The sequence below is a fragment of the Ammospiza nelsoni genome, chromosome 3, assembly GCF_027579445.1.
Source record: "Ammospiza nelsoni isolate bAmmNel1 chromosome 3, bAmmNel1.pri, whole genome shotgun sequence".
In the NCBI taxonomy this organism is placed as follows: Eukaryota; Metazoa; Chordata; class Aves; order Passeriformes; family Passerellidae; genus Ammospiza; species Ammospiza nelsoni.
In genome coordinates this window covers 92,532,827-92,604,915 of record NC_080635.1, presented here as the reverse complement: position 1 = coordinate 92,604,915, position 72,089 = coordinate 92,532,827, and the positions used below count along the sequence as shown (strand labels likewise).

At 38.7% G+C, this 72,089-nt stretch overlaps 1 protein-coding gene across 2 annotated transcripts; it reads right to left on the bottom strand.

The window, feature by feature from the left end:
- Positions 1 to 16,344: 16,344 nt before the first annotated feature.
- Positions 16,345 to 69,774, bottom strand: IBTK (inhibitor of Bruton tyrosine kinase). Of its 2 annotated transcripts, XM_059468100.1 has the most exons (29): positions 69,580 to 69,774; positions 61,169 to 61,836; positions 57,794 to 57,890; positions 57,337 to 57,461; positions 56,388 to 56,498; positions 55,031 to 55,201; positions 53,823 to 53,940; positions 51,922 to 52,102; positions 50,449 to 50,572; positions 47,527 to 47,704; positions 46,649 to 46,823; positions 45,230 to 45,823; positions 43,660 to 43,746; positions 42,660 to 42,742; positions 42,522 to 42,559; positions 40,655 to 40,748; positions 40,166 to 40,267; positions 39,297 to 39,414; positions 37,593 to 37,653; positions 36,775 to 36,902; positions 35,337 to 35,449; positions 34,598 to 34,746; positions 34,245 to 34,408; positions 32,985 to 33,077; positions 31,715 to 31,870; positions 26,711 to 26,863; positions 20,249 to 20,317; positions 20,016 to 20,148; positions 16,345 to 17,717 (listed from the first exon to the last, which is right to left on the bottom strand). In XM_059468100.1, the coding sequence occupies exons 2-29, from the start codon at positions 61,490 to 61,492 to the stop codon at positions 17,592 to 17,594; spliced, it is 4,065 nt and encodes a 1,354-aa protein (XP_059324083.1). In that variant the 5' UTR covers positions 61,493 to 61,836; positions 69,580 to 69,774; the 3' UTR covers positions 16,345 to 17,591. The 2 variants fall into 2 exon arrangements, with proteins under 2 accessions (XP_059324083.1, XP_059324084.1); XM_059468101.1 differs by lacking the exon at positions 69,580 to 69,774 and having other exon boundaries at positions 31,715 to 31,867; positions 61,169 to 61,893.
- Between the last annotated feature and the right edge of the window lie 2,315 nt (positions 69,775 to 72,089).

The following is a 72,089-nucleotide window of genomic DNA, read 5'->3' as shown; positions in this document are numbered from 1 at the left end:
ACTGTGAGGCCAAGAAGCAAGTGTGATCCACTGCTGGTTTGGAAAAGTCCAAGAGAAAGTGAAATTAAAAGAAAATTCTGATTTCTCAACTCTACTGGAATGTGTCAGTGGTGCTGGCACAGAGAGATTCAAACCCTTCAGAGACCCCTGCTCTGGCCCCAGCCTCATAATCTTCTTCACCTCCAAATTCACAACTGAGCCTCACTGGTATAGGCTCCTGATTCAGAGGTCCACTAAATCTCTCAGGAGCAGGAGGCAAAAAGATATGACTGGACACCAGGGAAAACCACACCTACACCATTCTTCACAAATATCTTCATCACTTAGAATCTAAATAAACCTTTCCAGAGCTGTTGGTGGGTCCAACTCTCGCAATAAGGGGAAAACAATAGATCTGCAAAGTGCAGATTTTCTTAGAGGGACGTTGCAAGTTCAGCTGTAGTGGAGGTAAGTGGGGTGACAGGATAAGAGGTCTAAAGGCAGAAAGGAAGTTTCCTCAAGGCAAAGAGGATGTTTTTACTGTAGATTTTGCTTTTTATTCAAAACTGATTTGTTTTGTGCATGCCTTATCCATAGAGCAATGCAACATTCCACTGCCCTGTCAGACTTCTCAACATCCTCCTTCATTGCAGTGTCCCCTCACCCACCATGAGATCAAGCACAGGTGGATTGCATTACTCTGGGCTGATACTGATGGTACATGTGGTAAAATCTGAGCCTGTGCACTAAATTCATGTGCTACACTCTCTCTCTCTGTCTCACAATGGGGTCCAGCCCAAGCAGTGTCAAGCTGAGACATTGCATTTCTCTGGTGCCCTGCTCAACATTGCTCTTGCTTTTCTCAAGAGATGCCAGTTTCTTTCTTTCACTTAAGCTTCATTTTTTAACCTTCTTAGTGACACTCAAAAGCGGGGGTTGGGGGGATAAAATAAAATCTGCCACAGTTACTTTGACTGAGTTAACTATAACTACTAGTGAGTAGAAAAAAACTTGGGAAACCATCACCAAACGAAATGCACTTAAACTAAAAATATTACAGTACAGTTTCATTGGGTCTTGATCTGGGTTTCACAAAAATTTCTCTTTTATTGATTTTTTTTTTTTTTCAATAAAAGGCCACTAGAAAGTCAGCTATTATGTATAAACTCTAAGTGATTTTGTGATTTCTTACCAAAACAGTCTCATGCCCTCTGTTTTATTCAGGTGAAAAGAATTTAAACTGGAACCCACAGCTACCACACCTAATTATGAGGTCCAGCACTGCAGAGCACTTCCTATAGAATGGCTTCATTTCTGCTTCTGTAGATGACTTGACACAAAAGAAAGCACTAAGAAGCTGTCCAAAAATTAATTCTGAGCAACTAAGGGGTGTGGGGACACTTTATGAAGAGGATCAGGGCTAAAGAGACTATGTAGTTACTACAAATTGTGGAAATGGAGCAGATTAAATCAGGCACTTGTGCCAACCTGATTTACTTGTTCATGCACACTTGCACGTCCATACTGCTCTTGTAGTAGTAGTTTTCTCCACTGAAAACCAGGCATTATGTCCTATACTTCTCCTTCTGATTGACAAGAAAAAAGCACCTGGTTCCTGCCTCAGTTACTGAACTGAAATCACAGTTATCCTTTTTTAAGAACATCATGGGGTTTTTAAAAAGGATGTTTTTTGCAAATTCACACAGGCATAGTAGAGTTAATACATAATTTTCATCGAGACAACGCCAAGCTCTAACTACTTTAAATGGCCCTTTAAATAAATAGATGAAAATTAAAAGCCACTTCCAGAAATAAACTGAAATAATTAAAGTAATTTCTGACCATGCTTAAGGAAAAATAATTTCCAAGCAGTAAAAATTGATAGTCAAATCTTGCTATCCAGCCATGGCACGTGAGATTTATGTTTTGATATCTATTAGTTCTATAATTGTTTTCCCTCCAAGCATTCATTTCTGGAGATTTGGTAGCTCTCTGGAGTTGTTATTAATTACTCTAAAATAATTTGTCCTGAAAAAATTGCTAGTGTTCTTAATAAGTGGCAGGTCTGAATGCTTACCTGCATGATTCATGAACATCAAACTAATCACAGCTCGTCACTAAAAATACTAAAAGTTCATTGCAGTAATTACAGCCTTTAATGCAGAACATTTCATATAACTCTCTTTATATAAAGGTCTCAGTTTCATACAGATGTCAGCAGTGGCAGAAAGTGCTCCCTTTTTAGGAGAGTATGATCATGATTTCAGGTGAGCTACTCTGCAAGAGGCTGTCTGCACAAGAAGTGGAAGAAATGGCTTGGATGGGAACCCAGATCACCTTATCCTGAGTGGGGATTAGTTACACCTGCCTTCATACAGCCTATTCTTAAAGACATCAGTGATTAAGACTGCCTAGGGAAGTCATGGCAAGGCTTCATCATACTTATTATCACAAGGATTTTTCAAGTGTTTAAGCTGAGTCCTCAATGGTCCAGCTGCATGGTGCATTTCTATTTCTTTGTAAGATCCACTACTATTATTTTCTTGAGGCTAAAAAACCCCTTTTTTTTTTTTCCCAGACCTCCTTCAGTGGTGGTATTTTCCACATGTGAAATAAGTTTTCAGGGGAAATGTGTCCACCTCATCCAGAAACCTGCACAGGAAAGCAAATCCAGCCCACTTTTACAGGCAGAGACAGAGCAGGAGGTGCTCCAAAAGCCCCCTGTGACCTCTGGCTGCAACAGGCAGCCTCTGTGTGTGCAGCTAGTGCATACCTCTGCACATTGATGTAAAATCAGACATAAAGGGGCAAAAATAAAAGCCACAGTGGGAATGACAGATTAACCAAGGAAACAGTGATGATGAGAAAGTTGGGATGATGACGGGATTTTTGTACATGGGATTTTTGTACATGTCAACAAATCAGATGAGAAAAGCAGGGAAACTATCTACCTCAGCATTTGGTTATACTGCAATGTCTGTGGAGTGCTGCAGCAAATCACAGCACACAAATATTCACATTTCAAAGAAGACTTCAAGAAGAAAAGAATAAAAAAATCCAGACATGTTTAATAAAGAGCTCTTAAATAACTAAAAAGATGAAAATCATCATAGGAATCCAGCACATTTAGTTCACAAAGTTACTCAGTTACATCCTCTGAGATTATAAATACGTTGAGGCCCTGCATACAAAGCAAATGATTGGAAGCTGAAGCTAAAATTCAGAGATAACCAAGATTCCAACTCAACTCACAAGTGTAAAACTGTTCAGAGTGTTTTACTGGACTTATGGATCTGTCAGTTGCCTTTTTAATAGTAGACTCTGTGCATTAAATGTCAAGGACTTGTACTTAGATCAGGATTTGATTAAGTTAATGTTGCAATCTCAAAACTTGTTGAGTTTCAAAATTCTTAATTCACAGGGTTATTTTCAATCTTCAATTTTAATATAAAGCAGTTTCCTTTGTTCAGAACAGAAAAGGAATGTAAGAATATGAAGTGAAATTACTTTATGTAGTAAAGCCCACAAGGAGAGACAGCTCAGCAGAGACTTCCCCTTGCACTGTCTGTCCCTGCCCATGGCACGGCCAGACAGAAATGTTCCTGAGACAGAAATGCACTGCTGAGCTTCCCACAGCAAGCTCTACACATGCTCCTCACAAAAATTCGGCTCCTCTGAAATGATGTGTCAGCTTACACAGGACAGGATAAAGGGGACGTGCTTGGTACTGGAGGCTTTCTGCTGGAAGTAGCTGAAACACTTTTATTTTCCTGGTCTGGCAGAGCCCCTCTATTGATTTACCTTATCCTTCTCAAGTCTTGTTGATTTCTCTGAATCTGATTTCACAGATATTTAATTAAGCTTCTTTAAAACACTAGCACTAACTGTTGAAAACTCACATATGAGATAGTACATTAAAAGGTATCAGATAAGGGGAAATCCCAGGTGTGTATGAAATGGCTTTTAGTGTCCAAATGTGCTGGCTAACAATTATCAACACACTGTGGGAACAGAAAACTGTAACCAGAGATGTTTCTGACCACAGTTTTACAGGCCCCTGTAGAAGCACTGAAAAGATTGTAAACTTCAATCCCATTTCTAAATTGTATTGAAAAAAACCTTAATCTGGGCTAAAAAAGAAAATTGTTTGCATCTGGAAATAATAAGAAGGCTAGAAAAAAAAGGAGTGTGATAGTGGCTCCCTGGTGAAGCAAAGTTGCATAAAGATTTAGACTGCAGAAACAGACATAAAACCAGGTGCTACAAATATTGCAAAGAAATGCATAAATGAAATATAACCAGTGACAACCTGTTAGTAGATCAGATTCTTGTTTACAAATAGGTGAACTTTAAAGGGAAGATGTATAACAAGTAGTGTTCCCCTAGATAAAGAGAGGTACCATGCAATTGCAGTAAAAAGAGAGAAAGAGATTGGGAGAGGGAAGCAAAGTGCAGTGGAGCAAGGAGCAGCAATTAAAAATTGGTACAAGACAATGCCAGGGCATTTAAATGAAACAGAATATTGTGGGGAGTGAGGGAGAGGAATCCTGGAAACTTTCCAAAAGTATTTAAAGCTGCAGAAAAATGGCATGTGTGAATGACATTTTGAACAGGGTTATCAAGACGTTGAAGGAAGCCCACAATAATATTTTGTCAAGCTAAAAAAAAGTTACAGGCTTGTGTAACTACCCAGTTTCCAGAGATGAACAGATGGCACTAGTAACAGAAAAGGAAAAGGCAACAGCTGAAATGAAAGCACAGAAAGATGCAAACTCTAGCAAACAGTAGAGACTTGCACAGACCTGAGAAACAAGCTTGTACACAAACAAGAACACTAAAGAGAAGGGGGCATGCAAGTGATACAGAAAGTAAACCAGCACACAGTCAATAGCAAATGCAAAAGATACAGAAAAAATAAAATTAGAAAAGCAGTGATGTCGTGTAGAAAACTCAGTGGAAAAACCTTATGCACAGAATCATCATGTCAGGGGTTTCAGGAACAAATTCAACTGCTGATAACTTTGAGATTTCTCACAGATGACATTATTGAAACACAGTAAGTAAAAAGTAAATGTTAGTCATACCCCTCAAAAAAAAACCCCAACAAACAAAAAAAGACAGCAGTGAATGAGCAAGAAAACAGAAACCAGAGAGAAAATCAACACTTTTTTTCCCCATGCTAAAGTGTGCACTAAAATAATGCAAATTAAACCTATAATAAGATAAGTCTGGGAACTTTACTATAAACAGCACTTAGACCGATGAAAAGGGGAAAAGATTGAAATTTCACATAGGGAGGAAAAGCCACAGCTTCTGAATTAAAAAAATGTATATGATAACTAAACCTGAGACATACACTAAAACTAAGACATAGTTAAAAAAATAAAATTGTATAAAACCAGCTTATTTACAAGTCAGATACAGTATATAAGTGACACATTGTCTATCACTGACTCCAAAGAGGTAGAAATGCTACTACATTATCAGAGCAATAATCTAGGGTACAAAACCTCCTAATATTTTCTCAAAAACCTCCAAGTACATCTGCCACCTGAGACAACAAATGGAGTAAGCTTCTACAGGATACTGTCTGAGCACACTGCAGCTTGAGTGTTGATGGGAGCTGGAAGCCAGCTACCACATCCTGAAAAATAAAGCATGAATGAAGAGGCAATCAGCATACAGCATGAGATCAGCCAGGCAGAGCAGAAATACCACTCCAGGAAAAGGCAGTGAGCTGCTGGATTGCACATCAGCTTCATTATCAAGAGATGGTCAAGAAATACTTGGAAAGAACATCTTGAAATAAATGCCCTCTTGACAAGAGCCAGCCAGAACTTTAAAGAGTAGGTAAAAACTAGTAGCAGAGGATATTAGAGAATAATAGCCAATGAGTAGAGGGGGGTTTATGGGTTTGCTTTTTTTTCCCCTTTTCTCACTTAGCTGGTTAGGGGGTTGTGGGAGTTTTGGGGTGTATTTTTTCATTCTGTTTCGTTTTTAAATTAAAAATATCACAGTCCAAACAGGTACTTCACTACAGTGACTGAGAGGTGGATAGCTAATTGCTGAGACAATGGCCTTGCTATGTGAAAACACATCCACTGAACAAGAACTTTGACCTCACAATCAAACAGAAAACTCCTGTTTTTTCTCCATCTCAACTAATGGAGAATTTTAAGGCAGGCACTAGAAAGACACAGGGGAAAAAAGCAGAGGTTTCAAAGTGGGCATATTTATTATTCTGCCAGACTGACCCTGCCAGAGAGGAATTCCTCTCTGTGCCCATCAAGACAAGAAACACAGAGAAAAGCTGAGCCAGGTTGAAAGCATCACTTAAAAGATGACTGGATCATCAAAAACAAAAGGATTGTCGAAAGTCTGAGCCACTGTCAGCGGGAAAGCTATTTCTGAAAAGTCAGAATTGCCAAATTCAGCCCATGGCACTGGGTTAAGTGGTCATGGTACTTGCAGAAGTCAAGTTAAGAGCCAAAGAGATAATGACAGCTCATAGCACTAGCAGCAGGGTTTAGATTTTAGAGTTACTAGTTCCAGAGAATTTTTTACAGGTTAAAAAAAAGAAAAAAAATATTGAAAACAAAGGCAAAAATAAAAAAGGAAAAAAAAAATTAAAAGGAAAAAAGAAAGCAGAGAAAAGAAAACAAAAAGAAAAAAGAAAAACAGAAGTATTTTATGAGCAAGAAGCTGTGTGGGGTTGAGCTGGTGACCAGGATTAAACCATGACACAAACGTATCAACAAGTCAGCTAATCTACTCTAACAGATGTCCTGATTTTTAAATTTGCATCTCAAACAAATATGACAGAGGGAAAAGTGATGCAGTCTCCCTGAACAGGCACTAGGATCTTACATAAAGAAACTGAAAACAACTTTCAGGACTTTTTACTTGGTCAGAACAACAAGTGTGAAAGAAGAAGCAGGACCAGGACGCTGCACTCTTGTGTCTCACTCCTGTCTCACACAAAATAGGAGGAAGCCAAAAGACTCTCTGTGACAATCTATCGGTTTGAAATGCTTTTATCCACAGGGAATGGAGGTAATTTTGCCCGAAATTTCCTCAGCTCATTAGGAAGCATTTCCTACCATAGAAGTGAATATGTGAAGGTGCATGAGAAGGAGCTTGGTTCCTGATTTCAGTCAGCTCTCCATCCCCCCCTTCACTGCTTACATTCCTGTACCTCCACAGCACTGTCTAGAAGTTACTGTAAACTCCATGGCATGCATAAAGAGCATAAGATGGTTTAATGAGAAAATAATCCTTGCTTTTTTTTTTTTCTCTTTTCTTTTAAAGCAAGCTTTCTGGTGCTATATAGTTAGTATTTGCCATGAAATACCATCATAAAACCTTAAAACAGCCCTTGGTAATGTTACTACTGCGAGACCATGTTTCAGTTAGTTTAACACATAACACATTAAAATAAACACAACCTGGTTTGGGGTTTTTTCCTCCCTTTCAGCGTGACCCAAAATATGCTAACCTGATAGAAGGAGGCCAGGAGTGTTGCAAAGGCTCAGGCTCAATACATTGCCTCTACAGCCACAGCTGCACCACCACAGGAGAGCACATGAAGAAGCAGCCGTACTTTCTGGAGATATTCAAGGCACAGATACTTTTGGGAAAACAGGGCTGGCAAACTGATAAAGTCTGATAAAGTCTGGGAAGCCACAAGGGAAATACTCTATGTGTACAGCTCAACAGGACATAGGATTCTATAACATTTTCCAGTTCTTCCTCACAGTTGAACTTCACAAAACCCAAGACTTACTTTCTCTCCCCGTTAACTGCTCAGCAAGGTTAAAAGGGATTCAACATCCAGTAAGTGAAATAATTCATCATTATGCTGTCAGCATTATGCTGTCAGTAGAATCCAAAAGAGATGTTATTAAAAAAGAGAGCAAGAGTAAAAAAGCCAGTTCTTGAGTCTGTTGGAAATCAGCATACTACTTCAGAGTCCAAGGCAGCATTACAAGCATCCAACTCTGAACACTTCTAATAAGTTAATTAAAGAAATATTACATTCCTATTCATAAAATCTTCCTTCTTCCAGAACGGACATTGATTGATGTCCTTAATAAATAAAAGATCATCAACTTTTATTCTATCATAAATCTTTCAAATTGCCATGCGTTTGCACTTTTCTGCTCTACCCACTGCAACTCCCCCAGCTGCTATGAGCTATTAGCAATATTTCAAGAATGAAAACATGGAACTGTTCTTGTTCCTTCCCAAATGCCAGAACTGACAAAAATTAAACAGAAAGTGACATTTTCAACAGTTTTTACCTCATCCCATCATCCTTGCTGAAAATATGTGTCCAAATAATAATGCACAGCACTCTACTCCTACTTGAGTTAACCTAATTCCTTCTTTGACTGAAGTAGAAAGGGACCTTTCATATGCCAGTCCACAGTCCCTAACCATATTAAATGTCTCTACTTCTCATTTCTCATCTGTAACTTCACTTGGGGTAGGGGCTGGTGGTGGATGGAGCAATGGGTATGACAAAAAACCCCAAAACCAGCTCCAACAAACAGGCCATGAAAAACCCAATCACATAACCCAAAGAAATCCTGAACCATATGTCATAGTTGTTAATATCTGGCCATGATAAGCAATCCACAATTGTTTACAGGACCAAATTAAAGAGCAGAATATGCAAGTTTGTTGTTTCCACATAGCCACATGCCTACAGTTGGGGCAGGTCACGATTCTTGCATGCAAAAACTTTGTGAAGCAATAGTCTAAATCAGAGAGATTTGCATAGAATTATTTTGCAAAAACATTTCGTTTTTGAAAATATTCTTCAGCTTTGTACCCTGAGATACAAAGCTAAAGCAAACAGATTTACAGTCCTTCAGGAGGACCCAGCTAGACTAAGACAAAAATAAAAAAGCAGCAATGAGTTTAAATGTGATAAGGCAAAGCATTGATTTTCAGTCCACTACATTGCTCCTTTCAAAGGCATCCACAACAATCCTTGCATTGGCTACACAGGGAGATAAGGCTCCTGTGCTTTCCTTGCCTGAAAATAGTTGATGCAAAAATTGTCCTTTCAGAGTTCTTTATCTCCAGTCTAAACATCTTACCATAGTACCAGTAAGAAGTCCTATCCAAAGTAGATTGCCTGCAACAGTTCATAGATTCATTTTCTTTCCTATTTAAAAAATAAGCTTTAAAAGCTTGCTTGATTTTCATATTTCTGTCCCTGCAGTAAAGCTTCTGAGAATCTGGTCAAGACCTTGCTGCAACAACAGAATCACAGCAATAGCAATGAATATATTAGAGTTAGACAATTAATGAGTAATCTGCTTCAAACTATTGTTTAAGAATAATTCTGACCATGCTGACACTCCCTATCAACAATGCCTTTAAGTAAAGCTGAGAAAGACACAAATGCGGATGTGGTGAACAGAGAAATCTCCTTTCCCACTAATGAAACAACTGAAACAAGTAAACAAAGGCACTACCAGTAAGTGAACTCTGACAGCTTTTGTCACCTAACATCTCAGTAACACAGAAACGTGGAGGCAGGTAGATGGTGAGGCCTGAGATGGATACAGCCAGAAAAGATCTCTTTCACCCATCAGTGATGTCTCATCCAAACCAAAGGGAAGGAAAAGGCAAGAGGGTTCACACCCTAAATGGAGAGAAATGGAAACACTCCTGAGCAATTGAAAAGGAGACAGTGGTACTTAGACTAATGGTATTGGTTATATTCTACTTAACCTGTTCTCCTGGGTCACACAATATCCTGAGTTGGAAGTGACCCGCAAGGACCCTCAAATCCAACTCTTCAATGGTTGATACAAACCCACAACCTTGGTGTCAATAGCACTAATCTCAGCAATCAAATGGTGCTTGTCCCCAAATTTAGGGCCCTTCCACTTCAAAGATCCCACTGTTTGATGTTTGAACAGGGCCCTTGGACAGTCAAAAGGGAAAGCCTGTCCCCTAAATATTCCTACACAGTACAAAGGCATGGACATTCAGTTTTCTCTTGGTGAGATAATTAGTTTGCCAAAAGGGAACCCCAGGCTACAGATGTGACTCCTCTGATTTCCAGCTCTGATTTCCAGTGTGACAGAAGGGTAGTAGGAGAAGTCTGCCTTATGCTGACCTTTCCAAAACAGGACAAGAGAAAGAGGCTGGAGGCCTCAATTCTTCTTTTGATACAAACAAAAGCATTTTTTATTATCCAGCCTACAATAAAAATGAAATTTAAAAAATCAAATAATAATTCCCACAAAGGTCACAGCAGCATCCAACACACTTGGAAACAGAAGCCAAATGAGAGGTTCACCTGGAGGTTCCTGGGTGGTGGGGCAGAGTGCACTGTCAGCTTGCACGACACCAAACTGGGGAGAGTGACTGATACACCAGAGGCTGTGCTGCCCTCCAGAGGGACCTCCACAGGCTGAAGAAATGGGCTGACAGGCACCTCATGAACAACACAGTACTACACAAACAGCTACAGAAAAAAATTCATTATCAAGATTATGCTGTGGAGGAGAAAATAGTTTGTTGTCATATGATCAAAAACAAGGAAACAATAAAAGTCTTGGTAACTTGCACTTCTAACTCCTTTTTGTACTTAGCCCAAGTTGCTGAAGATACTGAAATCTGCAGAGGCCTGCTGCACAGGCACAGAAACACCCAAGCGTTCTGCAAGGTGTTATAGTGCTAGTAAAGATTTTCTGTGGAATCTTGCAACATCTTGCAAAAAGACATTTTGTGCTCTAACAAAAGTTTGCACCAGGTCAGCAGTTAGGTTTATTTTTCAATGGGCTTAAAATCTGTTGCCATGTGCAACAGTAGCACATAAATCTTTCCATCTCCTTGTCCACCAAAGATTTATCAATACTAGACCTTCAGTTATTACTGCTCATTCTGAAGCTGCTAAGGAGCAGGGAGAAAAAAACTAAGTAAATCCTGGGTTTATTCTTTTTAGGAAAGAAGATGTCAAAAACTAAAAGATGAGAATGAATAAAAGGTAGCTCAAAAAATTGCAGCTTGCAACTTACAATGGGTGTTCAGCAAAATTTCAGCCAAAACCTCATTTTTGATGCCATCAATGAGAAAAGAGTGTCCTGGGAGTGGAATTTCCACCTCTGCTTGTGGTGCAAGCCTGTTCTTGCAGCAGCTGCACTTGTTTCATAGAGAGGGTCAGAGAAAGAGAGGAACAAATCTTGGCTGAAAGGCATTCAGCCTTTCAGCATTTAGCCTACATAGCTGATTCCAGAAGAGCTACAGGCTCCACATGGGACAAGAAAAGGAGAAACTTCCAGATTCTCCTTCAGGACATGACCATAATGTACTGCTGAGCCTTAGACTAACCAGCTTCCTACTTGCCTGTTGACAGCCACCACCTGGAAGCTGGATAAGAGTGCACAGTCGGTGTGCCTCACAAATACAGTGAGACGTAATCGTTAACATTTGCAAAGCACATAGATAAAGTTCAGATGAAAAGGTTCACTACCACTGAGTACACAGAGATGGAGGGAAGAGATAACATATTACCTGTATTTGATGAATGGTGCAATATAATTCAATTCTACAACCATGAGCAAATACAGCTATGCACACGTGCATGCACACACATTCTCCTTCAGCCCACATGCTAGCAACTGTTTGTGTAACACAAAGATGTGATCCTGGAAACCCTGCTGCACTCACAGCCCAATTCCATCTTTGCAGTATGCATGAACATGGGCAAGGTGTCTTGTCAACATCTTAAAATACACATAGTGGGAAAAGGACTTAGATTTTGCACATTTTTCCCTCCTACTGCAATAGAGGCAGTATAGAGAAGGTCAGGTGAACAAAAATATCTGTATATGTGTATACAGAAAAGAGAAAAATAACTTTAATACATACTTTATGCCTTTTTCTTTTTTGCTAATGTATCAGTTGTTCCCAGAGTTGTGTCACCAAATGGCATAAGCACAGCTCTCATCACAAGTGCTGTGTTGTCATCTATGACCTCTGCAGAAATGGTGGGGTCCCCTTCAGTACAAACTTACAACAGTAGATAAAAAATTGGCCTCGAAGCCCAGTGACACTGAAGGCAGTCACAGCTGGTGAATCATGAAGACTGCAGAGAGATGAGCAGGAGGCAGGAGCAAGCAGCTCGTAGTCCCTGCACAGCTCTCACGACCTCATGGCCCGCAGTACAGGGGCTGCAGCCGTGCTCACGCAGCAGGTTCAGCGGCTGTGCTTAAAGCAAAGGGCACCTGGCACCCTCCCAGCCACCCCACCTACAGCGCAGGCAGCTATTTCCTTCTAGTCAGGGTCCACTGCCTGGCATATTCCTACAGAATTACAGGGTGGCAAAATGACTGTGTGAAGAAGAAAGACCCCTCTTCTACTTTAATGGCATGCAGTCTGAGGAGACAAATCTGAAAACAGCTTACTCCTGTGAGAAATTAGTTGAGAATCCAGGCTTGGGTGTTGCGCTCTCCCTATCTTCCTGAAACAAACTTTAAAATAATATAGACGGGGGAAAAGAAGAGGAAAAAAAAAGAAATCTTACAGTAATGAGAATGATATAAAAACATCTGTATCCATTTTTCCCTGCTCATGTTCTTATTTGAGAATTATTAATGAAAATTTATGAGAATTATTAATGAAAAATTATGACTATTAAGGAGAGAACTGGCTCTATTTTCCCTCAGCTGTACATTTTTGCTTGAGAGCAAATGCAGGGGATCTATTTAAGTCTGCTGTAAGGTCAACTTGCCTTTGTTTGTTTGCTTGCTTATCTGTTTTTCATACATCCTTTATGCAAATGAAACAGGAAAAAATCCCCCAAGCATATCCCTGCTTTTAACAATTATATTTCCGTCATTATCGGAAAACTTCATGCATGATTTGGAAGAATTGACCCCAAACATTAGAAATATGTGTTTTAAAACAACTCTGTAGATCTACAAAGAATTCATTTAAATCAAGATCAAGGAGCGTGATGATCTTTCCTAAACCACCACTTGACTCAAACTTTTCTATCTCCCTGGATCAGTTTCCTCCAAGAAAACTGCAGTTGAACGAGCACATTGTTCTCCCACTCCATGAGATTATGAATCCTCTTCAGTGGCCTAATTTTGACTGGGTATTTCCTTCTCCAAGACGAGCCACACAAAGAAAATGCACTCAGCACAAAGCTAATGCTTTTGACAGACTCATGGTGTTTCCTGAAAACATGAACCAAGGAATTTTCCTCCCTCTTTGCAAAGGTTGAGACATGCCAATTCAGGCACCTTCACGTGCTCTGAATGGAGGTGCAGAAGACCCAGCCCAGGCAGACACCAGGAGCTGGAGAGAACTCCCCTGCAGAGTCCTCAGAAGTCACTCCAGAATTGTCATGCTGCCCTCACTTGACTGCCCAATTCTTTACTGTCTGTGACCTCAGCTCAGTCACTCACCACTCACCAAGGCCCAATTTCATGCTTCAGGCCTGAGCTGAAATCTATATATTGTATAGAAACAGAACACTCAGCCACTTGAATCACAGGAAATAAAGCATACTTTAAACAACACCTTGATAAACCAGAGTGCATTCTTCAAAGCTGATCTAAAGAGCAGACTTTTAACTATTAGTATTGCCAGTCCTTATCTGAAGTCATTGCAAATGTTTTCTCTTTTCTCATGTTATTCAGGTGCCACAAAATAAGGGGATAAAAGACAGGTCATGCTAAAGAAATAGTATACTATGTGAGAAATAAAAACAGAAATCAATATAGACAATGAAAGAGGAATAGAAATAAAGATAAATAGAGAAATAGAGAAGGAAAAACAAAACCAGAAAAACAGAACAACAGAAAGAAAAACCGAAAAATAGAAAAACAGAAAAGAGAACAGAAAGCAGAACTGTTGCTAGAACAACAGGCACCTCACCTGAGGAGTATCTTTATTTCCAGCACATTCTTCACATCCAGCTTCCTTTCCTCCAAGCAGAGTTTACAAGTGCTGAAGGACTAGTGTAATGAGTGTCCCATGCAGGTATCTGAAAGCTGCTATAAAAATGCCATTTTTTTGGTTCCGTGATACACACTGTAGTTCAGGAAGACTTTTACTGGAAAGCAAAACTTTCTAGGTAGAGTTTGTGTCAGATACCACTCTTGTGAGCAAGAAACATCTCACACAAGCCACTAGAGGGATTCCCTAAACTCACAAGAACTTCTCTGCTGCATCATTGCTAAAACCCTTTCGCTTCAAACTCAGATTGCATGTTTGTGGATTTGCTGGCCTTCTGCAATTAATGAAGATTTTTTCTCAAGGTTAGACACCTGCAACACTACAAAAATAGTCCCTTCCCTCTTGGCATTTCTCAGGTCTGCCACATCTAGAGCCTTTACAGGAGGGATTCATTTTGTATGCCTCAACATCTCAACATTTTCCAGCACATCAGGCCATAGAGAAAACCTTTCCCTTCAGTTTAAGTACCTGGCACTTTAGTGGAATTCTACAAACTTTTCTTGGAGTGAGAATGGATGGAATACATTCCGAGATCATTTGATACCTTAACTGACAGCTCCTGTTACTACAAAGTGTCTCTGGTGACACCCTGCAAGGATTAAGAGCTTAAATTACTTTATTCCTGTGTAAATCTTTTACCTTTATATTTAGAATATGATCTAACACACCAGTGTTCTGTTCTGACTTGTCTTTACATCAGAGCTAGCAATTGTTTGGGTAAGGAGGAGAGTCCAGGCTGCCAAGGAGATGCAGAACATCATTTCAATGGCAGAACAATCAATGAACACAATCAAGCTGAATGCTGTCAAAACAGCTCAGAGTCTCTTTTTATATTATTTAAAAAAAAAAAAAAGGAGGGGCAGGCATGGGGACAAAAAAATGGACACATCTGAAGTTCAAAAGTGTTCATTTTAAAACATGCAGCTAAAATAATCTATCACCACCTATAAATGATGCTAAGCACAGGGTGGGGGATGGGAAATTCAGTTAAAAAATATACAGTAGGAAGGTATCATCAAGATTCATAACAAAAGCTAAATTAGGAAATTCAGTAATTTTTTTGTCAATTCTGTTCTGTGAAAGGTTGCACAATCAGTCCTAATATGGAAATTCCATTCAACAATACTGTCAGATTAGTCACTAAAAACAACCTCTATCCTTGAGGAACAAAAGTAGCAAAGATTCTACACCTGACTGAAGTCTCTCATTTTACTTACAGTGCAGAAGAGTTATGCATCCCTCAAATGCCTAGACAGTAACAGCAAGTCCTGAAGGTAGCACAGTATTATTAAAATTTTAAATTGTTTTTTTTTTCCTCCATTTGAAGGAAGAAAATTCACAAGTTTTATTTATCCCTCTATTTTTTAAGAAGTTACTGAAGTTGGGGATAATGAATGATGAAGGAGAAAAGACAAAATGCCTACTCAAGGAAACCTATTTGAGAGGATGGTTCATTTGTCTTTGAGATAAAACAAATACTTGAGTAGAATCCTTTTGTTAAAGTTGTATTTCTTACACTAAATAGCTGCAATACATCTCCTTTAACTTATAAATCTATATGTGAAATATTGTTCTTCACTGCAAACTCTGATGTGCTGCATTATGTTCACCAGAACCTGGGAATTGAACCGTGGTTTTGTGCAAGTTAAAGGAGTTAACAAGCCCAGAAATGACAAAATGTGATGAGAGCTGAATTCATGTCTGGAGTAAAGAAAAAAGGCCACAAAGTTGGGCATCAGAGCTAGAAAATGACAGTTTTCTGTGACACATTTTAGCCTTAACAAAGTTGTTCAATCACAGCAGTTTAGTGTTCTTAACTCCAGAAGAGTGGTACACTGATCATTCTTCACTTTTGTTTATGAATATTACATATAACCAGTGATGATGCCTAAACAAACTGTGACAATAAAACCTCAACTTGAAAGCAGTCAAGCTCTTTGGCATGGTGGAAACATCAACCCTCTTAAAATTTCAGGATAATTTTCAATGGCATATTTTGAAAAAAAAAAAAAGCAAATCAGCAAATTTACAGCAATTTTACACTTGATAATAAATTAGTTTCCACCTGGAAAGGCCTGCTGCTTCTATAGCTATTTCTCACAGTACACAAGCTTTCTTTTAAACCAGAGGATAGTTTCAGCAGGCCCCAAGGCCCTTTAGTGCACCAAGTAAAGCCTTTAATGAAAGTATTACCATCAGTTTAGTGAATGAATTACCAGTAGAATTCAAAACAGAATCAAAACCTACGTCTTTCCTGGCCTGTGTAGCTTCAAAATGTCTGCAGTTCTTGTTTCAGACACAGAAGAAATATTTATCAATTACTCTAGTTACCTAAATAATTGATTATATATAGACAGCATATAAAAGTACACTAACTTTGTATAAATCAAGATTTTATGGTTTATTGGGTTTTTTTTTTACAATTTTTGTGGGGGATATTTTTGGTGTAGCTTGACCTGAAATCATTAAGACATATCTACATCACTTTTTTCAAGATTCTTTTATCACACAGTGATCAAATTTTTACATTCATTTTCTGTAGATCTCTCCATTCCAGTTTTCCAGAGTTCATGAGTACTGACATTACTGAGGAAGCACAAGTTCAAACACACCTATACAAACAAGACAAACTAGACAAAATATTGCAGATAAGGCTACTTTTTTTTTTCTTTTTTTTTTAATATCTATAAATTTGTTTCAACCAGGCACAGAGAACTTTGGAACACAATATTGAAAGCCGTCTATGATAATCTTTGCAGCTCAGGTATTTGCAGATTTCGCAGTCAAGCACTCGCCCCTACAGCTTCAACAACGTATACACTGATCTTTGATTTCCTCAGCACTGCAAGTGAATCATCCCCAAACACAGTGGTTCTAAAACCATACCATATTTACCAGAGTTAGACTACAGATGGGCTAATAAATGGCACCACATCCTCTTGAGCTGTGTGCTTTACTTCAAGACAGAGCAGGCTGCTCCGAGGCAGGGCTCACTCACAGCAGTGACAAACATGCACAGCTGAGCCAAGCACAGGCCATGGCTGGGCACAGCCTGGGGCACAACAGGGAAACGTGCTGGCCACAGCAACCAGGGAACCAGGACTTGCACACATCACTTAACCAAAACTGCATTGTCAAACTATACTTTTACATGAAGTTCAAGCACAAACTTTTTCCCAATATTCCCAATTTGCAAGAAAGGTCTGAAGGACACACCCCCAAACTTTAAAGGTGTTTAATTCTGCACATTCAATTCCACGTTAAATCACAAAATAAACACTCGCTTTTCACCTGTTAATTTAACAAAAAACCCTTATAATTTAAGATTAGCAAATACATTCCCATCTACAGCCTCATGTACCATTACTAATTATAGGTGTCATTAAAGAAATGCTGTCAAAACATACATACAATAGATACTGTGGGTAAAGGACACAGTGAACACATTATTTCATTCTCTCTAACAAATAGCTAGTGATTATGGGCAGTGTTTTAATGCTGATGTTAAAAATTACACAATTCTTATTCTTCCAGTCCTGTATTACTTGTAAGAAGAATTACAATTTCAAAAGTGCACATACAGCTGTGAGAACTGTGGGAGGGAGGACTGTGAAGAGTACAAATTAGTGCTTGTTCCACATGGGTGCTGCTATAGGTCCCTGTGGAGCCCTTTCAACAGTCACAAATTCTTCAGGGTTGTCAAAAGCTTCATAGTGGACTAGTAAGTCTTGAATAGCACACTCCTCAATCTGGAAGGAAAAAAAGAGCATGTATGTCAGTGTCAAGTCTACATTTACTTTACTGGTCCTGAATGCATCACACCTCCTAATCAGGAGGGAGTAGTAGATGATACATTCTTCAGACAGCTTGAAGAAACCTCATGTTTTCAGGCCCTGCTCCTCCATAGGAAACTTGAGGCACCTTGATACCTGCTGGAAAGGCAAGAGAGCTGGACACAAACACTCTAGGATACCTCCCCATTGGTGAAAAATTCTTAACACAGATGATGGAGGTGATCAAGGGAGACATTCTGATGGATATTGCCAAAAAAAAAAAAAAGGACTGGTCAGGGATGCGAAGGTTGAGGGCAGCCTTGGCTGCAATGACAATGAGATGCTGGAGTTCAGGATTCTGAAAGCTGGGAACAAGAGAAATAGCAAAAAACTTGAGACTTTAGAAGAGAAGACTGTGAAGGCATCTGCTTAGAAAAATTCATGGGATTTGGCCCCAGAAAGAAGAAAGTTCCAGGGCTGCTGGTTGACTTTAAAGATCACCTCTGCCAAGCTCAAGAACAGGCCATGCCAATGAGCTTCCTAGCCAAATAAGAATGGCAGGAGGACTGCACAGCTGAAAAGAAGAACTCCTGACAAAACCCAAACAAAAAAGGAAGCCTACAAGATGTGGAAGCAGAAAAAAGTCATACAGAAGGAGAACAGAGACACTATGTGACCACAAAGGACAAGAATTAAGAAAGTCAAAGGCCATCTGTGGTGAAATCTGGCAAGGAATATGAAAGGCAGCAAAACAGGCTTCTACTGCAAAAAAAAAGACAACATGGATCCACTACTGAATGAAAAAGACATGGAAAAGGCTGGGGACCTTCATCTTGGTCTTAGGTGTAAAGATCATGTCACTAGCAATGCCAGGTCCTGGAGATCAGAACCAGCCAAAAGGACTGCAAGACCACTCTCAGAAAAACCTTTCAAAAATTGTTGCAATAAGGGTTGATTCCTGAGGACTAGGAATCAAGTGTCATTCCTCCCTTTAAGAAGGGCAAGGGAATCTGAATGACCACTAGGTGCTTCCTGGGAAAATGGTACAGCTTAAGTATTAACTAAGAGTTTAAGTGGACAAGCTTAAGGACACACCTCATAAATGCAACGTGAGACAGACAAAACTGGCAGAACTGGCGATCTCAAAGAGGGTGTGACCAGTGGCACAAAGTCCACCACAGCAACACTGAGACTAGGACCAGTACTGTTTAACATCTTCATCAATTACCCATCAATTACACACAGTGCACCCTCAGCAAGGTTGCAAGCAGTAGAGAATGGGAAGGAGTGGTTGATATACCAGACAGCTGTACTGCCCGAGAGACTCAGACAAAGCTGAAAAAATGGGCTACAAAGAATCTCATGAAGTTCAAGAAAGGGAAACATGAAGTCCAGCTCCTGGGAAGAAAAATCCCAGACACCAGTACACACTGGGAGCTGACAAGTTGGAAAGCAGCTTGGCATAAAAGGAGCTGGGGTCCTGATAGACCATTTAGCCTTTTAGCCAGCACTGCTCTCATACTGCAAAGAAGGGTGACAGCCTCCTGTGCTCTATGAAGGACAGCACTGCCAGAAAAATGAGATGACACTTTCCCTCTACCCAGCACTGGCAAGACACACTTGAAATGCTGGGTCCACTTCTTGATCTCCCAGTATGAGATGGCATAAAAATGATTAAGAGTCCAGTGCATCTGTCACTGAGGAGATGCCGAGCACACTGCACTTGTTTAACATGGATAAAAGAAGGCTTAGAGTGATCATATCAAAGTGTATAAGTACCTGCTAGGAGAGAATAAAGACAACTGACCCATGCTCCTCTAAGTGGTACCCAAAGACAGGAGAAGAGGCAATGGGCACATACCGAAAACAGAAAATTGCATTTAAAAATCATTTTTCATGTGAGGGTGGTCCCTGGAACAGGTTTCCTAGAGAGGCCATTAGTCTTCATCCTTACAGATAATCAAAGGCTGTCTGGCTTTTAGGAACATGCTCTAAACCTCCTCTGAGCAGGGGTTTGGATTAGACAATTTCCAGGGGTTCATTCCAAACTCAACCATTCTCTGAAGCTGCAAATACATTTATCACATTTATCAGCCATTTTGACTTTAACAGACCTTATCAAATAGCAGTGTGAAGTTATCATTAAATTATATTTGCTATCACTATGTAAATGACATGTACTAATACATAATTAATATACTAATAACTGATCTTTGAAAGAGCCATTGGAAACTCCTTGTGTTACTTTAGAGCAGCAGTAACTTAGCACTTTACCTGGATCAACGCCAAAGGTTTTTCTCTGCTCCTAATAAGAGCAGCTTCCTGCTGGAGCTCTTCCTCTACAATAGCTGAGAACATGACAGGTGCTGTCACAGGAGAGCTGGCTGGTGATGCTGTTGACCAAGGACTGCAAAAAAAGAAAAACCAAACAACATTATGAGACAACATCAAGATCAGCACAACACACAGTAAAAAAGTTCCAGGACACACGCCACTACCAAACTTACTTATGACTCTCCAGCTGTGGAGAATCCAGAACATGGTCTTCCAGACCTGGATTACTTCTAGTGTTGCACCTGAAGAGAGGTAGGAAAGGAAAGAAAAAGTCATTGACAGAGCATTCTCCTACATCACATTGTGAAATACAAAACTGCAGTAGGAAATCACAACAAATGTGTAGGATTTTTACAGAGGAAAGGCATTAGCATGTAATGTGGAATTTGTTTTTAAGTGTGATACCGAGACTGAAAAAGACACTGATTCTCATTTCTAACTACCAGACCCTAACAGAATTTCATCTTGGGCATTAATTCTGACATTTCCTAACATCTGAGGATTTGATAAAAGGAGTTTTATTTCTGATTATTTGAAAAAAAAGCTCTTTTGCTTTTTTACATGTAAATTAGCCAACTGAGTTATGCACTAACAGCAGTACCCATAAAAGTTAGCAATTAATATGAATGAACAAAAAATTCAAGTTAAAAGGATAAAGAATCAAGATAAAAAACTGAACTGTCCTGCATTCAAAGTAAGTGGTTCATGCAAAAGAGTCAGTGCTACAATCTCACTAGAGTAAATTCTTTGAGTGCAAACCCAGAAATTATGAAATTTCTGTACACATCCTGTAACCACCTCTCACATTCACAAGAACAGCATAAAACTAAAATTAACAGAATAGAAAAAAAAAGCTTGAAATATTTATGTAGTTCCTGACAGGAAGGTATTTTATTCAGTAGCAAAATGTTAACCTCTCAACAAAAAGAAGCTCATATTTGTTACACTGTATTCATTAAGAGACAAGTGTATTTGTCAGAAAAATCCTACGCCAGTAGGAAGAGAGGGCCCTATTCTCATGATTTAACACCTATCTTTGACAAAATAGTTTTGCAATTTCCAGAACCTTAAAAAAGTATTACAGCATAAAGTGACATGCTGGCAAACATTTTTTGAATTATTCTATGGCACTGCAAACAACTCTAAGGGTGTTGCTGTTTAAATAAATCACTCTCAATTTTCTTTAATGCTTTGGTAATCCTTTGTAAGTGACCACAAGCTCTTGGATAAAACAGAAAAAAAATCTATAGAAAGTTAAGAGAATTCCAGTAACAACCAAGTTCTCTGTCTGAAATATTTTCCCCAAAACACAATTCCAAGGATAACAAAAAACATGATTCCTACCACTAAGTAGTAAGGGCAAGATCTCAAAAAATCTGAAATCCAACATCCATCATCAAAAACGGATTTAAATTAATCGTGTTGAGCTTTTTGTCACAAAACATAATTTTTTCCCACAAAACAAACAATGCACATTGCCAGGTCATGCATCCTTGTTCTCAGTCTGAAAAATATGAACTGAGTAAATGGGACTACAAGATGGGTGGAAAATGGTCTGGAAATGGATTAGCTGTACAAAGTCCAACTGGAAACTAAGTACTAGTGGGGGTCCTCAGGGACTGGTACTGGAACCAATCCTGTTAAGCATCTTTGGTAGAACAGAATAGAACAGAACAGACCCTCAGCAGGCCACAGCTGGCTGTGGAGAGGTTGGGGATGGTGCATATTCTGGATGTCAGGCTGCCTTTCAGAAGCCCTCAAGAGGCTGGAAAAATGGGCAACTGAGAACCAATGAATTTCAAAGGCAAGTGCAAGGTCCTGTATTGGGAAAAGAACAGCCCCATGAGGCAGTACTGGCCAGGACTGACTGGCTAGAAAGCAGCAGAGAGAAAGCAGAACCTGCAGAGTCCTGGCTGACAATAAGTGGAAGATGTTACCAGCCAGTGCCTCTGCAGCAGAGAAAGCCACCTGTGTGCTGGGCTGTGCTAGCAATACTGCAGCAAGGCAGGCAGAGGAAGTTGTATTTCTTCCTCTACATACAGAGTATCATCCTCAATTTTGGCTCCACAATAGAAGAAGGATGCTGTTAGGTTGGGACACGTCCAGAATTTGGAAGAATGTGTTTTCTTAATCCTAAAGTGAGGCACTTAACTGCAGGACAGAGAAAGATGAAGCAAGAATCTTCTTAGAAGAGCACAATGATAGATTAAGAGGCAACATACACAAGAGGTAGAATAGTAAATCTTACACAGATAAAAGGAAAAATAAAAATACCATACAGAGATGATTATCCACTGAAACATGCTGCCCAAAGAGTCTGGGGTATCTTCTTGGAAGCAGTCACAACTCAACCAGGCCACATCCTGCGTAACATGATCTAGTTTCACTTATTTTGAGCAGGAGGCTAAACTACAGAATCAAAATTATTCTGTGATTTCAAAGCAGGGCACTATTTTTCTGCTGCATCCAGCTCTGAGGTTCTCAGCACAAAAACCACATGGACTTTGCTGCAAGTCCAGAGGAGGCCACCAAGAAAATTAGAGGTATGGAGCACCTCTCCATCCAGGGAAAAGCTGAGAGAATTGGTTTGTTCAGCCTGGAAAAGAGAAGGCGTCAGAGTGACCTAATTATTGCCTTCTAATACATGAAGGAACCCTGAAAGAAAGATGGACAGGGATTTTTTACAAGCACATGTAATGTCAGGACAAGGCTTCAAACTGAAAGAATGCAGGTCTAGTCTAGATTAGGAGGAACTTCTTCACTGTGAAGGTGGTGAGGCACTGGAACAGGTCTTCCTCTAGGGAAGCTGTGGATGCCCCATCCCTGCAAGTGTTCAAGGCTTTTACTGCACTTAAAGGTAACATTGAAAAACAGAAAAGAACCAAAGAAAAGGAAGACAAAGAGGAGATGAAGGAAACCTTCTGTGCTTTTATACTGATGTTAAATCTCAATTTCATCTATTTTTCCACCTGCTTTTATAATACTCACATTCCAGCACATTTGACAGTATCTGATTTGACAGCTACACTATAAATGAACCCAACTGGATTGCTACACTTAACAAATGTGCCGACTTCTACACAAACAAACAAGCCAAAAAACCCAAATAACAACTAAAAAATCACCTGAGCAGGAATTTCCCAAAACTGGAATTAATAGTTCCAGCATCACAGTATGCTCTAGCGATCAATTAAAACATAAGTAAATACCTATATCATCTCCCTCAGTTAAAGTCAATGGGGCTTTAAAATGTAGGAAGAAGCCCAGGTATTTTGAAGCTGTTTGTACATACGTACATCTGTGTTCCTTGCTAACAAGCTTGACTGCTAACTCAGTCCAGATATTAAATCAACTGCAGATATTTCAACATTCTAAATTAATTCCTCAGCTGGCATCAAAATGACTGGAAATGGAATACACAGGAAATGTGAAGCTAGCATATACAGAAAAATGGAAAAAGAGCCACAAAAACATAGAACTTGGAAATCTGGAAGTCTTAGAAATTAAGACTGATGCAGACACATAAATGGTTCTGCATGGACATAAACCAGCCAAGTATCATCAGTACTGAACCAACCTGATTAACTCAGCTGGCTGAACTTGCCATGACTCTTGTGCAGCCACCAAAATGTTCCAGCCCTGAGCCCCCTAGTGTTTCTGGAGTATTTGTTCATGAGACGCCAGGTCAGGTTTGGTGCCTCCCTGATCATTAGAAAAACTGCTCTCAGAAAAAAAACACAAAGCCTGGTCTCCTGCAGAACCCTCCTGGGTTTTGCTGTACCATTTGAGTCATGAGCTACATATTAGCTCATTATTAGCCATGACAGAACTAGGCCATTCCCACACGAAGCTGCAAACGCTTGTTTCCACTAAGACGCTTCCCTGCTCCCTGGAGTAACACCGTGAACACAACTCAGGCGGCCACAACTGAGTTAAGTCATGTCAGCCCCATGCTTTGAGCTTGGACTGGACACATGCACAGCATAACTCCTAAGGCTGAGGTGCCCCTGGAAACAACACAGCCACATCCACATGCCCCAGCTCTTGGAACGATCTGCCTCTGGATTAAATGCAGTTCAAATCACCACAATTCATGACATGGTTTACCTAAAAAAAAAAGATCTGTACTGCAAAAATTGGTAAGTGACAGCACATAGAAGAATGCTTATGTCACCATCCAAAATACCCTCATCCAGAGATATAAGAAACTGTCATTTTAATTAGTGCACAGTTTATCCAAAGGAGAAAGACAAAGCAGGAACATAATGACATGCAAGTATATTCAGTGTACCATCACCAAGTCTCACATGAACAGATGAGGATTGCTTATCTCTATGTTTGTGTAATTTCCTCCCCTTTAAAAGGAAGGGGTAAGGGTGCAGATAATTAATCTTCACATAAATAGCCCTTAAATGCCTCAGGTAAAAAATCAGAGCCTACTCTGACAAAATTGTACAGTCAAAAAAATTACCTCAAACTAGAAACTCCACTCCTAAGTTTCAGACGGAGGAACTAGTCACCTAGGCTCTTTATAGCTACTAGGAAAAAAAGGCATCTTCAGAGACAATTCAAAAACAACCTGAAATGGCTTTGGAGGCACCTTCTCTTCAAAGGGATGACAGTCAATTTAGCCATCTACTAGTCTTCCACTAGCTTAATGTATCATTTTCAGACATTTAATGTATTAAGCCTGCATTCAGCTAAAATAGTCCACTTTGTGAGCATGCAGACAGGCCAGACTGCACTGACAAGACAGAGCAATGCAAAAGGAAAAGAAATTACTTTATGAAGATTACAGAGCTGTTGTGGCAAAGCTAGTAATAGCATCCAGTGCAAATTCTCTTATTACCAGCCCCTGCCATCTCCCATATAATGAAAAGTTTTATTATTGTCCTAGCAACAAAATGAACAATACCTGTTCTGCAAATTTGTGTTTCATGTCCCCACACCTCCACTCACCACAGTAACTTCATCTTTATCACTCTGTTCCTGAGGAATGCGTCCCCTTCACACACACTCCAAATGCCTTCTACCTCTCTTCTCAACACTATCCCACACACAATGTTCCTACATTTCTATCCTCATTTTATTCTTTATATAGCAGTGAAACATGTACTACTTCTGTCCTAGGGAAACACCAGTTTTTATACAAGCTGAACAACCAAAAGCAAGATCCAGAACAACTTTCTTTTCCTCACAGAGGAGTCAGTTACTGGAAGACAATGGAATGGGAGCTCATAAAAAAACCAGCCAGAAAATGACACAGCTCCTTGTGCACCAACAGCTCTGCAAACTTCTCCCTCAGCACAGCTGTGTAAATTTGAGTCAGATTGCTCTGAAGTTGTGTTGTAAGAAGAGTTGTGTGAAGGATTACAGAAGCTCCCTCTCTTTATGCAAGAGCTTCACTTAAGCTCAGTCCCTCAGGCCTTTCTTGAGCTATGCTGCAGCTATGGCCAAGCCCAGCTTTGCTGTTCCTGATCCTGACTTGATTTGCAGGTTTGACGTCAACCTTGCCTGATCCCAATGCACCTGTCTGTGCTCACTGCCACAGAGCCTGCCCTGCTCAGCTCCCTCGGGCACACTGGGGCTGTGCCTTTGCCAGGGAAGCCACCAGCCAGTTGTGCTGTCACACTTGGGTTCCCTACCACTGTGGGTCACCTGCTCTGCAGTGCTTCCAGACAGTAGGTGACAGAGTCTGAAAGATTTTCAGGCTCTCTGTTTTGTAAATATATTTTAAACATCTAGCATTCAAAGTTACTTATGATAGGGGGAGGAGATGCAGGTGGTTGGGCAGTTCAGTCATACAGACCTTCAAGAATAAGGCTGAGATTCTCTCCTCAGTTTAAGCAGTTATTTTAACCCAGAACAGAGATTCTATTGGAGGTAGCAAGAGGATGCATGGCTAGAACATTTTGACCAAAGAGCAATTTGTCTAATAACTAGATATTATTCACACATGCCTTATTTTGTCCTCAGAATTGTAGCCCCACAGTAATTATAACACACTGACAAAACCAGTGCATCGATGTTTCTGTAAGCCTGCCTAATCCATGAAAAACTGCACTTAAATAATAAAGTCATCTTATAAGAAAACTCAGATTAGGAAATGCCAGAACTGTGTTTGAATAAACTAGTTTTATCCACTCAGTGGTTACACAAAAATACTTCTTAGCAAAATATTTCATGAATGCCATATCTGAATGCTCATGAATATCCAATTACTGCAGAGGTTAGAAAAAACTGGTTTATCATTTGATACATAGATACATAAGCAAACAAATTCAGATACGTTTTGTTTGGAGCCCGAAGTTTTTATATACATACATACATACATACATACATATATATATACACACACATATATATACATATATATTTAAATATATATAAACATGTATCCATCTATATGGATACAAACACTTTGAAACTGAAACCAAGTATTAGCAGTGGCATTAAATTGTTCAAGTCTTTAAGCTTTCTATTCTTTATAGTATTTCATTCATAAAATCTTATTAACAAAATTATCAGAAGAATGCTCTTTTTAAATTACAATTTTATTCTTATTTCAGCAGAATTCAACAGGTCATTGTGCTTCTTGTACAATGGCTGACAAATCATCAAAAATGTATTCTTACCTTATGGTGTTTTGGACAGATGAATCCTCAGATCCTTTATATCCACATCTTTTAATACCGGTACCAGGTGAATTATTCACATTCATACATTTTTCTTCTTCCATCACAAGATCACGGAATGACTTTGGCAAAGCAGAATGTAATGAAGATGACCTTTTCAAAAACAAAAATGAAACAAAACCATTGCACTTGATACTTGCACTTTCCCAGATCCCACATTATTCCATTATTCAGATAGCAAAGAGGCCTTTCTACTTAAATATACAAATAAAAATACATTTATTACTAAAAATACATTGTTACTTTGGTTTTGTATACCACCATTATCGTCCTAGACCCCATCTGTTACAGTAAGTCATTTTGAGTCATATAGATAAAGAACAGGAAATAAATATCTATGAGAAGAGAGGAAGCCAGTAGTTCTGAAATGTCATTAGAATTAAAAAAAAAAAATCAAACCTCACTCCTCCACCTATTCCCCCCACCTCATCTTTTCATAAATTAATTCTTTTTTTCATAGATAGCTTCTCTTAGACATGCTGCACCTTTTCTAACAGTGCTAGTCCTTGAAAAGTATTTTCATAAATCACAATGCTCCAGGTACTGTTGGTCTAACACAGGCAGTTTACCACCATAAAAGTCAAGTACACCTGATCTTTTCTTCCCAAGATACTGAATGGTTTACTCATACCTGCTTGAGGCTCTATAAACCCTTAATCCACAGTGAAATTCAAAAAAACTGGTATCCTCAATTTTCTTTTACTTGTCCAAGCACAAGTTATTGAATTAGAGCCTGCATATTCTCTTTCAAAAATAAACCAGTAAGAAAACACGGCAATTTAGCATCATAGGTATCATGACCACTTTCTAAACCCAAAACCTCTTTATTTACAGAACCCAAGGCAGTTACCATGAGTCCTTCTCTTACCTATCAAGGCTCTGAAATTAATTCTTCATAAGCACTACAGAAGTAAAACAAGCTTTTTATACTATGACAATTGTTTGTGCAACTGCCATAAGAAGAGCAGCATCCCATGTCAAAGACTTTAAAGCTACATCTGGGTGGGACACAATTTAAGGTAACAAAGACAAGGGAATTTTAAAAGCACAACATTGTATCTGAAATGTTACAACAAAAGCACCTGAAATCTATGTATGATGTGTGGTGTTAGACCACCCTGGCTTAAGTCTGGATCCTTTTCTTTATTTAAATATTGGATAAGCAACACAGAAGACACAAAAAGCAGAATAGGAACCTCCAGATACAGGGGCTCAGAGTCATTTTGCACATCTTCTATTCCTACCACCAGCTGGCACACAGAAGTTCAGGCAAGTGATTGACCAGAACTCCCCCAAAACTATTGTACTGAGTAGGCATATGGTCCCTGGGATCTGCTGTCACAGAAGCTGCTTCTGCTAGTAACATTTTAAGTAGCCTACTTTGATTTGATTTATCCATTTCCGTAAAAATTCTGTACTGCAATCAGATCCACTTGCAACAGAGAGCCAAAAAAAAAACCAACCCACAAACAACATCTCCCAAAAAAACCAACTGTGTCATTCTCAGTTTGTGAACCTATCCAAAACAATTATTTGAGGCTTAAAATGATTTGTCTGAAAGGTGGTACAAAATTTTCCAAGCACGTAACAACTCTAAATTTCAGCTTGTCCTGTCTGATACATTGACATTTTTATCTAATTTGCAAAATTAGAAAAACTAGTTTATACTTAAAAAAAACCATAGAGTATGACTATGGTTCTCTAAGATGTAACTGCAAACCATCAAAGCATGGAGTTCCAAAACAGCTGCTGATATTAAGTATAAGCTGTCAAACCAACAACCTAGACATCAGGATCACAATTGTTAATTCTCAAGAGAGATTTCAAATTTCTTCATGCCTCTGGTCTTGAAAAGCCATAGACTCTCCTGAGCTTAAAAAAGGCAAAAACAAGTAAGCAACACTCCCAATTCCTTGATCAAAGTAGGTTTAGAGAACTAATAAAGTCAACATGCAATTAACTTTAGACTTTTTTCACAGTATTACTAGAGCAGCATTTTATTTTTCCCTTCTAATTTTCAGTTCTCTTCAAAGGAAGAAACAAAGGTTCAGTTTCCAAAAAACTGTGAAACTGGAGGTTTCTCTTGGTGGAAAAGGTAGGGCACAGTGTATAACAGACTTTCAGTCAACCCAAAAAAGCCAGAAGGTCCCACACCCTTCTGGCAAGTGTGCTTCACTGTGTTCAACATCCAAGTTGAATATCTGATTTCATTGGAACACAAGTTCTATGGCTTTGACTATATTGCAAGTGTGGAAAGCTCAATCAACTGCCAAATGCAGTCGATTAACAGTCCACTGTGAATTTACAGACTAACTGCAAATATAATATTAGCACAGATGAGTAATAACCATTCTACCTTACACACAAAAGTACTCTGAATAACTAGCAGGGGCAATCGAATAATTGATCGCTTGCCTAAAGCAGCTTGAAGTTTGCTCAATAAATGCTTTCTTCCAGCAGTGAGGTCTAATTTTAAAATTTCATAAAGCTCCCACCGGTTCTGCGCTTGAGCTCTTGAGCTACCGGCATTTTCCAGATCGGCAGCCAGAGGAACGCAGGAGGAACGAGTGGAATCACGCACGGTGACCATATGAGCGTTAGATTGGATTCCATCCTCCTGAAATGTACCCTAGCCTTTCCACCTAAGATGGTTTGTGTAACACAGTAGGCCCAGCTTTTTCCAAAAACTGTTTAATCAGAACCTTAAGAGCACAATATACTTTTTGGAGACATTTATCGAGGGATATTCAAAAATCAGTCTTTATTTGCTTCTTAAAAACAAGGAAGAATTCATAGGCAGTTTGCAGTTTAAATAACACTCTATAGGTAAAGAATTATCTATCAGAGAGTAGATGAATAGTATGAATAAGTCAAACTATTCAGGCACAACCTGCCTTTCTTAAATCTATGCTGGCTAGACCTGACCATCCGGTTGTCCTGCACATGCCATGTTAGGCACTAAGGATGATCTGCCCCATGAGCCTCCTGGAGCTCAGCTCAGGCTGACAGAATGTAGTCCCCACATTCTCCACCCAATCCTTCTTTAGATGGGTGTCATATTGGCTCACCTCCAGACACCAGGCCCTCTCTATTTGACCAGGGCTGCTGGTAAATGATTTAAAGTGGCTCAGTGGTCACCTGTGACCAGCTCCCCTGGTACCCTTGGGTTGCTCCCATCCAGCCCCATGGACCTGTGTGTGTCTAAGAGTGTAGCATATCATTCCCCTTGGATTATGGGGGATTCATTCCAGCCCATGGGGCTGGGTACCTGGAGAATGACTTAACTTACTAATAAAGACTAAGGCAAAGAAGACATCAGCTGCCTCAGGATTTCCTTCATACTTTGTCATTGCAAATGATAAAAGGATGGAGATTCTCCTTCACCTTCATTTTATTTCTATAAACAATTTTGTCTTTATTTCTTAGAATTTTTATATTTAATTGTCTTTATGGATAATTACAGCATTAGTGGTGAGATTACAAACAGTAGATAGAGTATCCCTTTTTTAATAAAGGATAGAATGACTCAGTGTTTACTCTGCTCATCAACATGTGATTCAACCATCAGTTTCTCCTAGTAAATTCTAAGCCTCAGAGCTGTAACAGCCCTGTGACACCTCCATTAGCTAAGGCAAATAATTAACCTGCTGCTTGACCTGCAAAATCACCTGCGTAAAGCAGGTAGTATGTTCTTCAAAGCATTTGAGAGGAGCAGTTTTAAGGATACAAATTCATCCACTCACTAGACTTCAGAAGATGAATCTTGCAAACCTTGTTTCTCCTTTTGTCAAGGTCTCAATTATTGTTCAGAGATCAGGAAAAGTCTGAATCCTTAAACGCAAACCAACTCATTTGTCTTTCCTGTTAAAAATAAAATTGTGGGCTTTGCCTAATATCACAACAGAACAAATTTAAGAGATTGGGGGAGTAAATGAGACCCTAAATTTCAGTATTAGGTGTACATGGATGAAAATCAATTCAGAAGAGAGAAAGCTTAAGAGTGATTGTGATGGGTATGCTGAAACCTTTGCTCCCACTGAGGTACAACCAAATAAGCTACAGGGAGAGGAGACTGACAATTCTTCTAGGGTAACAGTACAAATGTAATCTGCAACAAAAGTCTAGACCTTCTTGAACAGGGAAAACTGGAAAAATGGCCACATTTACTTAAATGAACTTTAAATGAACATTTACTTCATGCATAGAGCATGCAAATAGGTTTATTCCTGAGATAATTAAACCCATTAAATTTACATAGTGTGAAACTTCTACGTGTTTTGGTTATGCTTTTATCCAATACCAACAGTAAAAGTGAAGAACAAAGCATGACTTGAGCTAGCACCTTATTATATTTGTTAGAAACCTAACTCACTGAACAGATGATAAACTATTTTTGCATTAGTTACTATGATATAAACTCAAACTTCTAAATTGTATGTGATCAGCATTCAAAGTGATTTTAAGCCCCTATGCATCCTTCCACCATAAAAACTGTTAGAAGCATCCAATGCTCCCTCCAGCTCCAAGACACCTAGATAACTTTGTTATCCCTAATTTGGGTCAGTTTTCTCTAGTCCAAAGTCATTCCAGACCTTCCCCCAGGAAGGGCTAACATTTTCCTTTGGTTTGACAGAGAAAAAGCACCATCTATAATGGTTTTCAATAACTTCTTCCTAACTAAGTTTTGGAGCTAGTTCTTCTTCTTCTATGGTTTACTTCAACACCATCTGCAAATACAACATTGTACACAGGAAAGCACCAGATGGGGTGCAGTCTTCTGACTCAAAGCAAAATTTCAAAGAACTGTTAAATTGCAGCCACTGCACTTCTCTACTCCCTTTGCATTTCTAGATTACTTCCAAATGTAGATTCAAATAGATCAGTCTGCCTATTCAATGTAAAACTCTCCAAAGAAAAAGAATTGATATTTGATTTATAACATACCACACATTCCCTAGTTTTGCAACTTTTGTGGGTGGAGGTGGTGCAGTCACTAGAGTGGTAGGCTCTGGGCTGCTAGCTGATCCATTATCTTTTGCTGCCAGGGCAATCATTTTCCTTTGCTTCTGAGAAAGCTTGATTCCATGAGACACCATTCTGCTGGGAATGGACATTGCAAAGAAAGAATTTGTAAGATCTATGTCCTTTGAGATGACTCACCTTTAATCCTGCAAATTAAACTGAGAAATAACTTGTTCCCTAAAAATACTTTGCTTAGAGTGCCAAAAGGCAAGGGGGAAACAAGGGCTCAGATGGCTAGGAAGCAAAAAAAAAAGAGGATCAATTAATATCAAGAATGACAGAAAGAAAACATCACAGAAATATTCTTCACATGGATGTCCATAAATGAAAACAGGCAGAGTAGGAATCAAGTCACCAAAAGGGGACTACCACCAGATGAAGACTACTTTCTAATCTTGTCATTTTTTTAGAGATTTTCAAGCTTAGCTCCCTTAAACCAAAAATATTCATACATTAAAAAAATGTATACAATAGCATAGAGCCATTTCTTCTATCTGCAACAATATTCCTTTTCTAAGCTATTTGGATTCTTCAGTCTTGGCTGTTTTGTTTGCAGTTTCTGAATCTATCCAGCAAGCCTTTACCAGGTTCCATGAGTACTGTCCTAAGTCTCCTTTATAAGAAAGCCACACCTCAAAGGTCATGAGAGTCACCTCCTCTCCTCTTCCACACATTGCCACTTAAACAACACTAGCTTTAACACACTGCCTTGTAAAGAAGCACATTTATCTCCATGTCTTTTGGGATGCTTCTACAAGGAGGAACCCCACTTGCTTCTGTCTGAAGACTTGTTAATATCAAGACATGGTTTCTGGGAGAGGTCAGAGAATGCAAGACAAGAAATGAACTTCTCAAATCCAGTACTCGTGCACAAGTAATTTCCGAAGTCCAAGGGCAAGAATTAATTCTTTTTGGTCAGAAACAGAAAGGCTCGTCAGGACAGGCCACTTATTTAAGATACTAGCTTACTTGTTCTTTTGCAGTAGTTGACAAAGTAAGACTAGAGTAAAATAAAGGAATTCATTTTGTATGCTCAAAGAAAAACAACATAATGAAGTAAACAAAGCTGTTCAAAAGCAAATAGCACAACTTTTCTCCTGCTTTTTTTAAACTGAAAGGCCTAAACCACTAAGTAAATTCATAACAACTTAGGCCTATCACACTTTTTTATAGATTTTGGTTTTTTACCAACCTTGAATTTGCCTTTGGCATGGTTCCACATTTCTGCATACTTTCTTCAATTTCCATGATGGTTCTCAGATCCATAGCGGGAGGGCTGGCAGGACTAAATGAAAAATAAAAAGTTACCTAACAAGACACTGATTTTTACTTACATTCCACAGTTCCAGCCTTCACTAAAATCCTCTAAATCATACATAGCATTGGTAACTGGTTGTATAATTTATGTCTGTTTCCTCAATTATGGGAAACCGCAAATAAAATGTTTCTGACAAGACTTTTATAAATATATACATATTCAAGAGCACACTATAAAAATACTTTCAAGACTCATTATAGTACGAAACAAAAAGATGTGAACTATGATTACTTTAAAAAAATTAGAGCCCTAAAAATTAGATACCTAACATTATGATTACTTCAAAAAAATTAGATCACTAAATAAGGATACTTATTTAGTAGTGAAATGCTCATGCTAAGTTATAGAGAGGCACTGCTTGCAGCTCTGAATGTTGGATTAGATCTCTTTTAAGTGCAGGATTAAAATTATTTCACATGATAAACAAAACAGTTTTTGCAGTCAGAGTGCTACACAAACATCAGTAACATTCTTAAACTTCAGATATCAGTCTCTTTTTCATACATGACCTAATTTTAAACTTCCACAGAAATAAGCATGAATTAAATCTAAACATTCCCAAGCTCTACGAAAACTATAAATTAAAATGTGTGTACTTAAAGGCATCTGTAAAGTAAGCTGCAATTCAACTCAATTCAGGGACAGGCTTTGGAATAAAATATAATCAGCACTTCCTCCATCTCTCCTTACACACAAAAAACAATACTCAATTTTTCATTATACCACGTGTACCTGTGGTGTTGATTTTCACAGCCCTTGTAAGTCTAAAGGCCTAAAAAATGTCAAAGTACAGTGGAGCTTCTAAAGGCTTCAGGCATGGTATGATTCTACAAAAAACTCTCCTGTATTTTCACAGTATTAACAGTATTAACCAAGTAGGTGTTATAAAAACAGATAATAGAAGTATGGAGTGGAAGCAATTAAAAAAAAAGAATTATATATATATATATATATATACATATAGCATTGTTTTTCTCAATTAATAATTACAAAATATTCTCCTTTTATTAAATTACCAAGATCTTGAGTTCATGTGTACAATCATTTTGAAGAGCAAATAGCTTTTTAGTCTAGATAGACCATTGTTAGCTTTCACTACCAAGTGTAAACCAGCAACTGTAAGTATTACTGCACCTGAAACTGGTTGCTACCCAATTGGGAGAGCTTGCAGAGCTGTGTCTGGCACTGGGAATGGACTGTGGAACAGACTGCATCACTGCTGATGCTCCCTTGTATGACTTCATCTCCTTGTTAGGGTGAGAGGGTTTCACACCCGGACTGCATACTTTGTCCTTCATCTAAAGATGAGGCAGAAAATAGTTGAATAAACACTGCAAACACTAAATTTTATTTTCTTAATCAAATAAACTACAACTCTTCAAAGTCATCTACTCCATTGTACAACAGGTTCACAGAAAGATTCTTAAATAAAAACTCTGCTTTTGATGGACTAGATAAACAAAAAAATTGCTTAGAGGAAATCCAACCTCAGTCCTGTCTGGATGAAATCCTTTTGTGAAGTCAGGGGACTGCAAGTCTCTGGGACTACTCACTCCTGCATAACTACCTTCAGAGTCAGATGTTAAGAGTTCTGGAAGTGAGTCTACTGAGTTAGCTTTATCCAGTTTTACTGAGCCTAGAAATACAAAAAGATGAGAGCCAGACTAAACAATGCTTAAATACAAAAATTCTCAACACCATATGATGAATATAAAGCAATCAGTTTACCTAGTCCAGAATACCAGCCAGTGGTAAGTATAAGCAAATTTTTTGCTATCCTAAATATTTTTTCAGAATAACATTACTCCCAGTTTTCTTCTTCTGTCTCAGAATATACAAATAACAACACTTTTCCTTTAAATTCTTCTACCATCTTCTCAATAAAAAGTGAATAATTTATTCTTTATGTTTCAGAAAAAAAAAACCTCCACAAGAGAAATGTTCCAATTACTAAAGCCACATAAGAAAATGTGTATTATCTTTATTTGATAAAATACATGCTTTTAGCTGAACTTGGGTACAATGACAAACACTCTTTCAAAAGGGTGACAAACAGCCTTTCAAGAAAACCCTTATCTTAAGAATTCACTATTTAAATTCAACTCTAGTGTTCACTAGAAAAGAAATAATCTTTCTAAGATTTCCTTCTTGAAATACAGACATTGCATTGCATATTACACTTGATGCTCTGTTTTTATACCTGAAAGGAATCTCTTTCCCACTGACCTGTGGAGGCCGGACTCTGAATAATATCTGACAGATTATATCCTCCAGAGCTGTCAGACCGTTTTCTTGGCTTCTTTTTTGCCTTAGTTTTTGCTTTTTTGAAAAGGGCTTCCCTAATAGGAAAAAGACCAAAAAATCCACAGCATGCATTAAAGCCAAAGAAACTGAGAACTCCCCATGTCAACGTCACCTTTCTCAGTCAGCAGCAGCAGTTATACTTCAAACAGTGGTACCTCACTTCAGCAGCCTGCACTAGCTGCCTGCTCCTCTCTGCTTATGCACTGGCACAACCATTTCATAAATGACTCTGGGGGAAAAGAAGAATCCAGGAGGAAAAGAAAAAAACTCTTTCCAATCTAGATCTAGCCTCTGGACTACTACACTGCACACAGACTTCTGCTGAGACAGTGGAAGATACAGCTGCTGCACAGGCTGGCACTGCCACCTAGGTCAGATTAAACCTGCTACATATCACAGCAACTGACATAAAGCAAATTACATACAATTCTCCACTTTTTTCTCTCTTGCTTTCTCCTAAATGCTATTAGGAAGAGTGAAATCAAATTAAAAAAGGCATCTTTCATTTTAACAAAACTACTAGATATTCAGAATTACATGAAATGCAGCTACATATTCAGAATTATATGAAATGCAGCTACAGTGCACTATTTCAAAGTTTCTTTAAGCAGATTTTTGTTAAGTAACTATATAACTACTTAACCACTGCTGCAGCACTACCATACTTGGGGTGTCTATTTTTCAATCCTTGGACTACCCAATTCCCTAGATGGTACCACCCTGCCTTGAAAAACACTGGAAGGTTTAAAGTTGAATATAAAACATCCTCTCAGTTGCCTTGATCTACTAGCTCTTACCTACACTAGTTTATTCAGTGCAACTTTTCCTGACACACGTGCTCAGAACAGTACACAACATTTCAGGCGAGGTTTCCTCTGCAGGCTGACATTTTATCCCACTATTTGGAAGCCTGTTACCAAGCCATTCTATCATACTACAAAGCGCTGTTATTTCACTTGACAAGTCTGTGATAGTTCTTAATATCAAGAAATTTAGATTATCACATTTTTTCATACAGATCTATAGTACATTCAAGTCTGTTTTTTCTTTTGATCTCTCCTAATGCAGTGAAGTACAATGAACTGCACAGTTGGTCTTACACATATACAGATACTCTCATCACATGCACAACCCCCAAACACAGCTGTGAATGCTCATTTTGCAACCTTTACTCATACGCCATTTATAAGCTGAAAGTGCTCTGCTGCAGTTTTGCAACATTTTCAAAGACTTAAGGAAACTGATAATGGTCTTTGAAATCTCATTTCTTAATCTTTCAATTCTGAACTTAAACACAGTCAGGCACCAATACCACACACAGTTCATCTAGTAAAAATATTGATGAAAAACAAACACTTACTGAGAATTTTGTTCTGTATTCATTTCTTCCCTCAAAAAGACAAAGTTCTCTCCATCTTCAGGCTCAAAAGAACTTATATCAGGTCCATCTGGATATGGAGTAATTACTCTCCTGACCATAGCTGGAATCTGTAGTTGCAGAAGTTGTTACATTAAGTTTCACTGAAGTTGTATGCTAGCAAATTTATGTAAAGGGCCAAAACTGTTCATCATTTAAAATCCTTTCACAAATCAGGTAATTAATTACCTAACAAGCTTATAAACTTAAGTTATATCTTTAAGCAAAATTGGAGAAGTATCTTAAGTGACAGACACAAAATGCCTATGTTTCATCTATTGTTAACTTATGGCAAAAAAAGCTTAAAGATTTTGCAAGCATTTATCTTTTACAGTAAGAGAATACTGGATTATAATGGGTCTTGGCTTTCACCATTGCATTACAGTTCAATTTTCACATTATTCTTCTTACTGATTTTAACATCTATATGATCACCCTGAACATTTTAGCTTCCTTCTAAGTAAGGGATGCTCTTTTCCCTAGGTTTTGCTTACACTGTTCCAAGCAACAACTGTTAATTACAGAACATTAATATGTTTCATGTGTACAACTAATTAATTTAAAAGACACAACACTGTAGCAGCAGTAGCTAGTGAATAATGAAATATAGACTCCTTGAGAGTGATAATAGCAGAAGACAACTTTATTTTTTGAGTCAGATGTTCCATTTCAGCCTGTCACCTACAGACCCTTCAGGTATGTATTTATCACATCCATTCTCATTTTACACCTAATCAGCTTACTCAAGTTGTACCACTTACCATTTTCCTGTAATAAACAGAAAGATCCTTCACAACTTCATCACTTAAGACTTCCAGAGTCCTAAAATAAAAAAAAAATATTTTTATCCTTAAATATCACAGTCATCTTAGCAACTTATAAAAAAAAATCACATTAATTAAAAATTCAGATTAACATTTTGGATTAATCTCACCTAGGTATTATCACCTATTCATGGCGGTCAGAGTCTAAAGGAAGACACTGAACACAAAATAAAAACTAATCAATACCTTTTTTGTAGGGTAGGATTAAACACACAACCTTCCCACCTACCTTTACCTAAGGTCACAGCCAAAACAGACCAATATAGTTAAGTTACCAAGAAGTGGTAGCTTTACCTATTTCTGCACACTGTCCTCCTGACATGTATCTAAATACTCCAAATCTGTGTAAATTCTCCATAAAAGTCAAACACAACACACAACATAGACATTTATGCCAATAAATAATACTACAGCAACAAACTTGACTCAACAGAACTGTCTTGTCCATGTGAGTAGTTCTCCTTGCAAAAAGCCGTCAGGAGTTAGTTCTGTTTCTCAAGGTCTCTCAAATTAAAACCCTTTCTACCCAACACTAACATTTTCAGATTTTCATTAAAATGTAGCCAGACTCCTAATTGTAATAAGAAAATTACATGTAGGCTTAAGAGGAAACTAGTCTGAATTCCAGGTAATATTTAAGGCAACATTACTAGATTTTTACTCTTCTCTCCAAAATCAAAGGTTAGAATGTTTATATTTTATAGAGAGGGGAAGAGGGAAATTGCTAATATGAATGAACTTCTGTATCTGGGATGCAAGGGAAGCCACTGTGTGACGTGGCAATGAAATGCTGGCATCCTGAACTGTTTCAGACCTCTAAGAACTTCTCTAAGTGAAAAGAAGTCTGACAAAAAGGACAGAGAGAACTCACAATTGAGATTTTTTTGGCTTGGTTTTTTGGTGTTTTTCTTAAGGTTTTGCTAGAAAAGAACTTCATTCAGTGCTGATAAGGTTTGCTCTGAGAAGATGATATGTACTTAGGAAACAACTTGACAGCCTGTCCAAATGCATCAAGAGAAGGAAGGCCAGAGCACACCTTCAGCTTCTCAGAACTTTAGAACCACTGTGGAAAGCAAGGATAATAAATAAATTTGTTCAACTCTCACTGCAGACATTAAAGCAAAACAACTACCAGAGGACAGGCCCATCCTCTTTGGAAAATGAAGCAGCTATTTAGTACACCTGCTTAAAACAAATCAAATATTCATTGTTAACAACCATGTTTTTTAAAAAAAAATCCACCCAAATAAACAGTCCTAAAACAAACAAAAAATCCCCATCCCCCCAAAAAACAACCTCCAAATGAACAGAAAAGCCCCACAGCAGCTTTATGCATCTTCAAAAACGCTTTTAAAACCCCAGAAAAGACTAGACCTAATGTTAAAGCCCACTGAATTCCAGAGAGGTTCTTCATGCCAGACTGTAACATATGGTTTTGTATTACAGAACTGGTACAGTATGTACAGAGATTTAACTAGCTTCTCTCTCCCTAACTGACAAAAATGAGACTACCTTTAAGCTAGAAGCATTCAGCTGCATTTTAACATTAAACTGTCCATATTAGTTATTCCAATCCTTTTACCTTTTTGGGCTTTTTAGATTTTACAACAAATACATGAATATATTTGCATTTCTGCTTACCTTGCTTCAAGCAAAGCTGCCATATTGAGTCCTATGAACTGCAAGCAGGACAATTTTAGCTGTTCAGCATTATACATTGCTGAGAACTCCAACAGCTCAGCAGCATTCTTTAAGGTCACTGCAGAAACAAAAACCAACAAACTATATTAGATAATTGGCTGTAGTATCAAGGAGCCATTTTAATACTTATTGTGCAGCATGATCTAGTTATTGAAACATATCTTATACTTCCCATTCCTAGAAAAAATGCTAATGCTCCAATGGCCATAAACAATAGGGAGCTCCATGTTATTTGTGGCAGCTTGTATGCCATGGCTGCTGCACAGAACTAAAAAGCCTCGCCTACAAACAGATCAGTTTCAAAATATTAAAACCCAGCAGTTCAAAAAAAAAAAAGGAAAAAGAAAGACAAAAATAGAAAAATAGTAAGTTTCATAAACAGCATAAACAGTTGTTAAACATCCAAATGCTCCAATTTAGCACAGATAAAGAAAAAATAAGGCGAGTGAAAGAGGAGAGAGGGAACACTAAATACAAGGACAGAAATAGAAACAGAATTCATTTTATCATATTTCAAAAAAACGAAATTTCAATTCAATGAAATGAAGATTTCATTTGGTTTAGATTTTTTTTGTTTTTTCTTTTTTACTTTTTTTTATTAAAGAGCATGAGCATAAGTAATGGAAGATCATGCTAACTTAGAATATTGCTCAGACTAAAGAAGCAAGTATTAGCAGATGTGCAATGAACATCAAAATGTAATCACCTGAAAGGAAGATGCACAAATCCTGTGCTGCAAAAGGCAAGAACATCTAAAAATAGCATTTTTTTGTTCTCTAACCCTTTACAATACATATGGAAGGACTCACATTTTTCTGCAATGGCTACTTCACAGATTTCTTTGAGTCTGGATATAAGAAGCTGGTCTGCTACCACAAGAACATTACATATGAATTCCACATTTTGAGAATCTGGAAAACAAAGCATCATATAAACACTGTGGGCAAATCAAAAGCAACTATAAAAGAGACAGCTTCAATGAAATTTTACCAAAGCACAAATATAATGGCTTCGCAAATTTTGATGGGATTTTCACAGCACAAGAAATAGCTTAGAAGAGCACCAGCAATCCACTTTTTGAAGCAACAGAAGGAGGGAAAAGGAAAACTGCAGTTTGACAAAATAAAGAAAAGGTTAAACAAGGCCTGGGGTACTGCTATTCCCTCAAACTCCAAAGAAAGAGTCAAGAATTTTGATTTTTTTAAATGTAACTCCAACACAAGCATATTAAGTTTTGAATTTCTATTTTAAAAATATAAAAATTGCAAGAGTTACAGTTGAAAATATATTAAAGGCACCTTTGATGGCAAGAGCTTCATCTGTATACAAGTAATCCACAATTATCTGTAGTATGTCAGAATGGATGGGCATTTCCAGAGCTGAACAGGTAGCCTAAAAAGCAGAAATATTTAAAGAAAAAAAAAAGAAGAAATAGAAAGAATAAGAGAGGCTGACTACTCGGAATAAAATGCAAAATTAAGACAGTACCTATATTAAGAAAATAACTCAGATTGAAGGCGACATTTTCAACATCAATTACTTAAGCATTAGTACAAAATCTGTCCAAGTTTCTCAATCAAGAATTGATTGTAGCAAAGCAATTAAAATCTGTTCAAACTTCTGAATAAATACCCATGAAACAGTTTCATGTTTGATCACTTTGATCATCTACTCTAACAATCCTCCTTAACTACATTACTTTACCAACAATTGCCTAAAAGTAGAACTACAGGAACCCTCTATGCAAGTACTGAACTGCTTTCCTTTCAAGGTCAAAAGAGCTAATGAAATCATGAGTTCCCAAATAACAATAATACTGAAGTAATCACTACTGTTAATACCTCTGAAAACAAGGTCCTCATCAAGTCCTACATTTGGACCATCCTAACCATTAAGATAAAGCTTTTGTAAGAGCAAAAATTGGCCACTAAACCATACAACTGTCACCATCTGTGTTTATTCAACATCATTGCTAAACAATTTTGGTTTACTTCAGCTGGTACCCAAGTAAAGCTTCATACTAAAATATTTACTTTGCTTTATAACACACTACTGGTACTGACATATTTTCTTTCTAAAGGTTAAAAATCTCTTACAGACATTAAGGTTTTTATATAACATCTACAGCCCTTGCTTCATAAAATATTTACTAATTAATTTAGGTTAAATTAGGTTGACTTACAAAATAATAGGCAACTTATGAACTGTATACTACTGATATACAAAACCATGATAAAAATGGACATTCAACACTCAAAAAAAACCCCTTAAATCCATAATTTGTTGCAAATATGTTTTCTCAGGGATGACTTGGGAAAAGGCAGCACAGTAACCTGGAGGACAGGTGAAGTTCCGTTTCACAGCAGAACAGAACTGCCAGTACTTCACTTAAGTACTGAATGTTCTTAATGTATTGCCAGAGAACTAGAAATTTGGGGAACTCCTGCACACTGCTTTAGTTTTTAGTCTCAGAAAAATGCTTCTCCATTTAGACCATTCCTCTCTTTCCATAAACATTATCAATAGTGATCAGGTAGTTAAACAGAGACATTTTTTGGAATTACAATGTCCAGGAACAACCAGGGCATTGACACACAGCTGGCAAATAGGAACCAAGACAAATCAAAGATCTACACCTTTTGAAACAGCAGTTGGTCACTAAGTAGAATAGTCCCTGGTATCTTCTATTTCATTTAACAGCAAAAGTCAGCTGGAGCTCTACACACTGACCTTCAATCCTGTTCTCTCTTGCACTCAGTACATATGACAAGCTATTCCAATCTGCATACTATTTAAATTGTACAATCTTTTACAGAAAGAAAATGAAAATTCATCCAAAGCAGTATCCCATAAGAACAGTCCAGTCAATGGTTTTTATAAATCCATGAACTAGCTCAAACTAAATCCCTAAAACAAAAGCAGTAATTTCCTTCGATATACAGTATTACATTTGCTATTCTCATTTAATACACAATCTCAATAGTACAAATACAGTGTAACCAAAAATGTGGCTTGTGGATTTTTTTCCTTGCAAATAGAATCAAAGAATCCAACCCTTTCTTTTACCTAGCATTTAGGATATGTTATTATAGGAAAAACTGAAAAGCTGTCACTTATTTGATGCAAAAAACATGGTACCATCACACATGGTTTTGGCAAACTTACCTCAATCCATGAGCTGCTTAACATGCTGTGAAAATAATCTGTAAAGAAAGGCATTTCAGTTCAAGATGCAATAAAATGACAGTTAAAAAAGACAATATAACTTATGTTATATAAAGATATAAAAATACACACACATACCAAGTCTTGCACAAAGTACACACTTATGACACGGGAATTCCTTTCCATCTAAAGATTTCAGGGTCACATCGCAGAGGTATGAACTAGAAGATATTTAATAGCATCAGAACTGTGACTATTCAGATTTACAACTATTACAAGTTGTAAACTCTACAATTAAATGATAACTTTAGCAAGTTAGGATTTATCCTTTGAAATAACACACACCTGACCTTTAATAATACTACAGAACATAAACCCAAAAGAACAGGCACTATACTTTCCAGGGAGAATTTCTTTGTCCAAAGTTAAGCTTTAAAAATTCCATCTGAAATATTTCCTTCAAAACTCAGTCAATTGCTGTTTCAAAAATGCTATGATTAAATAAATTAATTATGGCTTATTTTCATCAATCTTAAATGGTCTTAAATGGTTAAGTTACCTATTTCTTCAAGATCAGGAGGTAGCATAGGCTTTGATGATGCATTTTAGGAATGAAGCCCAATTCTGTGAAACCAGCTACTGTCATGCAATGTTGCTTTTCCTATATAGACAGACTATTCAGGACTTTGGGTATAAGTAACTCGATCACATCAATAAAATTTAAAAAAAAAAAATCACTTTGCTAAAAGCAATTTAGAAAGCATTTGCTTATTTCCAATCCATGTATTCTTATTGTTACAGAAAGCAGATTTACAAAAGTCAAATTGCTTTTGACTGGATTATCCATTACATTTCTCCTGGCATTAGCACTCAATGACACAGTTAATCCACAGAACACCTTAAGGAACAGTAAAAAGAAACAAGGATATATCACACGTAATCTATCCCCAGTTACTGATCTACAGATCAAGTCTATAAATATCTACAGAGAACTTCCAAACCTGAGTTACTCTGACAGAGACAATTGCACACCAGAAGTTAAAAGGCAGCTGGATCAACTTCAGCCCTTACTTAACATATAAAGAGATGACATAAGAGGAAGACAGTGGGGCAGGGAAAGTTGATTTCAAAAAATTACCATTTCTTCTGATTTAACTTTGGTTTGTTCCCATTCTTCTTGTTGACAACGTTAATTTTTCCATTTTCTAATCTGACTCCATCCAACCTGCAAATTATTACCATTGGTAATAGGCAACACAATTAGTATACAGTTCAAACCATTAAGAACAGTTTCACAAAGTAACAGTACTTCAGTGGGCTCATATTGTGAACATGAAAACGAATCATCATACAAAAATAGAAGCCAGTTGTTACTTTAAAGGTCTTCAAGGAAGATGCAAAATGTAACTGACATTCTTTCCTCACCTTAGATATGTATTTATTATCTGAGATGAAACCTATACTGTATAGTTAATGCCAAAGTTCAATACTACAGAGTCAAAAACCAGAAGGTTAAATACGTATCAGTACCAGACAATAAACTGAGCAAAGACAGTGGCTGGGATTCAGCACAGGCTTTTTTAGCATCCTAATTCATAAAGGAGGCTTGTGAATGGGATGGTAAAGACTCAGGAGTGCTGCTGGGGGATTACAAAGTAATACACCTTTAAAGCAAAGTACTTTACCACAGAAACATTACTTAGGAACTCAGTTTTAGCAGCAGCCTCACATCTTGGCTGTGTATGCAAGAAGTTCAGTAAGAAAACTGAAAAAGTTCATATCCCTCTTTGGAAGAGACAAATGCAGGGGGAAAAAAAAAACCAAACCGATTAATGCAGTTCTACAGAGACATCTGATCATCCCTTGAAGAATTCAAAAAAAGACTGGATGTGGCACTTGCTGCCATGATCTAGTTGAACAGTTAGAACATCGACTGGACTTGATGATCTTATAGGTCTCTTCCAGTCTTGAACTTCTGTGATTCTGTGTGATTCTGATCTCAATTGCATTTGTTTCAGTATGTAACATAAAAATTACATCACTTGAGCAAGAATTTAAATTTGCTTTGTGGTGTTTTACACTAAACACATTTGCTGTCTTGTGAAAAAACTGCTAGACTACAGACCACAGTATAGAAATTATGCAGTTCAAAATTCAGTTAGATCAGCTGTCTCTAACATAACCAGTACTGATGTTTTACAACAGTCTTTCTGGAAAGCCAGATGATTTATCCCAGATATCAAATCTCACAGAGCTCATGTCTTAGAGGATACTGTCATGGTTTACCTCATCTGGCTAAAGACCACACAGTCCCTCATTCATTCACTCTGCCCTCACCACCCACCAGTGGGATGGGGGAGAAAACTGGGAAAAAAATAGTATAATTGTGGGTTGAGATAGGCAGTTTTAACAGGGCAGAAGAAGAATGGAACATTGTAGTAATGCTAACAGAATGAGCAGATACAAACCAAGTGATGCCCAAATAGTGATGCAATAGCTCACCACCCACCAACCTGAAACTCCTATATGTACTGGAAATAAGCCCAGTCAGTTCCTAAGCAGCATCCCCTCATCATCTACCCCTAGTTTCTATTCTAACATCAGTGTCTTAATTTTCACTATTGTCATAAAAACTGAAGTTAGATCAGCTTACATAATAAAACTACAGGGAGAGGTTGTCAAATAGAAATGCATTTCCTTTCACCTACCTTCCACTTAAATTGCTGAGCCCAAACTTCTTTGCTGCACTTTGCAACATTTTAATGAGGTTAGCTTCATCACCAGCTTTGCCTTTTTTAGATTTGCTCTTCTGTTTTTCATTTATAACTTGCACTTGATTATTTCTATAAATCTCAAATGCAGACTTTCCATTGACATTTTCATCAAAGCTCATTTTGCTGAGATTAGAAATTAAAGTATCTTGATATTCATCTGATTTTTCTTTATATGAGATTTTTGGCTTATAACCATGAGTCAAAAGATCACAAGTATCAGTGTATATGAACTGCAGAAGGTATGCAAACAGATCTGGATGGACCTTCTCAATTACATAGAGATCACATCCAACAGCATCCTCATCTTTACGGTAGATGTCTGGAGTGTCTAGCTGGCTGTCACTGGAAAGAAAGAGCTTCCTGAAGAAGTCGGAGCGTACGGCCAAGATGTATTTGTGCACGGGGTACATTCTCGTGCCAATCTGAAAAGTCACATCATGGATGCTGTCCATTTCATCTGTTTCATCCAACAGTTTGCCAAAATCCATTCCAAAACTTGATAGTGACACACTTGGAATTTCATAGAGACTAAAATAAAATTAAATCCATAATCAAACACTATTTTAAACCTTCATCACTTTTTACATAGTATGTTTAATGACGAGAACAATGATGTTTTCATTTGGTTTCTTTGTTTCTTACATTGCTGCACTGCTCAACATTTTTTGTCCTGTTCTTTACAAGAATAACTAATAATATGGTATTTAGGCAATTAAACTACATAAAGAAGACTCGTCGAGCTTCAGTGTATTTATAGTATATAATATTTTGCCTTTATACTGTACCAGTGTTATCAGAACTATCTTATCTTCAGCTCACTTTTCCAATGTGAAAACACAGAAATGTGCTTGCTATACTTCATATTACAAACTAAAGCAATAAGGGAAAAAAGCTAATGTTCAGCTATTTATCACAAATGTTGGAAACTATTATGAGAGCATAAGAAACATGGCCCAGTATTCTATTTATTTATTTCACTTTATACATTTCTTTCCAACCAAACAAAAATTCACCTATCACTTTTACTTAAAATCTGATTATTGGTGATTACTGAAGGAGTAAATTTCTACAGTACTTAGAACTCAGAGTGTATTAGGAAATACATGGCAAATGCTTGCCTTAAGCACTTCAGATAAGACATCAATAATGTGTATTATTATGCAAATACATAAGCTTAGGCCTTTAGATAACTTCAACATAATAACTAACAAAGTACTATTCTCTAGCAGTATGGATAACTGTATTTACTGTGACTTCTGTATGAGCCAAAAAACTGTTTGGAAAAGAAATGTTCAATCACAATCACACACAAAAAAAAAGGAAAAATTACAGCTGTTGCTATCTTAAATATACCTGGTTTTAGGATCTGACTGTAATACAGCAAAATTGCAGCCACTAGGATCAGTGGCAATACTGACAGCTCGGTGGACAAAAGTCAGCTTCTGAAGTCGAATTCTTTCATACACACTGGTTGTGTCATGTTCACAAGCCACATCACATGAAGGATGCTGAAGGCTTGATACAGGTTCTGTTAAAAGAAAAAAAAACAGAAAGTGAATACACATCATAGAACAATCCTGCTCATTAAAATACAACTAATACAACAAAAAGGCAAGACTATGACGTTGCTATGTCCATTGATGGAGTAATTGAATAAGGCTAAACCACGCTGAACATTGCAGCTTGCTTATTTACAGAACATATAGGAGGAGAGCTGACAATTTCAGTTAAAATTTTGTCCTGTATGAGACAGATACATTCCTTGCAGAAAAACAAACCATAAGGACCTACTTTCAGTAATATGAGCCAAGCTAATAAGGTGGAAGTTGCTTCGGACCCTGAATTGTGCCCAGATAAGGGACTGGGAAACAGGTTTCACAGACTTAGCAGAGCAAGCAAGTATATGTTCCTTCCCTTGCTCAGTAACAATTCTCTTCAGACTCATCATCTAATATGTGACAAGATCATTACACTAGATCATTGTGCTACTACTATTCTCCAGAAGTATTTTTTTTCCCAGAAATCTCCACCTAAAGGTATACTGAAGGGTGCAAAGTCAATCTTAGTATTACTGAGGAAGGAGTCCAGTAGCAGTCAATGCTAAAAACTGTCAGTCACAGAGGAAAGAACAAACTTGCCACATAATAATACTATTAGAGATTGTAAAGATTCAATTAAACTTTTTTACTGATTTAAAAGTACTTAAAAACCACTAAGAAATCCTGGCTAACCTTTCTTTTCTGAGTTTTTTTTCCCTTCTTCTAGCCACTTCCCTGTGAAGGCTTCACCATCATGTGTCACAAACATGATTTCATTCCCATTCAAGGCAACATCAGACATGAAGACTTGCCGGCCATACACCCAACGACACTGCTTCATGGAGTTGTTAGATGACTTCCAGCAAAACACCTATAATATCAAATTTTTCAAGAAAGGGAAAATCTTCATGTCATTTAAAAGCAGTTACATATTACACATTACTTTTTAAACACAAGAACATATAAAAGGAGAAAGACATTAAAAATTTTAGGATAAAGTGTTACGAGCATCTATTAGAGAGAATCCACAAGTACAACAAGGAAAATCTATCATGCTATCAAGATCCATTTGCTCATGAAGAGCATCTGAAAACCTTCTCTAAATACTGAAATATCTTCACAGCAGTCAAGCATAGGACAAGTTTTACTGACATCTTGACAAGGAGAGTAAAAGGTGTCAAGTCAAGAAACAAGTTTTATCTAGTTCTTAATTTACAGATTTGTCCAGCTGGTTTGCTTGTAAATTAGACAAAATTCAAAGCTAGCACACTGGAAATTTAAATCATTTTCCTGTTAATTGCTTGACAAAAATCTCAAATTTCTCTGCATCAGTCTAGGTTTGAAATTAAGATCATGACCAACTTCAAAACCCTCAGGAATATGAAGCACTGCATGCACAGCAAGACCCCAAGAAGGTACACTGTACATGTCTGAAAGACAGCCCAAGCAAGATGAAGTCAGAATGTGGCATCAGCAGTGCTAAAGTCAGGCCTTCGTTTTCTACCACTGAAGGACCTGCACAGGTCTGTTAGCATCCACATAAGGAAGGGGCAGAAGAACTTGAGTAACCTATTTCACTTCCCCTGCCTTGAGCCCTAAGAATTAGAGAATGTTGAAATTGAAAGAGATTTCCGGAGGTTGTCTAGTCCAACCCTCTGCTCAAGCAGGACTACCCAGAGCCAGCTGCCCAGGAACACGTCCAGACAGCTTTTCAGTATTTCCAAGGATAGTGATTTCACAACCTTAATTGAGAACCTTTGGCAGTGCTGAACCACCCTCAGTGCTTCCTGATATTCAGATGGAGCCTGCCCTATTTCAGTTTGTGCCCACTGCCTCTGGTCCTGGATCTGGGCAGCACTGAAAACAGCCTGGCTCTATCTTCTTTACATCTTCTCTTCAAGTATGTATATACAAGATTCCCTTTATGACATTTATTTTCTAGGTTAAACAGTACTCCCTTCAAGAAAATGCAATCAAGCCAAACCAGGAAGCACTGATTCAGTAAACCCAAGTGTTAAGATGCCATCCCTCTCCTTATTCAATAATTTATAATGCCTGAAAGCACTGAAGATCCCAATACTTGTCAGTATTCAACACGGAAAGATATGAAATGCACATGGACATTCTTCCTCTGGTGCAGGAAGATCAAGTAATTCCTTACTGCTAAAGCTGTGTCCCAAAGATGCTGAAGGGGCACTACCAATACTACAGATGCTAGAGGCTACACCTCACATGATCAAATACTGAATTGAAAGTTTATCATCTCTGAGACAACTAATGACCTAATGAAAAGATAAGATCATTTCAAAACATTATTCAGCCAAATGCGAGGGAAGAAAAGGAAATGACCACATTGCTCCTTATTTTGATATACAAGCACCTTTTTCAACATTCTTTAAGAAGGCATTTCAGCAGGAAAAGCTTCTTTGTAAACACCACTAGATGGCAGTGAAGGTTGAGATCTCTCAGTGAGCAGATCGAAAAAAGGGATTTAGTAGGGTCCTGTAAAGCAGCACTTAAATAGTAAGGGAAAAAAAAATAGTGAATGGCGTGACATCAGACTGGTGACCTGTCATTTACTGGGGTTGCTCCACAGGGCTCCTCAGCCCTGTTCTCTTCAGTATCTTCATAAGTGACTTGGAGGCAGGACTGAGAGAGATACTGAGCAAGTTCACAGATGATACACAACTGGGAGGAGCTGCTGGCTCCCTCCAGGGCAGGGAGGCCCTGCAGAGACCTTGACAAATTAAAAGCTGGGCAACCACCAACCACATGAAGTTCAACAAGAGAATGCGCTGGATTCTGGACCTGGGATGGGCAACCCTGGATGTATTGACAGAGTGGGGAATGGGATACTGGAAAGCAGCACAGGGGAGCCCTGGTCAATGGCAAGTTAAACATGAGCCAGCAGTGCCCTGGCAGCCAGGAGGGCCAACCCTGTCCTGGGGGCATCAGGCCCAGCATCACCAGCTGGGCAAGGGAGGGGATTGTCCTGCTCTGCTCTGCACTGGGGCAGCCTCACCTCCAGTGCTGGGGGCAGTTCTGGGTGCTACAATGTAAGAAAGACATTAAACTATCAGAGAGTGTCCAAGGAGGGCAACAAAGATGGGGAAGGGCCTTGAGGGGAAGCTGTGTGAGGAGCAGCTGAGGGCACTGGGTCTGTTCAGCCTGGAGGAGACTGAGGGGAGACCTCACTGCAGTGACAGCTTCCTTGGCAGGGGAAGGGGAGGGGCAGGCACCGATCTCTGCTCTGTGGTGACAGTGACAGGACCGGAGGGAATGGCCTGACATTGTATCTTTACTGCAAAAAGATCCTTCACCCAGAGGATGGCTGGGCACTGGAAGAGGCTCCCCAGAGGAGAGGTCACAGCAACCATGACAGAGTCCAAGAAGCATTTGGACAATGCTCTCAGGCACCTGGTGTGACTCTTGGGGATGGCGCTGTTTAGGGCCAGGAGCTGGACCTGGCAATTCTTGTGGGTCCCTTTCAACTCAGCATATTCTATGATTCTGTGAAATTCCTTACTTTCTATGCATGACTTTGTCCTGTCTAACATTTAAAGTTTAATTAATCACTATGCAGCCTGCTATATAATTATAATTATAACAACTTACCCTTCCAGCTTCATCCAGTGCCAGAATGCAAGTCTTTTGACCCCCATTTTCTTTAAGATGCTGGGTATCTACTTTATACTCCAAATATCCTCCACTGACAAGAACTTTTTTAAGGTTCAGTTGTCTGAAAGAACACAAAAAGTAAATTAGTACCTCCCTACTGGGTACTTCATGTTGGTTCTATGACAGTTACCTTTTTATTTTACACAAGCAGTAAAAAAGTAAAGCTGAGGCAGTGACACTGAAAAATTACTTATGTTTAGTTTCATTCTACTGGTTCTGTTAACATAGTTGCTAATATTACAGCAGACTATAACTTTTCTTTTGTTTTTAAGTATATCAGATTGTATACTTGTAAGTTCTTCATAAAATTACAGATTTTGTGAACAATCTGTAATTCTTCACAAATGGAGAATTACATTTGTGAAGAATTGTAATGAGTGAAATTCATTACATGAATTACATTTCATGAATGTCACTCATTCTATGAGTGAAAATCAGTAGATTACGTAGCTTTGATTTCATCATTACAAAAATTTGTTCAGCTGTTTGTATTAAAACATCTATCCTGTCCCAGCAGGTCACTTCTCAAGGGTTTGCTAGGTCTTGGTTTTTAGCTGATCAAAACCATATTCATTATGTTTTTTCAGTTGCTTAGCATAAGAACACAGGACACAGCATTAAGGTTCTTCAAGTGTCAACACCTTCACTTACAGCTATGTAGAAATTAAGTATAAAGCAATCATTAAGCTGTAATATGTCAATAAATACTGTCAGAATTTGAAGCGAAGCTGAAAAACTAGGGGGGAGTTATGTGGGAAAATCAAATCTAAAAAAAATCTATTCTAATCTGCCATTGCAAACTAAGTAAAAGAGAACAGGATTGAATATTTTCCTAAATTCATGAGTCAAGAATCCAGCTTCTTCAACAGGTTTTACACCCTGGTTTTAGCATACGTACCAGAGGATTTCACAACGTCCTCCTTGCAACCTAAATTACTCCTTATAATGTACTATATCTACACATTAATTAGGAAATTCAGACCCCAAATCACTGATTCAAAATCATAACAACATAAATAAACAGAATTGCAGATCTTCAACATCTCTACCAAGACGCACTTAGACAAAATCAGAGTAACAGGGGAAGAAAAATACCAGTTTCAATGTCTTTAATTTTACGGCACATAATATTTCCTCCTAATGTGTTTCTTTAAATATCTTTGGTAAACAGTAAGTGGCACCTTAGCCTCTTGTCAAAAAAAAAAAAAAAAAAAAAAAAAACAAATGAAGAAACAAACAAAAATGATAGCCCTAGTTCATATGAAAGAACTACCAATGAAGAAATTACAGGGCACCACTGTATTTTCTGTACTTTATGCACAAAAATCTTGAAAATAGCTTGCAAGTATACAACTACAGTGAAATTTTCCCCTATTGTTCTTCATGACAAATTAGAAAAGTAACACATACTTGGAAGCTATCTTTTTGCACTGATAGTCTGCAAGTAAATAAATATCTCCTCTTTCAGAAACACATACTGTAGCGCCATCACTTGCAGAGACCAGGGACACAGAGATGTCTTTATGGTGTAGAGCAGAGACCTGGCGAGGTGCAGTTACACATTTTTCTCCATTAGGATCCAGCAGATAACCTAGAAAATACAACACACTCAAAAGATTATTTGTCATTCCACACATTGTGCATTTAAAGGATACTTTATGACACTACTTTGAAGAACCTTTAAAGTCCAGGAGATTTTTTAGGTAGTTGGATAACTTGTCTCTAAAATATTTAGGCAGATGAGACCCACCACACCTACTTGTTACTTCACTACAAACACCTGAAAACCAAGACTTGATACATAAAAATGAAGTAAGGCATATCCAACAGGGAAGCTATTCAATGTGGTGGTACTGCTTTGAGTCCAAAAAAAGAGTATTTATTTGATCATACAAAAATTCAAGATAGTAGAACTACCATAACACTGGCATAAACTACAGATTATTTTGCACACTGGAATACAAAAAAAATAAGCTTGTCTAAAAAATTACTGTAACTGCAGGTAAGCAAGAAGGCAGCAGTTACATGAAACAGAAAAGGTTGGAGCTGTAATGCAATATCTCTGAAAACAAACCAAACAGATCATTGCTGCTCTGTTGCAACAAGAAACCTAACATCAGGAATCTCATACATGGCATAATCCTGATTTTTGATTCTTGGCATCACAGAGCAGAGCACATATACCAAGAAACAAGCAGCAGAGCTGCCTCTACAGCTGGCAGCAACCCTGCCACAGGACAATGTAGGGCTATGCTCAAACATCTGATGGGGGCAAGGTTTACCACCACAGGTCTACCATGGTGCCCAGCTGACACAGATAATATCACTTAAGATTCAATTACTGTCTCTCTATGGTACTGCTCTGGGCCACATGCTAGCCAGAACAATCCCAAAAACATAAGCAACCATAAAAAAAGCTTATTTGATGGGTGCTTATAAAAGAAAAAGGCAAAAAACCCCAAGAAGACACTCATTACTAAGGTATTTCTCAGACAAAGACAAGTTTTTTCACATACCTTTGACACCTTAACATAGAAATACAAAACTACCTGGAACCTGAGGCCAGAACTGATTAAGTAGCAGAGATAGCTAATAGTTTTGTTTGCCCATAGACCCAAAACTGCAAAAATGCAAATCCAAATCAATATAGCAATACTTGTTTATTAAAAAAGATAAAAGCAATTAAAATGCCCCATTCATACAAAAAATCAAGTTCACCAGTTGGTAATATATTTTTAAAAGGTTCTTTCTTGATTTCAGAATAAGAAAAAGTTAACTGAAGATTCTGGTAATGGTATTGCTGAAAAAATTCTAGATATAGGCAAGTATTTAAAAAGTTAGTATGGAAAAAGTTATCAGAAGCATGTTTACAGTGCTTCATGAAAGAAGGACATAGGCAGGAAAGCTCAAGGCTAATTTATAGTTTATTAAAGGCAGTGCCAGCCAGATTGCTGGAAGGAGACAAGCTTGCCTTGGAGTAATTTCCAACACAGCAACATTCCATTTCCTCAAAGTCTCCAGTGGCAGGACCACACAAGATACATGGAAGGTAAAAGTTAAAAAGAGTTCAAATGAGAGCTAAATTTGACAAGCTCCCGTCATCTCTAAATGTGAAAGTAATTGGTAGGAATGAAAAATATTCTTTGAAAGAAGTGTGAAAGGATGATGTCATCAGATTGGTTAAAAAAAACAAACAAGAGAGAGAGAAAAAAGCTTCATCCAGGCTTCTGTTCTCAGAAGCAGATGATAGGTTAAGCATGAACAACATCTTTCAATGGCTGGGTTTTACTGTCAGAATGCTTCTACCTTACCTAGTTGGCCGCCATTCAGCCCCATGGTATACACTGCTTCCTTAGTCCATAGCACAGTATGGAATCTGCCTGCAGCCACTCCAATCACCATTCTACCTTTCAGGTTTTTTGCCTGAACCTAAGCACAAATCCAAAGTACATCTTAATATTAAGTAGCAACAGGTGAATTTCACATGTACAAACTTCTGACAACATTTAACTCCTAAAGTCATTAAGAATGAAGCACTAATATCAATCCACATACAGTCTAATAAATCAGATTATTCCAGAAGTTTGTCAAGTGGGGTACTATTGCACTAATGAAAAAAAGAACAAAACTTTTTGTAATAGCTAATCAGAACTAGAATCAAGTCTCCTTAGGCTGTCTTCATATGTAAGATGTTGAACAAGACTGAACAGGACATGAATAGCACAGCCACAAAAGACTCAGGTGCTGCAAAATGTCAACTAGAAGTTTAAACTTGCAAGTCCTAATGGCCTAAACACTGCAGAACACTACATTACTAATTCCACACTTCACATTTAACTTAAGTTTTCCATTTTAAGATGATAAAATCATGGCAAATATTGTGGATATAGAGCTGTCATTACACTACTAAAGAACACACGGTACCCCAAAACACTATCCTGTTGCATTTTGGCCAATCATTCTTTTTGACACTAATAGTGCCATGTTGCTCTACTTCAGATGAAGTTAAAGCTTCTTTACTTACAAAAAAAAAATAGACATTAGGCATAGAAATATAGTTAAGCTGCTGATGCCCATACCCCCTCTTCCCTGTCACTACTCTTCCCAAAGCACCGACTCCAGTGCTTCCAGCAAAGGATGTAATGCTCCAACCCTGAGATCCATCATCCAGTGATCCAAAGGAGTTCAGACCATGATTCTCAAGTGATACATATCTATTCATACTTTAGCTACAGAACAATTTGGGGAAGGGGGAAGAAAAGGGTTTTGGCAGTTGTACCTTTTATCACACTACAAATTTTGGTCTTGTTCAGGTTACAAACTCAGACATTTATCAGAACACAGTTAAGATCTGAGATGTCTGATAACACAGAATCAAGATTTATCTGAACTCACATTAAACTTTGCTGTTCTGAAAAAGCTTAGTGGTTATTTTTATAATCTTCACATTTTACTTTCTTTTAAGAGAAACCAAAACAGCAACACCAAACATTTAAGCTTTGATTGATGTTATTTTTACCTGTCTTGGAACACTGCAATTAGAAGGAGGAGGAAGAATACCCAATTGATGGAAAGTATTCAAACCAAATGTGTAAACATATCCATCTTCTGTTAGAACAACAGTATGATCCTTAGCTGCAGCTATCTGGGAGCACTGATGACCAGTTAAGCCTTCAACAAGTCTTGGAACCTGAATCAGGAAAAAAAAATAGTTGATACAAAAGCATGTTGTTTTGTTATTAACCAGTGGCCATCCATGAAACTAAAGTTACACCAACAGAAAGTCATGACCAAATATTGAAATAAAGATAAAATGCATTTGAGCACACAACACACTCATTAACATAACAAGCACATCCAGTGCAGTAAGATTAACTACTTTCATTTGAAATGCTATCATGGAAATGTCCTTTTCTATGACGAGAGATGAATTTTAAACCACCTGCTCTGGAATTAGGTTGGAAACTACATCTTCAGGACAGCTGAACAAATATTAACTATCACGTGGTATTTTAAGTACCACAAACACTAAAGCTATCTCCCTCCAACACAGGATAATCCTGATGAAATTTCACAGAATAAGGAAGCAGTTCTGTATCTTTGAGTCTCGATGCACTCTAACATGACTTCTCCTTTATTCAACCATGTAACATCACAATTTTGAAAAGCAATTTGAAAAAAAATCCTAATTTAACAGAATTACTTTCTTTTAAAAAAAAGTAAGAAAATGTGAGCTCCAGTCTCCACTATAGCATTCAGCAATAGAATATCAACTTCCACCAGATACTCAATATTAGAAATTTTTAAAATTGACTATGCTGCAAGATAAATGCATGCTACAAGGTAGGATAAGATGCTTAAGTCTAAGAATTGTATTGTTATCACATTTAGTGCTCTCAAATTTTAGTTTTGTGCATTGCAGCAATGTACTATTCAAATGAAAATGACTTTTCAATTAAGTTGCATAAGTCTAGTAAAAAACAACCCTACCAGCCCTCTTCCTGCCACTACAGCTTCCCAGCACTGTACTGCTGTTCCTCTGCCAAAAAGCCCAGACAAAAAACATTTGCTTCCTCTTATCTAGCATCAGCTGGCCTTTAAATCAACTCAGCCATAACACAAGTTTGACCACAGCATCTAGCTATCTGAAGTTAAACTATAATTAAATGCACACTTCTCTACTCTCTGCCACCTCACTATTAGCACTGGGAAAGCTTTTCTGTTACTTAGTGGGAAGCAAGGAGATTGGTTTGAAATGAATAGCAAAATCATTTTGAAAGTACACTGACAAAAACTCTAATTCCCTTTTTAGCCTTGCTGCTAGAAATAAAAGAAACATCATAGCAGACTACAAGGAGTAACACAAGACAGCATACCAAGCAAGTTTGCTCATCACCATGACCCAAGCGCCCTCCTTGTCCATGTCCACATGTATACACTTGGCCTTTGTGGGAAAGGAACACAGAGTGGAATTTGCAGAGTACCACCTGAAAAAAGAGGAAAAAATGGATGGGAAGAGGCAACATAGGACAGATTAATTTTTCTGGATAATCTGAAAACACCTGCCATAAGTACTTTGTGAAGAAGTTCTGCTTTAAACTATATTCATGAAAATACAAGTAGGATAGTGGTATTAAATCATAGGACACATAAAATACTTGCTTTAAACATATTATGTACTGCCTTAAGCTACTTGAAGAGATCAACAGTTTCAGTTTATTAAAATAAGATCAAGCATGGCCCCACAGGCTAACAGAAACTCGAAAGACTGAATTTTAAGGTCCACGGTGCTGCCTCAGAAATGCCAAAGAAAACATGTTAAGACTGCAGCACAGATTGTCTGCCCTGAATGTTTGCTCAAGTTGTACTTTAAACTTTCAAATATTCTCAAACTGAAGTCACAAGAAGTTATTAGAGACATGTGCTTAACAGCATATGCTGCTTTGAACACAAGATGGATTTTAATTCAACAAGTACCAAGCACATTTATTATTCCACTTCAGTTCAAAGTGTGACTGGAGTCACACAGGAAGTCAGCAACACAGTTACAGAAGTGTCAAGTTCCTGAATGTATTTAATGACACACAAGCCATATATCCAAAGTAAATAATACAGAAACCCCTGTTCTCCCCAGAAAACAGAGAACCACAATTTCAGTGATGGTGAATGGGGGTGCAGGGAAGTAAGGAGGTGGGCAGAGAGGGGAAGGCACCAAGAACTGTTTTTCCATGGAAATCTTCAATGTTTGATAACTCCCCTTGGTCACTTTTTCCCCCTTGCACACCCCTCCCCAGGAGAAGTGCCTATGTAATACATGAGGAATACCTGTTTAATGTACACGCCATTCCGAGGAAAAAGGTCCACCAATTCAGGATGATGTCTACCCTGCTGACCACCATGGCCCAAAGTAAAATTTATATTGTTTCCCCAGGTGTAGACTTCTGTGGGATCTGTAATGAAAAAATCCTCTCTAGTAAATGTATCAGTATTGTGCACATTGACTTCAAAAAACAGCAATTGCTATTTCTATCTAAAAATTGAAGAGGAAATTTTTTTTTACCTAAAACTGAACTTTAAAAACATTTAGTATTATAAGAAGTAAGGTACCATGACAAAATATTCCAATAATATTGTACAGATGATCAACACTAGCATCAGGCATCTCACGATTTATGAAGTCACAATTAAAAATAGAAAACATTGTATAAACTAGTGCATTCATTAATACATTGTTGAAACAGATCTCATTGCAAAATACAAATTAGACTATTTTATTTCTTACCAGTTTTCTTGAACACCACATGGATAGGCCTATCTTTCATCACAAGATCCAGAGCTGATAAGCCTTCTTTATCCTGAACATACAGACTAACACCATGCTGAAAGAGGAGAGGAGAAGAACTGAAGTTAATTTTAACTGCATAGCTTAATGTAAACCAGGTAAACCTTTTAAGGAGCAAATCATATCTTTAATTGAAGTTTAATACTGATAAAAGAAAATTTTCAGATTCAAGTAAACTGTATGCAAATCTAAAACAAACCAAGAACATTGCAAATCTGTTCTGCCATGTATACATCTTGTTGATATATTAACATGGATTTTATTGTCTCAACACTGACTGTATAATAAACTGTAACCAGCAAAACACAAAGGAAACAGATGTGAAGATAAAGCACTGACATCTAGGAATGGCAAGTATTCACCAAAAATTAATTTACCAGCTTCAAAGGATGCATGTTCTTAAACTGGCATTCTACAGAATCAGTTTTGACAAGCTAGACAAGTGACAAAATAAAAAATAAAATACTATTACTTTGAAAACAAGCAAGGAACAGAGTTTGATGGTTGCTGAGAAAAGGCAAGAGGACACAAACAGCCAGGAAAGAGAGAATTAGAGAAGGTTCAGAGGCACAAAGCATGCACAGGTCATTCTTTCAGAACTTAGACAGACACAGACAATCTCTGTAAATACCATTTTCTCAATAAAAAAGACTGCTGCTACAGCAGCATTGATTTTAGGAAGGAAGTCAAGTTCCATCAATCACCTCCCAAAAGGGGACTCCAGATGTCCTCAAACAGAATCCAATAGCCAACTCAGCTGTACCTGCATCCCTTGTACCTGAGGTCATGGCTAATACAAAGGATACCTTGGAAAACCTCACACTTAAGAGGCAAACACATGAAATACAACTTTTTCTGAAAAAAACATTCCCCAGAAGAACAACAGCACACATTCTCCAAATTATAAAGACAACCCTAGTGCAACAGGGCTGGGATTAATTCACCATATAATAGAAAAGACTGATCTATTTTTATGACCTAACAGATAGCTGGATATTCTTCATTTCTGGAAGTTGTTTAAAATGTTCACAAGCAGACAGAGGCTGTAGGGATATTCACATGGTTGGAATTTGTGAAAACAAACTCCAACTGCTGCGTGGCAAATCTTGTAGTTAGATACAGCCTCAGAATAAGCCAAGAACACCTCCAGCCCACGGCAGAAGTCTGTCATCCACACTAGTTTAGGAATCCAGAGGCTCATTCTGGAGCTAGTACTGTTTAACATCTTGACTTATAACCTGGATGATAGGCTAGAGTGCTGCTCCCTCAGCAAAGGTGATGACAGGAGAGCAGGAGGAGTGGCTGATAAGTCAGAGGGTTATGCTGACATTCAAAGGGACTTTGACAAGCTAGAGCAACAGGAAGAGGAACCACATAAAGTTCAACAAAGGGAAATGCAAATCCTGGCCCTGGGGAAGAACAACCTGGTGAACTGGTACAGCTGGAGGCTGAATGACTAGCAAGCACCTTAGTAGAAAAGGACTTAGGGACTCTTGCAGACCACCAGATGACCACAAGCCAGCAAGCTCAGAGTTAAGAATGCTGAAAGCATCCAGGGCTGCAGGCAGGAGTGTTGCCAGCAAGCATTACTCAGCACTGGAGTGCTGGGTTCAGGTCTGGACTCCCAGACAGATAAGGACACACAGGAGCAAGCTCAGCAAAAGACCATGAAGATAATGACGGGGGCATCTGACACTGAAAGAGAAGCTGAGAGAGCTGGCATGCTTAGCCTAGAGGAGGTTTGGGATGGGGGAGGGGGACAGCATGTCTTATCATACATAATAAATACCTAATTGGAGGTTAGAGGTAGGGATGACAATGATATCCAGTGACAGAAAAAGTGGCAATGGGCACAAACTAACATGTAAGAAATCCTGTTTAAATCTAAAACACACTTTTACTGCACTGATAGTAAAACATTGGAACAGAAATGTCTGATGCTCTGCTCAAAATCCAACCAGACCTAGCCCTGGTCTGCTCTAGCTGACCTTGCCTGAGCATGGGGGCTAGATTAGGCAATCTTAGATCTCCTTCTATCTCACCTATTTCATAATTCCATTCTATAATCAGTTTCTGTTGTTGCTATAATACCTTACGAACACATCCTTTTCATAACACAGTACAGGAGACAGACTTCAGTCAAGGAACTGAGAGGAGAGAGCATCCTCCATGAACCGTTTTGTGCTGCTTCTTAGAAGAATATCAGCAGAGCTGGCTAGCAAAAAAATCTCATTCACTTATGTAACTCACAGAAAAGTAAAGACATTGGGGAAAGGCTGTACAGGCCTCCTGTAAGCAAATATCAAAGATACAGATATACACACATGCATTAGAGGACTGAAAACTTTTTCATATGTCACGTGCACAGTTTCCACTTTTCTAGAGAACAGAATCATACGTACAATGCTTATAAAAACACCTACGTTTTTCAAGTTGAATGAAAGCTTCCCCACTCTGTAAGGGGACAGCACATGAAATAAATATTTAACAGTTATCAGATCCTACCAGATCCACCATCTTTCTATTTAAAGTCTTGTAGGAAGCAGAGAGTTACATCTACAAATGGCTAGTCACTGTAATTTTAAAAGACTGCATTCAAAATGGAACATTCTCTGCCTTAAAAGGTTTCTTTTTAAAAACCACCGAACCACAAATACTTCATTTTTTTCACATGGTTAAAGAGACTCTGAACATCTCAAACAAACATCTCTTCTCTTTGCTGTACTTGCAAAAGGAGGAACAGAAGGAAGATTAATTAAAAATATATACAACTTGCTAATTGGATGGGAAGAAACAACAGTTGTAAGAAAGGAGTAAGGGGGACTGAGCAAAAGCCCTGGTTTAAAATACTAATGAAATGGAGAGTCACTTAATAGAATACTCCATATCTTTAATTGTTTATCTCTAAAATATAAGATTAATTTCTAATTATAGCTCCATTTAATTTTCCCTTATTTTTTATGTTCTCTAACATCAATTGATACAATTACCACAGGTCTATTTTCAGAGTATCTTTAGTCTGAGCACTCTCTGTTTGTAAGATCCTGAGCCTGATATCATCTACATAAACAAGCCTTCAAGGAAGTCCACAATTAATCAGGGATCCTTTCTCAGTGCTGATTTCTGCATGGGCAAAGGCAGACATCTGTGTTAACAGAGACAACCTTCAAGTAAATCAATGCACTGCAATCTGAGCACAGTATTAAGACAAGCCTCAGGAGGCTTCCAGTCAAGTTTAAAAATACACTTTTACAAATGCAATAAAACTCTAAACATGGTAGGTGCCAAGGTAAATTACAGCTGCAAATCACTCACCTTCAGTAATGACAAAACACAATCAATGTATCCATAAAATATGCTTCTGTGCAAAGCTGTCCATCCAGACTCCTTGTCTTTTGCCAAGAGATCCACTCCTTTGGTCTCAGCCAACCAGTCCAGCACACCTTTTTTGCCACAGGACGAAGCGAGATGTATAACATTTCTACCAAAGGCATCTTTGATAGTTGCAGCATTGTAGCAGTAAGAAGAGAGAAAGGCCTTGATCTGGCCTTCACTTCCTCTGGTAACTACAGAAATAACATCCAGAGCATGCTGTAGAGATCGACACTTTGAAGTGCACTCTGGCATGTAAGAATTCATCTTCAGTGCTAAAGCTGCTCTTCTCCTTAAGGGGAACAACCCTTAAGTGTATCAAGGCACTCCAATTCAGTACACAACACAGTGCCTTAGAAAAATTGTAATTCCAAGGATGTAAATCCAAGCTTATTGAGCTGCCATTAGAAATCTTTGCACTGTTATGTTTGGCACTTGATCCAAATAAATATTTATAAATATATATTTTTAGAAGTCTTATTTCACCATCTTATATAACAAATAATCTTGTCCGTAGAAAATTCCAAAAGTGAACTACCTCTAGCGTGCAGAGGGGGATTCCCCCTCCACACTACCTTATTCTTCTAAAACTCCATAATTGCAAGGGAGACCTGAAAGAGAGCAAACCAGAACAGATTAGTAAACAAAAGCCTTTTACCCCTGCAACTGTACTGATTTAACTGCATATCAAACTAGCAAGTACAGGACAAGACAATGTGACAAGGGCTGACTGACCTGCCCCATGCCATCCGAGCTTATACTCAGACATCCAATCAGATTAAAAAAGCATTACTCCCTTCCCCACCCCAGCCTCCAAAGGCACCTCCTACCTTTCTTTAACATAAATTGTTTAGGCCACAAAGTAAACTAGATCCAAAAAAGTTTGCTTTCCCACCCTGAGAATCCTCATGATCCTGACTGTTTAGTGTCAAATTGTATCATTACTTTGTCATCAGAAACTAAGAACTGAACTAAAAGACTGGGGGGGGTGGAAGCCATCCACCAGAAAATCCCCTCAGCTGCTGAGTACACCATTGCTAACAGAGGCATTGTTAGTAACGTGGCAGAAGGAAGACCACCAAACTTCACAACCACTGCAATAAAAGGCTTGTGTCCCACTTTCTCTTCCCTGGCCCCAACATCTTTCCATGTCCCTGGCAATTCTAATCTGCAGAATCAATAGGAAGGCTCCTCTCCACCACTCCCAGAGCTGCTCACAAAGGTGGGATGGAGGATGGCACCAAAGCAAATAAAAGCAGCTTGTACAAGAGACATGAACTCAGGCTGTTAGCACTCATGCAGGGCTAAGGTCTAAAGCTCCTGAAACAGGCAAGAAGAAAAGAGGTCTAACTTGGAAGGGGTAAGGGATAAAGAAGAAGAAACAGGAAGCAAAAATAAGAATAATTCTTCATGAAAATATATATTTACAGTCTGGGGCATCCAGCTCTTCTGTTTAGCTGTGCATACTTATCTTTAGCATATACATCTTTCTCTGGCATCCCTCTTCTCAAAAGTAAAGGAGGCCTGACAGAAACACTCACCTGGCCTACGAAATGTCTGCAGTTATAGTCAGAAGTGTCACAAGATGTGCAGACTTCAGTACAAAAATCACACACAAACTCAGAAAGCAGAAAAAGTGAACTACATACATCACTATGCACAAAACCCCCAAAAAATCACTCTTCAGCCTTCCAGATATGTTTCAAACTGAGTGAAACAGTATTCAAGTTTTTGTTTGCTATGCAAAACGTAATTTGAAGTTGTTCTACCCACAATTAAAATATTCCAAGAGAAGCTGAACAATGCCATCCTGAAAGCTAAAAAAGAACAAACTAAAAATGTTAACAAGCCCTCAGAGTGGGGAATGGGGGGGAGGGGGATAAGACAGGGATAAGAAACACCAAAAAGAAAACCAACAAAACACAAAAGTCTCCCATCCTACTCAGCTTAGCAGTCATATAAATGTTCACATCCTACTCCTTGACTCCAACCCCATCAAAAAGGTTGAGCTTAGCTTCCACTGCTTTTCAGCCACTAAATCTAAAACCATATTTTCTTAATAACTTTATTTGCAAAGACATATTAGAAAAATATGATTTTGTCTGGAAAAGAGAAATCCCAGTCCTCCTCCTGTTTTAAGAATCAAGATTTCCATAAAGCTGCAAGCAATCAGCTTAGAGCAAACATTAGCAATAGAATCTAAACTTTCAAGAAAAAAAAATCTAGTCCAGAGTATTCATTTAAATATCTCATAACCAAGCCTCCAACAATTACTTTTCAACCTCATTCAGAAGGGTTACAATACTCAGAATGCAAATCTATGGACCAGAAGTTGTTCAGTGTATACCTTCAAAACAAGTTCAAAGAGCAGGCAAATGAAAAAGAAAACAAAAATCATTTTTATTCACTACAATTTGTCCCTCATCCCTGACCAGAGGTAGCACCAGGAAATCTTTACAAGACTTGAACTCACCACAACTGTTCAGCTTAGATTTGTCACAGCAAGCTTTAGTTCACTCTACAGGGCATTTTCCAAACAACATACAAACTTCTGCAGTAACTCTAGAAATTTATCATATATATGTGTGGACTTTTGTCCTCTGACCTTCTCAAGCCTCAGATTATAAAGAGAAGTAAATTACTGTAACAGGTTTGGAAAAAAGCTCTGATTTCAAGAATACAACCTGACTTCTTGTTCCAATGAATCGAAGTGTGATGGGTAACTATTAGCACACTCAGACTGCCAGCACATCAAACACTCTTCTAAAACTAATAATTAAAAACAAAACACCCTCATGAAAAAACAGACCAAAACAAAAAATCTACAAAAAACCCCAAACATTTCAAGATCTACAGGAAAAAATGTATCACATTTCACCAACATGACACTAGGCAACAGAATTATGTCACGGAAGTAAAAATTTTATGCATGCCTTGTAAAGCACATCTTAAATACAGCTCATTGTTTAAGCATTACTATTGTTGCTACACAGGAAAATAAAGGTAATGATAAAAACAACATTAAGGAAAATCACTCAGGGGAGACATAAGGTTGACTAATCTGTTAAACTGGTATGAAATGGCACCACCACCCAAGAAAGAAGTCCTGCTGTCCCCTGTGTCACACCTTCCTTTGTGCAGATCCACACCTATCTAAGGCACTGAATCGCATGAGAAAATGATCCAGAAGAAAGCAAATCCTGAGATTTGTGCCATTACAACAAAAGAACAGAGGCCACACAAAAACTTATTGAAGGCATCTGAGCTCCAGCCTACCAAACACCAAAATAATGTGAATAACAAATCAAGTATTAAAAGAATAAAAAGCCTGTTACTAAACAGAAACATAAGCCTGCCTATCATACACTAACTCCATCACAGTGACATTTACTTCAGCTATGTGAAACCTGACCCTGCTGAATTATTTCTTTATAAGTCAATCCAACCCAGCCTTTCTTTACCGTAAACATTACAAAACTAAATATGGCATTAGTATATTGATATATATATATATATACACCTTGGGCTCAAGACAGAAGGCTGTAGATCAAGTTTTCACTTAAGGCTGTCACACTGGCAACAAACGCTGTCACATTAAAACAAAATCTGGAAAAAGGTGATCATCAAACCTGACTGTTCCACAAAGGAAGTCCTTAAGAGAAACCTTAAAACTTTCAAATTGTGAATTGAAGCTCAAGTCAGTGTGAAAGCATTTCCACTATGAAATGCTTACTTTTAGTATATGGAGTCCCAGCTGAACAGTGAGCACCTAAAACAAGCACAAAACAGGAAGCACCAACATTTTTTAAATTTTGAATTAAGATGATCTGGAACATGGTGCCATTTTGATTATCTGTCTCCACTTTTATTTGCAGATATTTCTGTGGGCTACTCAGCATGAATCACATCCATGTTACAATACCAGTGTCTTCTTAATGTTGTAATTATTAAAAGACATAAAAAGCTAAAGAAAGCTATAATATTTTTAACACTTTTATGATACAGTAAGCATTATCTGGAATTCAAATTATTTTTAAAAATTGATTCCTAATTAACATTATAGAAAAAAGTCATAAAAATGAAGGAATTAGAGCAGCATTCAAAGTATCCCAAAGATATTTTATTTCAGCAGCAAGTGGGTTTCTAGCCTTCAGAGACATGAGTTATTTATTATACACGTTCACAGCCCAGGAAAATTTAAAAGATTGGAACCAATTTGGAAGCAATTCTTTAGTAGCAAGAAAGTGTTTGTGGTATCTCACCTCCTGCAAGTGGGTAGGTAGGGCTGTCTTACTCAGCTCTCCCCCTCAGGGAAGGCAAGGCACCACTGCACCAGAGCTGTCAGACACCCTCCCAGAAGGAAGGTGTCACATGCATCTTCTGACCCTATGGAGGCAGAACTCCTACAGCTGAACAGCAGCTCCGCACCCACTGTGCTTGTCTCAAAAATCTGTTTCTCTCAGGAAGCCACTACAAAAATCAAAGCTGTCACACCTCTCCTGAGTATGAAGTGAACAAAGATTCTACAAATACCTTAGTGACTAAGGATGATGGTGATAGATTTCATTTCCTGCAAACAGCAGATGTGAAATCTCAACATTTGGGAAAAGCAGAGTTGGCAGAAGCCTCCCACTGTGAAGTTCCAGAAACTTCTCTCTGTGTACCATATTCGCTATCAATGCATCCCCAATTTTCTCTTTTTCCAGAAAGCATTTCCACAGAGGTTGTGTGCTCTCAGCTCAGAGGTACAAGGAAACAGCAACCAACCCTCACCTCATGGGTGGCTGTGTCAATGTATGCCTCTAGCATCCAGTCTGATTTGATACTAGAACTGCCATCTGTGGTCCTTTCAATTCTTCCTGAAAGCCTACACTCGGGTGTTAGAGCTACCAAACCTGGCTGACATGGATGTGGGTACTGGTTAGAGCTACCAAACCTGGCTGACATGGATGTGGGTACTGGTTAGAGACAACAAAACCTGGCTGACATGGATGTGAGTACTGGTTAGAGACAACAAAACCTGGCTGACATGGATGTGGGTACTGGTTAGAGACAACAAAACCTGGCTGACATGGATGTGAGTACTGGTTAGAGACAACAAAACCTGGCTGACATGGATGTGGGTACTGGTACCAAGACAGTGGCTGGTAGCTGCTGTTGAGCCTTTTTTCATTTAACACAGACAATGGTCTTACATGGAAGTGAAAGAGAACACAGAAGAGATTCAGCTACTCAGAATTCAGCACCACTCAAAGACAGATTGCTGGGTTTGCATCTTCAATGTGCACTGCATTAAAGTAACTCAACTGTCAAATTAGTCACATGGCCCTGAAACCCATCCTTGGCCTGATTTACTAAAAACATATTTCTCAAGACCTTAAAATTGGCATAACTTCATTCCATTCACTGCTTTTTTGTCAGAGTTTAATAATTTATTCTTTCAGTGTTATTAATTTTACTAAATCACACCTAAATTTTACTAATTTTACACTTAATTTTACTAAGTCACACCTAAAATGCACATGGTGAAAAATTACCTAGCTCCCCTCATTTGGTTCTCCTAAAACAGAACTAAGTTATGGTTTCTATTTTTCATATAAAAGAAGCATACAGCTTTCCTTGTCAAGCCTAACACCCTTCCTTTAAAAAAAAAAAAAGAAAAGTAAAAATAATGTGTTTTTTCTGACGGCACTAAATTAATTTTCTTTTCCTTCTGATAATAAGTTGCAAAGTGAAATGAGACTGGCAACATCACACATTTCAGGAAGGTTATCTCTATCCTTATAAGGGTATTGCAGTATCTTAAATATTTCCAGGGCAGAATGGAAGTGGATTGTTTTTTAAACAAGCATGCTGACATTTCTCCACGTTGGTCCATTCACATTTGTTTCATAACATCACAAAAGACCTGTAACCATAACAGCACAGAAATCCTTAAAATATTTGTACCTAAAGCAAACTTCACTAAACAGACTACTTGATTAGAAAGCTAATAAAAAACGGCTTACAGAAATAAAGCCATGGGAATTTGCTATCATGTTACCACTTTTCCAGGACTTTCTGTTGACTGTATTCTTACCTAAAGGCAACTTTCACCAACACCTATTAAAGAAACAGTTTAGAATCTGACAAAAGTGACCAGAAAATTGAGGCTAGGTAGTAATATAACAGCCTTAGCACTGGCATTAAGCAAGATATCCTCAAGGAAACACAGATGAATTCCTAGATAAACAAAGCAAGTGCACCTTTCAGGTACAGGTGGCACACAGCCTTTAAAAACAGTTAGACTACTAATTGCTGCTCAGATTACATATCCAGAGATAGTTTAACCTGTCCACAAATTCCTTGTATGTTTGTTGAAGAACAGGCAAAAATCTACACTTTCCAACCCCTTGAACACAAAATGTATTTTCTGGGGAGTAAAGTGATTGAATGTACAAGGAAAAGCAGGTAAATCTAAGCTATGCAGTAGATAAGAGTGGTTCAGCAGCCTGAAATTCCCACAAAGAGACCTTTAAAAAAGCAGCTTCTTCTCGACTATATAATAGGAGCATTGAGACACAGAAAACAAGGGTTCTGCTCTCCTCAATGCACAAAATATCAGAGTCCTGCTTCTAGTTCAGATAGCAAGTTTTAAGAGAAGCAAGTAAGTAGGGAAAAACTTAGAAAGAGTCACTAGGATTCAGAATGTTTATGGAACAACCCCTGAGTACAAGCAAATTGGATCTCTTTTCTCCTTCAGCTGTGGCTTCAGCAGACCACCCAGAGCCTCTGAATAAGGTGTCTGTTACACAAAGAGGAAACATCAAAACTCCAGTCCCTTTTACTCCAGACAGTGGACAAAGCATCCTTTGTTCAAATTTCATAAAAGATTCAGATGATATGTCAGGAAGGATTTTCAAATGACAAACTGAATGCACGTGAGGCTCTCAAATCAAGCCAGACAACAAGCAAACTGCTCAAGTTATAAATAAATGTGACCTGCCCAGAAGCAAAGCTATGAAGGAAAACCAATTTGCCTTGAAAGGCACCACATTCCAGCCCACTACATCCCTTGGGCCACTGCTGCTCCTTTTCCTGGGATGGGGCCTCCGTGCCACCACTCAGCACAGGTACACCCCAGCACAAGTGACCTTTAGAGGCTTTCTCCAGATTTTCTGTACCTTCAACAACAACAGCATAATCCTTATCAGAGTGAGACATGCAGCAATGCAACAACCCTAATTCAGTTGCTCCTAGCTGAGCTAAGCAGCACTGCCAATTACAAGCTGACACATCTGTCAAAAAAAGACCAAAGTACCACTGGTAGCTAAATTCAGCTCCAAACGTCAGAGCACATCTATCACTTGGGAATCATTGTACATAAACAGTAAACTGTGAAATACTGTGCTGTGCTTATCTAGAAATACCAAGGACTGCTTATGCTTAATAACTTAGTACTATTTAAAAAAATTAAAACCAAGTGCTACAGGCAAAAGTACAGTGAGTGCAGCTACAGCCACTTGCACAATCCATCAAGATCTTGCTTCAGGCTTTATTGAAACAGATAATGCTGAAGGGAAGTTAAACACAACAAACCACAAGTGCGCACAAGAACTCCACCCCACTTCAAATTATGTCCGATAAATCCATCAAGGACTTTTCCATCTTGGGAAAAAGTGACGTTTTTGAATTAACTGGGAACTTCTGGTACAGTTTTACTGCAGCCTACCCACACCAGATGTTGGCGGGCGATTACTGTTTTTTGTAAACCACAAACTGTGACCAGTTTCCACAAAGACAGACAGCTACACTGACCACATAACCAAAAAAAAGAGCTGTATTTCGCCTAGGAAGCCTGCATGGAAGTATCCTCTTAAGATAACTTAGGATACTTTAACGAGACCGCGGCTCTCCAGTGCTTACGGTGCTGGTCTAACCCAGCAGCACTGTGAGCTGCTACCAAAAACAGACAAGCAGCACCAAGAAGGAGAGAAACACGCCAGGCTTTCCCTGAAGCCGCAGCTAAGGAAACCTGGCCAGAGGTTCCTGCCAGTGTCAGGGCGGGGGAAGGTGTGCAGCGCTTCAGGGAGCCAGAGCGGGGCCAGGGGCAGGCAGAGGGGCAGGGGCCGGGCCGGCTCCCACCGCACGCGTCCACGTAGCCGAGGAGCGCCGAGACACTTCTTGACACAGGAGGCCGAGCCACGAAGCCGGTCCCCTCCCATTCTACGTGGCCGGCCGTCCTTTACCCGCCCTGGCTGCCTTGCCCGGAGCTCTCCCCACTCCTTCAGCCGCCCACCGCCGCCGTCCCGACCCCTCCGCCAGGACCGTCCCCCGAGCGGCTCCCCCGCCGGACGCTCCGGCCCGCCCCTCACCAGTCGCTAGATGAATGGACTCGGGCGGGCAGGGCGGGACGCGCGCTGGGCAGCGCGGGGGCTCATCCTCAGTGACTCCGGGGCAGGGCCAGGCTAAGGCTGCAGCCGCTACCGCGACAGCTCCGCCGGCGACAGCGACGGCGACAGGCGGGGCCCGCGGCTCTCAGCGGGCGCACCGACAGCGGCCGCCGCACCCACGAAGAAGCGAAACGCCGATTGGCCGCCGCGCCGCCGCACCTCGCGCGCCGATTGGCTGCGGCTGCCGGCTGCCGCCTCGGCCCCGCCCCTCACTGCCGAGCCCGGATTGACTGACAGACGGGGTCAGGGGGACGAGGGGGCGGGGCCCCGGCGGCCGTGGCGCTGCAGGGGTTAAACCAAGATGGCCGGCGGGGTTTGGGTTGTGACTATCGGTCCTCGTGTGGGGCACGGGAACGGGCTGGAGTTATCCGGAAGGGGGCAGAGCTTAGAGGCCTCCTTCTGGCAGTCCTGCCCGGAGAAGCACCGTGCCTTGCTGCGGAGGGTGGGATGGGTTTCTGGTAAGGTCACGCCTCCCTCCAGGAGGGCTCAAAAGCAAATAGTTAAATACCCAGCCTGTGGGTCCCCTAAAGTAATGGGGAGAAAGCAGGGAGGAGGCTGTGCCCACTCAGACTGTGTTACACCACAGCAGCTTCTCTCTCTGACAGAGCAAATGGTCTAATGTGTCGGATATATCTTGATTTTTTTGTGGGGCTTTTGACACCGTCTCGGGGCAGTCTCGTAAGCAAAGGCGGTGTGTGCACAAGGACTGGCACAGCCGTGAGTCCTGTGGGGCACAAGGACTGGCACAGCCGTGAGTCCTGTGGGGCACAAGGACTGGCACAGCCGTGAGTCCTGCGGGGCACAAGGATTGGCACAGCTGTGAGTCCTGCGGGGCACAAGCAGTGGCACAGCCGTGAGTCCTGCGGGGCACTCCGGGAGGGCTCAGCCCTTCTTGGTGGATGTCTTGGGTGATGCAATAGGTGGCACAGATTACAAATTAAATCAGGGACAGGATTAGGGTGTGCTGTTTAAGGGCAGGAAGCTGAGCCCAAGACAAGCGGTACCCAAAGTAAAATACAGAGTAAAACAAGCACACATCAGCTTTAAAAAAATAAAAGAAATTGATGTATTTTTTCCAAGAAAAACATTAATGATGTATTGATATTAATGTACTGGCCAGAGTTCCTATATGTTTTTTAAAGCCACAGCATTATCCCATGCTGTGTGAGCATTATGACCTTGAAAGAGCATAGCTATCTTTAATACCACAAAACAGTTGAAAAAAAAGTTATGCTCTTTAGTAGGAGTTCAATTTGGGAAAGATCCAGTATGAATTGTATTTAGGTGAATCCCAAGCATTTTTACCCGTGCCATCTGACTCAGTTAATGTGAACCATACAATCTGCTCTATGATTTTCTCTGTATAAACATTTGGTTTGCCAGCAGACATTCACCATTATAACTAAAACTGCAAGCTACATGAAATTTATTTATGCATTATTTTCCCAGTGATAGTTTCTTAGTGCTTCAGTCACAAATAAAGGTTGGAGGTGGCCACACTCCAAGTCTGCTGCCAGCTGGCCTAAGGACAGAGATGACCATCTGGGGACATGAGGAGGTCCAAATACAGCTCAAGTCAGTTCTGAGCAATGCTTTGTTGCATAATAACAAATTCAAGTGAATAGCCTGGACCGAATTTGGAGCAGCAAAGAGCATGATGGAAAGATGAAGAGGCTTAAAGTAGAATAATGGCTAAGATTCCATATGAAAAAAAGATAATATCTGGAAGCTGGACTGCCCCTTAGGTCCTTTATAATAAATGCTACTGTGAAGAATAGAAAACTGCAGCAAGCAACCCAGAAAAGTGGGAAAAGAACAGAGTCATGTATAGAACCTGATTAGAATCCAAGCCAGACAAAACTTTGACAGAATAACCAAAGGGTTTTAGCTATCATTTTCTATGCAAGAGTTTTATCTTTGCAGAACTTTTAATATATGCTTGGAAAAATAAGCTGTTAACTGCTTTGCCTGTTGTTTATTGTTTAGGTTTTTCTAATTTACTCCAGCCTACACAATAATAGAAATTCTTGCTATCTTGTTTGCTCTGCAAAAGCAGCAGCAAACTATTCACAGAACCAGGATGCTACAGCTTGATTTGCAGAGCTATGTTGAGATGCAAAAGTAATATTGTAAAACAAAAGTAGTTCAAACAGGGTAACTTGAGCCTCTGTTTAAATTACTTTTGTTGGTTTTGGTTTTTCTGCTGTGGAAAATTGCAACACTGTTGCATAAAATACTATTTTAAGTCTTTTGGAAAAAAATACAGATGTGGAGATGAAAAGCCAGCAAGTCACTGAAGAGGATTTTTAATTGGGCAGTCCAACAGCCAGATTTGTAAGTTCCTGACACACGTAGCATGTGTCTGTCAATAAAGAACTGTTCATCTGGCTTTTTTCAGTCTGTGACAAAAAGATCTGAATTATCAGAAATAA

Excerpts from the sequence above, each read along its gene's own strand:
- IBTK (XM_059468100.1), bottom strand. The coding sequence starts at position 61,492 with ATGAATTCTTACATGCCAGAGTGCACTTCAAAGTGTCGATCTCTACAG. Across the intron at positions 56,499-57,336 it reads ATGGCGTGTACATTAAACAG|GTGGTACTCTGCAAATTCCA; the intron begins GTATTCCTCATG and ends CTCTTTTTTCAG. Across the intron at positions 31,871-32,984 it reads ATGCCAAAGGCAAATTCAAG|CAGAATGGTGTCTCATGGAA; the intron begins GTTGGTAAAAAA and ends GTCCATTCCCAG.